This window comes from Rattus norvegicus, chromosome 6 (assembly GCF_036323735.1).
Source record: "Rattus norvegicus strain BN/NHsdMcwi chromosome 6, GRCr8, whole genome shotgun sequence".
Taxonomy (NCBI): Eukaryota; Metazoa; Chordata; class Mammalia; order Rodentia; family Muridae; genus Rattus; species Rattus norvegicus.
In genome coordinates, this window is record NC_086024.1 from 72,635,535 (window position 1) to 72,707,623 (window position 72,089).

Consider the following 72,089-nt stretch of genomic DNA (forward strand, 5'->3'; position numbering starts at 1 on the left):
CTCAATGGTTCATCATTGAAGTTTATCATCAACTTCTTTTTAAAAATAATTCTGTGTGTGTGTGTGTGTATGTGTGTGTGTGTATGTGTGTGTGTGTGTGTGCACGTGTGTGACATGTGTGGGGGTACTTGTGGGGTCAGAGGTACAAGCATTAATGAGGTTCCTAACTTGAGTACTGAGAACCATACTCTAGTCATTTCAAAGAGCATCCAGTATTCTTAACCAATAAGCTATCTCTCCACTCTCCAAGTACCAGTTTCTTAAAGAGTAGATAAAAATTACTTACCTAAGATGCTTTTTGAGTATCAAAATAACACAGATAGATGAAATATTTTTTAATTGCAGTACTTATCATTTTAAGAAATGAACTACATTCTGTTACTGTAGTTCTAGAATTAATATTAACTACATATATCAATATATACAATATTGAATATTGAAGATAGGCTTACTATAAAATTGTCTAGAATGTAATAGAAACAGTAAACACAAAATGATTAAAAATTATAAAATTATTAAATGGGAAATATTGAAAAGTGAACGTTGACTTTTTTCTACAGTAGTTAAGGAAAGAATATTAGTTGGCAATAATTTTGTTACAGCTGCTTATTCTTTCTAGATCATTGGTTTTATTTCTTTTATACCCAGACTAGCACTTTGCTTGACTCAAGTCTCCTGATTATCAAGTTTGCCCCATGTGCAATGGCTTTTACCCAATGTACAGCTGTATTAGACTAATAAGAATGCCATGGGAGCTGGACAGCTCATTAATGAACTCGTGTGGGGTTCTGTGTCTAATTACCCATCTTAAGGGAGTGAGGTGTTTCCTGCCTGGGAGTCAATTTGGCTTCCAAGTTTAAGAAAAGCAGCATTTCCTCTCAGCAGTTACTCACCTTGGAGGTGAAAATAAACATGAGGGGATGCTCTTCAGGCTTAGTGTATTTTACCAATGGGAATTTACTTATGGCTAATAAAGCAGCTGCTGGTCTTGGTATTCGCTTACTAATTTTACAAGGATGTGTTTTGACGATTAAAGCTAGAAATGTTAGAAGACTTCATTAAATTGAAGAACAGGACAGGGGAAATGTGAACTATTCATGTCATTTGTTTAAAGGAAACAAAATTTCAGTAGAGTTAAATTGCCACAGATCTGTGTTCTACAGCTCTGATTATTTAAAAACTCAGCTTTACCAAAGCACAGTGGATTGGAATGACAGAAACTAGAAAATACACATATTTTAAATAAATTAGCTTATTTCATAAAAGCATATAATAGCAAAATTTTAAATTTTATACCAGAAATATATGTCATGGAAAACAGAAAATCATTCTATACCCACTTAAATGCATTGACCAGAAAGGGAAAATAAACACTCCTTTGATCTGTAGGTTGTACAAACTATTCTAGGTAGAAGGATGCAGTTGTTAAATACTCTATAACAGAGACTGGCAAATTCCATATGTGAAAGACCACTTGGCAAATACATTAGGTTCACCAAAGAAAGCAAAAATATCTATGACCACAATGTTTCTATTAAGAAATTTATATAATTTTTATAATTAAGACATTTACGGAATTCCAGGGAACCATTGTTAATAAAATCCTGTTAGCTATGTGAAATAGCACATCATCACATTGTAAATTAGTGACTTATAGTTGGAGGTTGGGTGAAGATTTCTCAATAACATAGTTACTCAGCTTCTATATTAAAGGAATTTCATTTTTTGCTTATATGAAGTCTGAAAAACACTGTTGGAAATGTAATTAGAATTTATAAAATACAACTGCTGACATTCTCTACAACTGCATCTCTCTTGCATGAACCATTCATGTCAGGAAGTGTGCCAAGTTATTTTATTTGTTTTCCACATTGTTAATTATGATAGAATTACCTGTGCTGTGAAAATGTTTCTGTTACAATAACTACTGTTTTCTTTCTAGGTTTTGGCTGAATTCATGAAAGCTACCAATTCTATAGGAACAGATAACTCTGTCATCCAATACACGTTAATATGGATTTAAAGTTTCAGTCTACGTTCTAAGCCTAAAATACACACACACACACACACACACACACACACACACACACACACACAGACACACACACACACATTCATATATATATATATATATATATATATATATATATATATATATATATCAAGTAGGGTTCTAGGTGGAATACATGAATCTTCCTAGGAAGGTAAATAGATTAGACATTGTGGGTGGACTGGGGCAGGTGGGGATGGGAACTGGGATCATATTGCAGGTGGAAGGACAAACAGAGAGAAAGAGCAAGGGGAGAGACAACTGGAATTGGAGGGAATTTAGAGAGCAATGTAGAAACTTAGTGAAGTGTAAACTTCCTGGAATCCTTGAGGGCTCCTAGCAAAAGAGAATGTGGAATGTGGAGCCTGAACTGGTCACTTTTGTAACCAGGCAAGGCTTCTAGAGGTTGGACTGAGACACCAACTGAGCCACAAAACCTTTGACTACCTGTCCTGCCTACAAGATGTGCTGGGACAAAGGTGGCTTAGAACTTACGAAAGTGAACAACTAGTGACTGGTCTAATTTGAGGGCTACTCCTCAAGACGGAATCCATACCCATCACTGCCTGGGTAACCAGGAACCAAAAGCTGAATAGCTCAGGCACCTAGAGCAGAACCAATTATGACTGCTCAAAAAGAAAAAGTTAATGAAACAATCCCTAATGATCTTCTGATATATTCATAGATAGGTCCTCATCTCAATCATCATCACAGAGGATTCCTCAGATAGTGGGTGGGAGTAGATTCAAAGTCCCACAGCCAAGAATTCGGTTGAGCTTGGGGAACCCAGTGTAAGAAATAGAGGAAGGATTGTAGACGCCAGAGGGTTTGAGGAAAGCAGAACACCAGACTATAGAATCAACTAAGCAAAGCTCACAGGTGCTCACAGAGACTGAATAATAATTGAGGAGCTTGCTCGGGTTTGCACTAGGTCCTCTGTAAGTCTCTGACTCTTTTGCCTGCTCTTAAGACCCCTTTTCTCCTACTGGTTTAGCCTGTCCAGCCTTATTATCAGGGTTTATTCCTAGTCCGATTATAACATTTTATGCCTTGTTTACTTGCCATCACTGGGAAGCCTGATCGTATTTGCAGGGAAATGGCAGAACAGTGTATCTGGGGAATAGAGGAGTGGGTGTTCTGGGAGGAATGGTGGGAGAAAGAAATTGTAGTTTTGATATATTGTGTAAGATTAAAATAATGTAAAAAATGTACTGAATAAAAAGACAGCCTTTCAACAAATATTTTTAGTAAAATAGGAGTTTTACCAGGAGAAGATGAAATTGTACCCATCTCTCATTCTGTACAAAAGTAGATTTAAGCTATGTGCTGGCTAGGTTTTTATTTCAGCTTGGCACAGGCTAGAGTTGTCTGAGAGAAGTAATCTCAATTAAGAAAATGCCTCTATAGCATTTTCAATGGAAGCTTTTTTTGGAAAAAGTGTATTCTGTGTGACACACTGTGACCCTCTGTACAAACAGCTGCTTCCACGGTGAGATTTTTTAAAATTTCTTTTGGAGTGGAGTTTGCAAGGGTGGAGGGCTGGTATGCCAGGATTGGGAGATGAGTGGGGTTACTGTATATGAGGTGAAATTCACAAAGAATCAATAGAAAGTTTTAAAAAAAGATTTCGGTGGGGTATTTTCTTTTCTTAATTAGCACGTAATGTGAGTGTGTCCAGCTCACTCTAGGAGGTGCCTTGGGTTCTACAGGAAAGCAAGCTTCCTAAGTCAGGTAGGAAGGGTCTTATCAGCTCTTTGCCCACCATGTAAATATATTATTCAGTTTTGTTTTATTGAATTTTTAGTTCATCATAAATTGTGGATATTAATGTTAACACAATGTGCACATATTATGGGTTATTGTAAAATACATAGATGGGGAATTAGTGTAGTGAAACCAGAAGGAATTTACTCAGTGGCTAGAGAAGTATAAGCTTGTTCTTAAGAACATGTGTATGTGTTTTAGTCTGTATAGAAGAATTTCCCATTTGCTACCCTGGAACTTGCCTGTTCCTGCCGTTCTTGCTTGGAAATATATAGTCAGAGAATTGATAGTGTGGGATGTTGTAGCACATTTATAGGCAATATCATTGAAACCTGTCTTCCAGACCTCCACTGAGTTTGCATAACGTTTTTTCTTGTATTAAATCCTCTCTGATTAAATAGTTGGAGTGCTTTCAGAGGTGTTCAGCATAGATCTGATTCAAATAGATGGTATGTTGTGAAAGAAATACAATTAAACACGTTAAATCACCTTTGTGATAAAAATTCATCCTTCCTGGTCCTAATGAGACTTGGAAACAGCAATGTGCTGGGAATAGAGATTAGCTCAGAAGAAAGGATAATTAATAGTTAATCAACAAATACATCACATATAATTATTACTAGGCTATATGAAAGTAAAATAAAATAATAAATAAAGTTTTGGTAATTATTATATTCAGTACAGTGAGGTTTGGTAATTTCACCACAAATAGTGTATTGTTAGCTTAAATTCTGAATCACTAGCTATATTTTCTTTATTTATACTGATATATGTTTGCATTACATACAGTTTAATAATCATGGTTGATTATTTGCCTCTTTTCTGCCTCTTAAGAACTATATTAATCTTCTTATGGATATATATAATATATATCAATATGAACTTTTTTGAAGTACAGAGTTTTTAAAAATTGAAGTCACATAGAAAAAAACCCACCAGTTTAGGAGAATGCCCTTTAGCTGTAAAGCTTATAATAGGTTTTTTTTTGAATAAAGCATACAAGTATACACAATATATATATATATATACTTTTAAATGACTTAATTTTTTTGGAATTACCAATTTTGTCAAGGGTAAGAGTAACATTTCAGGGAACAAACAGTTATTGATTTGGAATGTTACTAAAACGGTAGCCTAATACAAAGAGCCAATTTGGCAAGTAGGGTAAACCATGGACTTTTCAGCCCCAGAAATCCAGGCAACTGAAGAGTAAAGTATAGACTTTACTGAAATTTCTTGTTTCCAGTTTTTTATTGTCAAAGATGTTAAAATGCTGAAATTTGTGCAATCTTCACACACTGTGAAGGCTCAAAGTCGCTGTGTTTGAATGATTTAGGGGGACAAGGGAGTATATATTAACTGGGTAGTTTTGAAAATCTGCCCCGGAGAAGAATTGCTTTTCATGTCTCAGTGGGATTACAGGTAAACATCTCCCTGAAGTTGCAATCCAGAATCTATTTTTCAAAGATTCTGACCCCCTCCATCACTGGTAATTTTAACATAGAAACAACTCTAGTGGCCATAAATTGTGCATTCATAGGTAGTTCATGATTAGGACTGAAGTGTATTTTTTTTAACCTTTAAGATATAGCAGATAACATGCTATGTCTACATGCTACCCTGAGATATCTGGAGCTGTAAGTAATGGCTGATGTGATCATTATAGGTTTCCCATTGCTGATTTCATTTTCCAGTCCTTGTAGATGATCACCATGTGCATACATATGTTAGCCAGTAGAGCCTTTAATGTTTGATTACTAAATGAGGTGTATAGTGCCTTATTCCAGGAGAACATTTTTTGTATAATTGGTACTGTGAGATATTACTTATCAAGCTCACTTCTGCCTTTCTTAATGACTGCTAGAAGCAAAACCAAAAAAGAATCAATTATTAGCATATTTCTTGAAATTAAAGAGTAAAATAATTCTGTATAAATTGAAGTCAAATTTCTACCCAAAAAATGTCAGCTCAAAATGTGAGATAATTAGATGTTGAGGAAATGAACATTCTAATGCTGAAGGAAAATTTATACATGATGGACTCAATGACTGTTCCTTTGCCCAAAGCTATCTAATCTTTCAGTGTTTTTTGACAGCTTACAGGATAGAAGTAAATTTCATGAAAAAAAATTACTTCTAAATTCTTTAGAGCAACCAATACTTCCTGTTTTCTCTTCCCTCTAAGTCCACAGATAGCAGGAAATCCTCTGGTTGACTAACACGAGGTTTGATAATATCCCTTCTGCCCTTCTTGTATTTCTTGGAGTGTTCATCATCTGAAGCATGGAATGTGTTGGGAATCCCCTACAGTCTACTTCAATTGCTGGTATCCAGCCATTCGGTATTCTCTCTGCATGGCATTTTTTAATATTCAACTTTCCAGCTGGGGGGATTGAGAAACAAACTATTTTCTGAGTGCTCCATGAAATTCACATATAAAACTGGAAAGAAAAATGTGTGCTTCCTGGGCCAACCTACCTTTGACCCCTTCATATGATCATGTTGGATAGAAAATTTTTACTACTCAGTACTTTTCCTTCAATTACATCAAAAAGGAAAATGTGTCTCAAAAAAATGGTTGAAACTACATGAAAAATTGTCTTATTTTCTAGGAAAAGCAATACTACTTAATATACTGTTATAAACAAGATATTTAGAATGGATAAATAAAGGTTGTGGAGGCTATGATGTTTGAATGATTAGGTATAATTATTTTGTAAATATTAATAATGACTTCATTTGTCATTAAATAGTCAAAAGATTAATGATACTGAGAAAGATATATCTAGGTTTTTGTTAACAGAGAACAATAATAATTTAGAACTGTATCCTAAAGTCAAAATATTGCTAAAATTGTCTTCTGTGGGTAACTGGATGTATGTGTGCTTTATAAGAAAGAAAATGAGATTGGTCCCTGTATCATTATCAAACCAAATCACACATAAACACAGAACGGTACATGGAAGCAACACATGAACATTCACAGATTCATACATGCACTATTTGCTTTTCTTGTTGTGACAACATGCATGGCAATGTCATTTACTGAAAAAAGAGTTGTTTTACCTAATAAATTGGGGGTACACTTTGCCAGCATAAGTAAAGAATGGAACCCTGTTAGGCAACTTGTACATTGTGAGAAAGCACAGAACAATGGGTGATGATGCTCAACTTATTGATTCCTTTCTTTCCTTACATTTGGTTAGGACCATAATTTATTAGACCACACTTTCTCTTTTTCTTTTTTTCCCCCATCTTTATTAACTTGAGTATTTCTTATTTACATTACAGTTGTTATTCCCCTTCCCGGTTTCCTGGCCAACATCCTCCTAACCCCTTCCCCTCCCCTTCTATATGGGTGTTCCCCTCCCCATCCTACCCCCATTACCACCCTCCACCCAACAATCACGTTCACTGGGGGTTCAGTCTTGGCAGGACCAAGGGCTTCCCCTTCCACTAGTGCTCTTACTAGGATATTCATTGCTACCTATGAGGTTGGAGCCCAGGGTCAGTCCATGTATAGTCTTTGGGTAGTGGCTTAGTCCCTGGAAGCTCTGGTTGGTTGGCATTGTTGTTCATATGGGGTCTTAAGCCCCTTCAATCTCTTCCGGTTCTTTCTCTGATTCCTTCAATGGGGGTCCTCTTCTCAGTTAAGTGGTTTGCTGCTGGCATTCACCTCTGTATTTGCTGTATTCTGGCTGTGTCTCTCAGGAGAGATCTACATCTGGTTCCTGTCAGCCTGCACTTCTTTGCTTCATTCATCTTATCTAGTTTCGTGGCTGTATATGTATGGGCCACATGTGGGGCAGGCTCTGAATGGGTGTTCCTTCAGTCTCTGTTCTAAATTTTGCCTCCCTATCCCTTCCTAAGGGTATTCTTGTTCCCCTTTTAAAGAAGGAGTGAAGCATCTGCAATTTGGCCATCCTTCTTGATTTTCATGTGTTCTCTGCATCTAGGGTAATTCAAGCATTTGGGCTAATAGCCACTTATCAATGAGTGCATACCATGTGTGTTTTTCTGTGATAGGGTTACCTCACTCAGGATAATATTTTCCAGTTCCATCCATTTGCCTATGAATTTCATAAAGTCATTGTTTTTGATAGCTGAGTAATATTCCATTGTGTAGATATACCACACTTTCTATACGCATTCTTCTGTTGAAGGGCATCTAGGATCTTTCCAGCTTCTGGCTATTATAAATAAGGTTGCTATGAACATAGTGGAGCACATGTCTTTGTTATATGTTAGAGCATCTTTTGGGTATATGCCCAAGAGAGGTATAACTGGATCCTCAGGCAATTCAATGTTCAATTTTCTGAGGAACCTCCAGACTGATTTCCAGAATGGTTGTACCAGTTTGCAATCCCACCAACAATGGCGGAGTGTTCCTATTTTCTCCATATCCTCACCAACATCTGCTGTTGCCTGAATTTTTTACCTTTGCCATTCTGAATGGTGTGAGGTAGAGTCTAGGGTTGTTTTGGATTGTATTTTACTTATGACTAAAGATGTTGAACATTTCTTTAGGTGCTTCTCAGTCATTAAATATTCCTCAGCTATTAATTCTTTATTTCGCTCTGAACCCCATTTTTAAATAGGGTTATTTTTCTCCGCAGTCTAAATTTGTGAGTTTATTGTATATTTTGGAAAAAAAGCACTCTATCAGTTGTAGGATTGGTAAAAGTCTTTTCGCAATCTAGTGGTTGTCATTTTGTCCTAATGAGAGTGTCCTTTGCCTTACAGAAGCTTTGTAGCTTTATGAGAACCCATTTGTTATTCTTGATCATAGAACTTGAGCCATTGATGTTTTGTTCAGGAAATTTTATCTAGTACCCATGTGTTTGAAATTCTTCTGTTAGTTTGAGTGTATCTGGTTTGATGTGGAGGTCCTTGATCCTCATGGTCTTTAGCTTTGCACAGGGTGATAAGAATGGATCCATCTGCAATCTTCTGCATGCTGACCTCTAGTTGATCCAACACCATTTGCTGAAAATGCTATCTTTTTTCCATTGGATGGTTTTGGCTCCTTTGTGGAAAGTCAAGTGACCATAGGTGTGTGGGTTCATCTGGGTCTTCAATTCTATTCCCACTGGTCAATCTGCCTCTCTCTGTAACAATACCATACAGTTTTTATCACTATTGCTCTGCAATACTGCTTGAGTTCAGGGATAGTGATGCCCCTGGAAGTCCTTTTATTATTGAGGCTAGTTTTAGCTATCCTGGGTTTTTTGTTATTCCAGATTAATTTGCAGATTGTTCTTTCTAACTCTAAGAATAATTGGATTGGAATTTTGATGGGGATTCCACTGAATCTGTACATCACTTTTGGTAAAATGGCCATTTTTATTATGTTAATCCTGCGAATCCATGAGAATGAAAGATCTTTCCATCTTCTGAGATTTTCTTAAATTTCTTTCTTCAGAGGCTTGAAGTTTTTATCATGCAGATCTTTCACTTGCTTGGTTAAATTCACACCGAGGTATTTTATATTATTTGGGACTCATATAGAGTGTCATTTCCCTATTTTCTTTCTTGGCTTGTTTCTCTTTTTTGCAGAGGAAGGCTACTGATTTATTTGAGTTAATTTTGTACCCATATTATTGCTGAAGGTGTTTATCAGGTGCTGGAACTTTTGGGGTCACTTAAATATACAATCTTATCTTCTGCAATAGAGATATTTTGACTTCTTACTTTCCAATCTGTATCCCTTTGATCTCCTTTTGCTGTCTGATTGCTCTGGCTAGGACATCGAGAAATATATTGACTAAATCGGAGAGTGGGCAGTCTGGTGTAGTCCTTGACTTCAGTGGGATTGCTTCAATTTTCTTTGAGTTTGTTTCTATAGTGGATTACATTGATGGTTTTCCATATATTAAACTATCCATGTATACCCTGGATGAAGCTTACTTGATTATGATGGATGATCATTTTGTTGTGTTCTTGGATTAAGTTTGCAAGATTTTATTGAGTATTTTTGCATCAATATTCATAAGGGAAATTGGTCTGAAGTTCTCTTTCTTTGTTGGGTCTCTGTGTGGTTTAGGTATAAGAGTAATTGTGGCTTCATAGAAGGAATTTGGTAGCGCTCCATCTGCTTCAATTTTGTGGAATATTTTGGATAGTATTGGTATGAGATCTTCTATGAAAGTCTGATAGAGTTCTGCACTGAACCCATCTGGACCTGGACTCTCTTTGGTTGGGAGAATTTTAAAGACTGCTTCTATTTCCTTAGGCGTTATGGGGTTCTTTAAATAGTTCATCTGTTCCTCATTTAACTTTGGTACCTGGTATCTGTCTTGGAAATTGACATTTCCTCCAGACTTTCAAGTTTTGTTGAATATAGGCTTTTGTAGTAGGATCTGATAATTTTTTGAATTCCGCTGATTCTGATCAGTGCCGTATTCATTTCTGATTTTGTTAATTTGGAAACAGTCTCTTTGTCCTCTTGTTATTCTGGCTAAGGTTTTATCTATCTTGTTCATTTCATTTTATTTTATTAACTTGAGTATTTATTTTTTTATTTTTTTTATTTTTTTTTATTTTTTTATTAACTTGAGTATTTCTTTTTTTTTGTCCTTTTTATTTTATTTTTTTTTTTATTAACTTGAGTATTTCTTATATACATTTCGAGTGTTATTCCCTTTCCCGGTTTCCGGGCAAACATCCCCCTCCCCCCTCCCCTTCCTTATGGGTGTTCCCCTCCCAACCCTCCCCCCATTGCCGCCCTCCCCCCATAGACTAGTTCACTGGGGGTTCAGTCTTAGCAGGACCCAGGGCTTCCCCTTCCACTGGTGCTCTTACTAGGATGTTCATTGCTACCTATGGGGTCAGAGTCCAGGGTCAGTCCATGTATAGTCTTTAGGTAGTGGCTTAGTCCCTGGAAGCTCTGGTTGCTTGGCATTGTTGTACTTTTGGGGTCTCGAGCCCCTTCAAGCTCTTCCAGTTCTTTCTCTGATTCCTTCAATAGGGGACCTATTCTCAGTTCAGTGGTTTGCTGCTGGCATTCGCCTCTATTTTGCTGTATTCTGGCTGTGTCTCTCGGGAGCGATCTACATCCGGCTCCTGTCGGTCTGCACTTCTTTGCTTCATCCATCTTGTCTAATTGGGTGGCTGTATATGTATGGGCCACATGTGGGGCAGGCTCTGAATGGGTGTTCCTTCAGTCTCTGTTTTAATCTTTGCCTCAATATTCCCTGCCAAGGGTATTCTTGTTCCCCTTTTAAAGAAGGAGTGAAGCATTCACATTTTGTTCTAGGCATCTAGGGTAATTCAAGCATTTGGGGTAATAGCCACTTATCAATGAGTGCATACCATGTGTGTTTTTCTGTGATTGGGTTACCTCACTCAGGATGATACTTTCCAGTTCCAACCATTTGCCTACGAATTTCATAAAGGCATTGTTTTTGATAGCTGAGTAATATTCCATTGTGTAGATGTACCACATTTTCTGTATCCATTCCTCTGTTGAAGGGCATCTGGGTTCTTTCCAGCTTCTGCCTATTATACATAAGGCTGCTATAAACATAGTGGAGCACGTGTCTTTTTTATATGTTGCAGCATCTTTTGGGTATATACCCAAGAGAGGTATGGCTGGATCTTCAGGCAGTTCAATGTCCAATTTTCTGAGGAACCTCCAGACTGATTTCCAGAATGGTTGTACCAGTCTGCAATCCCACCAACAATGGAGGAGTGTTCCTCTTCTCCACATCCTCGCCAGCATCTGCTGTCACCTGAGTTTTTGATCTTAGCCATTCTCACTGTTGTGAGGTGAAATCTCAGGGTTGTTTTGATTTGCATTTCCTTATGACTAAAGATGTTGAACATTTCTTTAGGTGTTTCTCAGCCATTCGGCATTCCTCAGCTGTGAATTCTTTGTTTAGCTCTGAACCCCATTTTTTAATAGGGTTATTTGTCTCCCTGCGGTCTAACTTCTTGAGTTCTTTGTATATTTTGGATATAAGGCCACTATCTGTTGTAGGATTGGTAAAGATCTTTTCCCAATTTGTCGGTTGCCGTTTTGTCCTAACCACAGTGTCCTTTGCCTTACAGAAGCTTGGCAGTTTTATGAGATCCCATTTGTCGATTCTTGATCTGAGAGCATAAGCCATTGGTGTTTTGTTCAGGAAATTTTTTCCAGTGCCCATGTGTTCCAGATGCTTCCCTAGTTTTTCTTCTATTAGTTTGAGTGTATCTGGTTTGATGTGGAGGTCCTTGATCCACTTGGACTTGAGCTTTGTACACGGTTATAAGCATGGATCGATCTGCATTCTTCTACATGCTGACCTCCAGTTGTACCAGCACCATTTGCTGAAAATGCTATCTTTTTTCCATTGGACGGTTTGGCTCCTTTGTCAAAAATCAAGTGACCATAGGTGTGTGTGTTCATTTCTGGGTCTTCAATTCTATTCCATTGCTCTATCTTTCTACCTCTGTACCAATAACATGCAGTTTTTATCACTATTGCTCTGTAATACTGCTTGAGGTCAGGGATAGTGATTCCCCCGAAGTCCTTTTATTGTTGAGTATAGTTATTTTGATCTTCCTGTATGTATTGAGGCCTGTTTTACGACCAATTATATGGTCAATTTTGGAGAAAGTACCATGAAGAGCTGAGAAGAAGGTATATCCTTTTGCTTTAAGATAGAATGTTCTATAAATATCTGTTAAGTCCATTTGGCTCATGACTTCTCTTAGTCTGTCTACGTCTCTGTTTAATTTCTGTTTCCATGATCTGTCCATTGATGAGAGTGGGGTGTTGAAATCTCCTACTATTATTGTGTGAGGTGCAATGTGTGTTTTGAGCTTTAGTAAGGTTTCTTTTACGTATGTAGGTACCCTTGTATTTGGGGCATAGATATTTAGGATTGAGAGTTCATCTTGGTGGATTTTTCCTTTGATAAATATGAAGTGTCCTTCCTTATCTTTTTCGATGACTTTTAGTTGAAAATTGATTTTATTTGATATTAGAATGGGTACTCCAGCTTGCTTCTTCTGACCAATTGCTTGGAAAGTTGTTTTCCATCCTTTCACTCTGAGGTAGTGTCTGTCTTTGTCTCTGAGGTGTGTTTCCTGTACGCAGCAGAATTCAGGGTCCTCATTGCGTATCCAGTTTGTTAATCTATGTCTTTTTATTGGGGAGTTGAGGCCATTGATGTTGAGAGATATTAAGGAATAGTGATTATTGCTTCCTGTTATATTCATATTTGGATATGAGGTTATGTTTGTGTGCTTTTCTTCTCTTTGTTTTGTTGCCAAGACGATTAGTTTCTTGCTTCTTCTAGGGTATAGCTTGCCTCCTTATGTTGGGCTTTACCATTTATTATCCTTTATAGTGCTGGATTTGTAGAAAGATATTGTGTAAATTTGTTTTTGTCATGGAATATCTTGGTTTCTCCATCTATGTTAATTGAGAGTTTTGCAGGATACAGTAACCTGGGCTGGCATTTGTGTTCTCTTAGATTCTGTATGACATCAGTCCAGGATCTTCTGGCCTTCATAGTTTCTGGCGAGAAGTCTGGTGTGATTCTGATAGGTCTGCCTTTATATGTTACTTGACCTTTTTCCCTTACTGCTTTTAATATTCTTTCTTTATTTTGTGCGTTTGGTGTTTTGACTATTATGTGACGGGAGGAGTTTCTTTTCTGGTCCAATCTATTTGCAGTTCTGTAGGCTTCTTGTATGCCTATGGGTATCTCTTTCATTAGGTTAGGGAAGTTTTCTTCTATGATTTTTTTGAAGATATTTACTGGTCCTTTGAGCTGGGAGTCTTCACTCTCTTCTATACCTATTATCCTTAGGTTTGATCTTCTCATTGAGTCCTGGATTTCCTGTATGTTTTGGACCAGTAGCTTTTTCTGCTTTACATTATCTTTGACAGTTGTGTTGATGATTTCTATGGAATCTTCTGCTCCTGAGATTCTCTCTTCCATCTCTTGTATTCTGTTGGTGAAGCTTGTATCTACAGCTTCTTGTCCCTTCTTTTGGTTTTCTATATCCAGGGTTGTTTCCATGTGTTCTTTCTTGATTGCTTCTATTTCCATTTTTAATTCCTTCAACTGTTTGATTGTGTTTTCCTGGAATTCTTTCAGGGATTTTTGCGATTCCTCTATGTAGGCTTCTACTTGTTTATTAATGTTTTCCTGTGTTTCTCTAAGGGAGTTCTTCACGTCTTTCTTGAAGTCCTCCAGCATCATGATCAAATATGATTTTGAACCTAAATCTTGCTTTTCTGGTGTGTTTGGATATTCCATGTTTGTTTTGGTGGGAGAATTGGGCTCAACTGATGCCGTGTAGTTTTGGTTTCTGTTGCTTGGTTTCCTGCGCTTGCCTTTCGCCATCAGATTATCTCTAGTGTTACTTTGTTCTGCTATTTCTGACAGTGGCTAGACTGTCCTATAAGCCTGTGTGTCAGGAGTGCTGTAGACCTGTTTTCCTGTTTTCTTTCAGCCAGTTATGGGGACAGAGTGTTCTGCTTTCGTGCATGTAGTTTTTCCTCTCTACAGGTCTTCAGCTGTTCCTGTGGGCCTGTGTCTTGAGTTCACCAGGCAGGTCCCTTGCAGCTGAAAAGTTGGTCTTACCTGTGGTCCCGAGGCTCAAGTTTGCTCATGGGGTGTTGCTTATGAGCTCTTCGCAGAGGTAGCAACCAGGAAGATCTGTGCCGCCCTTTCCGGGAGTTTCCGTGCACGAGGGTTCCAGATGGCATTTGGGGTTTTCCTCTGGCGTCAGAGATGTGTGCAGAGTGCAGTCTCTTCTGGTTTCCCAGGCGTGTCTGCCTCTCTGAAGGTTTAGGTCTCCCTCCCACGGGATTTCGGTGCAGAGAACTGTTTATCAGGTAGATCCCTTCAGGTTCTGCCGGTGTCTCAGATGCAGCGGACCTGCTGCTCCTGGGCCCTCCTCTATGGGAACCCAGAGGCCTTATACAGTTTCCTCTTGGGCCAGGGATGTTGGCAGGGGTGAGCAGTGTTGGTGGTCTCTTCCGCTCTGCAGCCTCAGGAGTGCCCACCTTACCAGGCGGTGAGGTCTCTCTCCCACAGGGTTTGGGAGCAGAGAGCTGCTGCGGACCGTGATCCGCGGGTTTGGGACTCCTGTTAAACACAGGAAGTGCCCGGTCCTAGAGGAACTTTGCTTCTGTGTGTCCTGAGTTCACCAGGCAGGTCTCTTGCAGCAGAAAAGTTGGTCTTACCTGTGGTCCCGAGGCTCAAGTTCGCTTGTGGGGTGCTGCCTACGAGCTCTCCGTGGAGGCAGCAACTAGGAAGATCTGCGCTGCCCTTTCCCTTGTTCATTTTCTTAAAGAACCAACTTTTGGTTCTGTTGATTCTTTTTTTACTCTTTTTCGTTTCTACTTGTTTGATTTCAGCTCCGAGTTTGATTATTTCCTGCCTTCTATTCCTCCTGGGTTTGTTTGTGTCTTTTTGTTCTAGAGCTTTTAGGTGTGCTATCAAGCTGCTGACATATGCTCTCTCCTATTTCTTTCTGCAGGCACTCAGAGCTATGAGTTTTCCTCTTAGCACAGCTTTCATTGTGTCCCATAAGTTTGGGTATGTTGTACCTCCATTTTCATTAAATTCTAAGAAGTCTTTAATTTCTTTCTTTATTTCTTCCTTGACCAGGTTATCATTTAGTAGAGCGTTGTTCAGCTTCCATGTATATGTGGATATTCTCTCCTTATTGTTATTGAAGATCAGCTTTTGCCCGTGGTGGTCTGATAGGATGCATGGGATTATTTCTATCTTTCTGTACCTGTTGAGGTCCGTTTTTTGACCAATTATATGGTCAATTTTGGAGAAAGTACTGTGAGAAGCTGAGAAGAATGTATATCCTTTTGCTTTAGGATAGAATGTTCTATAAATATCTGTTAAGTCCACTTGGTTCATGACTTCTCTTAGTCTGTCTACGTCTCTGTTTAATTTCTGTTTCCATGATCTGTCCATTGATGAGAGTGGGGTGTTGAAATCTCTTACTATTATTGTGTGAGGTGCAATGTGTGCTTTGAGCTTTAGTAAGGTTTCTTTTATGTATGTAGGTGCCCTTGTATTTGGCGCATATTTAGGATTGAGAGTTCATCTTGGTGGATTTTTCCTTTGATTAATATGAAGTGTCCTTCCTTATCTTTTTTGATGACTTTTGTTGAAAATCAATTTTATTCGATATTAGAATGGCTACTCCAGCTTGCTTCTTCAGACCATTTGATTGGAATGTTTTTTTTTTTTCCAGCTCTTTACTCTTGAGGGTGTGCCTATCTTTGTCTCTGAGGTGTGTTTCCTTTAGGCATCAAAACGCTGGGTCCTCATTATGTTTCCAGTTTGTTATTCTGTGTCTTTTTATTGGGGGATTGAGTCCATTGATGTTGAGAGATATTATGGAATAGTGATTGTTGCTTCCTGTTACCTTTGTATTTGGATGTGAGATTATGTTTGTGTGCTTGTCTTCTCTTTGTTTTGTTGCAACGCGATTAGTTTTTTGTTTTTACTAGGGAGAGTTTGCCTCCTTGTTTTGGGCTTCACCATTTATTATCCTTTGTAGGGCTGGATTTGTAGAAAGATATTGTGTAAATTTGGCTTTGTCATGGAACATCTTGGTTTCTCCATCTATGTTAATTGAGACCTTTGCTGGATAAAGTAACCTGGGCTGACATTTGTGTTCTCTTAGGGTCTGTATGACATCTGTCAAAGATCTTCTGGCTTTCATAGTCTCTGGTGAGAAGTCTTGTGTGATTCTGATAGGTCTGCATTTATATGTTACTTGACCTTTTTCCCTTACTGCTTTTAATATTCTTTTTTTTTTCTTTTTTGCTTTGTGCATTTGGTGTTTTGACAGTTATATTACAGGCGATGTTTCTTTTCTGGTCCAATCTATTTGCAGTTCAGTAGGCTTCTTGTATGTTTATGGGCATCTTTTTCTTCAGGTTAGGGAAGTTTTCTTCTATGATTTTGTTGAAGATATGTATTGGTCCTTTGAGTTGGGAGTCTTCACTCTTCTATACCTATTATCCTTAGGTTTGATATTTTCATTGTGTCCTGGATTTCCTGTTTGGTCTAGTAGCTCTTTCTGTTTTACATTATCTTTCACAGTTGTGTCAATGATTTCTATGGAATCTTCTGCTCCAGAGATTCTCTCTTCTATCTTTTGTTTTCTGTTGGTGTTGCTCGCATCTGTGACTCCTGATCTCTTCCCTAGGTTTTCTGTCTCCAGGGTTGTCTCCCTTTGTGCTTTCTTTATTGTTTCTATTTCCATTTTTTACTCCTGGATGGTTTTGATCATTTCCCTCTCCTGCTTTTTTTCGCAGTAATTCTTTAAGGGATTTTTGTGTTTCCTCTTTAAGTACTTCTAGTTCTTTATTTGTGTTGTCCTGTATTTCCTTAATGGAGTTATTTATGACCTTCTTAATGTCCTCCATCATCACAATAATATGTGATTGTAAATCTAGATATTGCTTTTCTGGTGTGTTTGATTTGGTGGGACAATTGGGCTCTGATGATGCTATGTAGTCTTGGTTTCTGTTGCTTGGTTTCCTATGATTGCCTCTTGCCATCAGGTTGTTCCTGGTGTTTCCTTGTTTTGCTATTTCTGGCAGTGACTTGACCATCCTATAGGCCTGTGTGCTGTAGACCTGTTTTCCTGTTTTCTTTCAGCCAGATATGGGAACCGAGTTTTCTGTTCCCAGGCATATAGACTTTCCTGCCCACTTGCTTTTAGCTGTCCTTGTGGGCAGGAACCAGAAGGGCCTTCTCCTACTTCTCCTAGGTCCTGTGCACAGGGAACCCGATGGTGCTAGGCATTTTCCTCTAGAGTCAGAAATGTGGATATAGTGTAGTCTCCTCTGGTTTCCCAGGAGTGTCTGCCCCTCTGAAGGTCTAGCTCTCCCTCCCATGGGATTTGGGTACAAGGAGCTATTTGACCACTTAAGTTCAGATCTGGCACAGTCTGGACCTCAGGGCTCCTGCAGCTTGACTCCTCCTATCTTCCTGTGTCCGAAGGCACTATTCAGTTTCCTCTTGGGACAGGGATGTGGGCAAAGGTGGGCAGAAGTGGTGGTCTCTCCTGCCCTGCAGTCTCAGGATTGCCCAATCTTCTGGGCAATCAGCTCTCTTTCCTAAGTGGTGTGGGAGCCAGGAGCTGTGGCCCAGGATCAGAAGGGTTCAGGCACTAGCTAGAAACCGGAAGTATCTGGTCCCAGAGGAATTTTGCCTTTGTGTGTCCTGAGTCTACCAGGCAGGTCATTTGGAGCAGAATAGTTGGTCCTACCTCTGGTCTTGGGCTTGAAGTTGCTCTTCGGTGCTGGGTTTCAGCTCTCCCTGTGGGCAGCAACCAGAAGGGCACTGACACTACTGCTCCTGGATCCCTGTGTGCAGGTAGCCCAGATGGTGCTCGGCATTTTTCTCTAGAGTCAGAAATGTGGACAGAGAGTAGTCTCCTCTGGTTTCCCAGGTGTGTCTGTCCCTCTGAAGGTTTAGGTCTCCCTCCCACCTCTACCCCATTTTTAACTGGATTATCTGATTTTTCGATGTCAAGTTTTTTGAGTTTCCATTGAATGTGAAGTTGGTGAAAATCTTTTTTTCTTTTCTGTTGGTTGCCATTTTGTCCTGTTAACAGTGTCCTTTGCCTCACAGAATCCTTTCAGTTTTATGATTTTTTTTTAATCTTAGTGCCTGCATTATTGGTGTTCTGTTCAGGAAGTTATCTTATGTGTCAATGCGTTCCAGGCTATTTCCCACTTTCCCATTTCCTCTTATACTAGGTTCACTGTCTCTGGTTTTATGTTGAGGTGTTTGACCCACTTGATCATAAGTTCTGTTCAGGGTGATAGATATGAATATATTTACATTTTTCTACATGCTGACATCCAGTAAGACAGCACATTTACTAAAATGATTTCTTTTTTCTATTGTATCTTTCTGTCTTCTTTATAAAGAAAATCTGGTGTCCATAGCTAGGTGGATTATGTTTAGGTTTACCTTTATTATGTTGAACTATATTTTTAGGACTTACATCATGGAAACACATTGAACTTTGTCAAATTCATTTCCTGCATTTATTGAAATAATATTCCTTATTTTTAATTCTAGCTATATATTACATTGATTGAGATGTTTATTTTGTGCCAACCCTGTATCCCTTGGATAAAACCAAGTTAGCCATGACAAATGACGTTAATGCCACCTAGAATCCAGTTTGTAAACATTGTGTTGAACATTTTGCATCTATGTTCATAAACAATTCCTCTGCAGTTTTCTTTTTCTATGAAGTGTTTCTGTCTGGTTTTACTATCAGGGTTAATGTTGGTTTCTCTTTGCAGTCTCTCTCCCTTCTTTTTAATGAGGTACAGCTAGATCAATTTTAGTATTTGTCTTCTTTCAAAGTTTAATAGAAATCAGCAATAACTCATCTGACGTCAGAATTTTCTTTGCAGGAGATATTTAATCATTATTTTTGACTTCTTTTTGCTGAATGTCTCTGTAGACTGCTGGCTGGGCTTGAGAACCTGAGTTTGATCTCCTAGGCCCACAGAGTGGAATGAAAGAAATTTCTGAAGTTTTCCTGTGACCTCCATAAGTATGGTGTTCATGTGCATACATGCATACCCACACCAATAAATAAATTGTTTTAAAATTAGAATAAATAAGCATTAAAGAACTTTAATAATAAACTAAAATATACCCTGTGTTCTTAGGCAATACTGCTTCTTCACAGGGATTCCCCCTATCTCCCACCGTGTCTACTCCAATTCTATTAGGGCACTGCACTGAGTCTTGTTAGAAGCTTTTCGTTCACTGTGTAGCTCCTTCCTGACAGCACAGAATGAGACACTGAGGATGTCTAGATTCAGGATTCCTTACCCTTCTGCTATTTTACAATCTGCATGTCTTGAAATCTCTACAAGCAGTAGATTGCTTGTCCTTCTCTGTTGTGTTGCCTGTAGTTTTCCAGGATTTAGTATTCCACAGGCTACTACCAGGAATGGTTTGTTATGCAGTTCTGTTTTTCTTAAGTATGGCCCCTTCTTCCATCTCTAGATGTCTAGATTCCATTCTTCAGGTCGAGGTCTGCCTCTAAAGTCTTTTTATTCTTTGTGCATTCTGAACCATTCAAGGAAAACTTTGCTTGAAGGTTTTCTGTTCTGGACTGTGGAGAAGAAGGAGGGCTGAGGTATTAGGGTCTTCCCAATTTTATATTCCTGTACTCCATATCTGGGACTGTTGGGCCTCCAGTTTGGGTCTCTAGTAACTCACAACACCATGTTGGGGTGCTGAATTCCAAGGGGCTTTCCTTTGCTGCATACATGTTCTCGGCCCATGGAGCTTACAGCCACTGGCTGCTGTCCCAATTGGACTATGCGACTGGTTGCTTTTCTATGGTCATACTGCTGGTGAAATCTGCATTTTTTTCTTTATCAGTTCTTTTGTGGATTTCCCAAGATCATATTCAGGTTCTCTTTGAGATAAAGTCTTTTATTCTTATTTTACCTCTATTTTTGACTCCCTTCTTCACCTCCTTACCCTGGGGGAACTTATATTCTGCCACCCTACACAGATTTCTCTCTTTTAATCAACTTCAAATGAAGTTTTCAATGCCCACTCTCTGGTACTCTAGCCACTGAGTGCACAGAATCTTTCATATAAAAAGGCACAGTTGCATGTAAGTCATGGACTAAGGATGTTCCAATGATATAAGCTTAATTCATACATTATGTACTTAAATATTACACTGAAGAATGAACTCTGCCGGGGTTATTTTTTGGTTGTTTATTATCAACGAGTTCAATTTTGTAAGTATGACTATTACTAAACAGGTAGCTTTTATTATTTTAAATTTAGCTGCTAGCAACATCAACCTTCTTTTAATTGTCCAGTTTATTGTTTAGTTTATTTGAATGAAGGGATTATTCCACAAAAGCCTACTACAAAAGAAATGCTAAAGTTTAAAAGCTTTTTAATGAGAGTATTTGTATAGTAATCAATTCTTTTATCTCTCAATATAGTTGGATTCAAGAAGCAAAAATTTCTTTCAGAAAAGGATACTAAACACATCATAGCATTACCTCTTTCCAGCACTATTTTTAATAGCTCATACAGTTTAGTCTATATACATAACCACTTGCCTGCACAAAATAAGTTAAAATATTTTATAATGTAGTAATTTGTTAATTTATGTCACTATTTTATTTTGTGTATGTTATATAGTTTATGTGTGTATTAGAGAGAGAGAGAGAGAGAGAGAGAGAGAGAGAGAGAGAGAGAGAAAGAGAGAGAGGGAGAGAAAGTGTAGGCCAGAAGTTGACATTAATGTTAGGTTTCTCCACCATTTACCTATATTTTTCTTGTGAGACTGATACTCTTACTAGTCCAGATATCACTAGCTGCCACGTAGCAAATTCTGAGCATCTATCTGAGTGGGCCCTCTGCACAAGATTATAATTCCTGGTGACCACACTGGCTCTTTTACACAAGTGCTGAGATATCATCTCAACCTCCAAATTCGGTTTCAAAAAGGAGAAATTCCCTAGACATCAAATGGATCATTTGATGGATTATCATTAAACTGGATTCCCTGTTTTATCATTCGCATTTACTTTAATGGTTAATCTCAACTGTCCATTAAATATGATGAAGGGCATCTAGGAGATAAGCCTCTGGGGATGTCTGTACGAGACTGTCTTCTTTAGGTATGTTAACTGAAGTCGGAAGCCTGAATACTTGGGTGGCACAATTGACACTAGGACTGCATAAAGGGAGAAAGGGGGCTGACAACAAGTGTTATTTATCTCTTTCTGCTTTTGACTGTGGCCAGCTCCTCAACCTCTGATGTAACTTCATTACCAGGATGTTCTATAACTTAGAACTGTATACCAAAACCAACTCTTAATCCCTTAAATCGCCTTAGTCAGGTTACTTTTATCATAGTAGTAAAAAAGAAGCTGAAACATTTTGTTTTAATTTCTGTAAGAATTTAACCTACAGTTAAGTATTATTTATGTTTTGAGAAGTGACTCAAACTAATCCGTTTTCTGATGATTTTCTGTCTCACCAATGGACCATGGCAACAGAACTTTCTAATTACTGGTTAAAATCTCTGAAACCATGAGCCAAGATAAACCTTTCCTTCTTTTAGCTGTTTTCTCTGGCATTTTATCACAGAAATGAAAAGTCTGACCAACACATATGTGGAGTCACATTTTTAAGAGTTTCAGTCCACTAGTTGAAGTTTTTTGGATCAAAGATCTTGTTTTAATTGACACTCATAACACTAGCTTCTAGCGCAGATGTAATGGAGGTTCAAGGATTATGAACCAAATGAAGCTTCACTGAGGTTTTCTGTGGCACAGATATGATATTTTTACCTCATTATTAAAATTATCATTGACTTTGCCCCTTTCCGGTCAAGAAAATGTCATATTGGCTAACTATTCTTATAGCAACAACAAGTTGAGAAAGTAATAATAATGATTGTATGAAGGCAGAAGTAGGTTTCAAGACCACGTTTGAAATGTAATTGTGACATGGGAAAGGACCAAACCAAGATTTACCTTTAAAAAACTCTAAAATGTCATTGTAAAGTGTTAGTTAGATGAAGATTATAATTAGCTAAATATATTCTAATAATATAAAAGAGTATTCTTTTACAAAGCAAATTATCTTCCATAACTCTACTTAAAGAATCAAAATTAAATTATGGATGACATTCTGATTTTGGTCATGTGACAGAATGAAAAATGTCTTCCAGTGTTTTCCAGGTGTGAAGAGACCTTAATATATTTTTATAATTAAATAAATAATAAACCTCAATGAGTATTTTAGCACAGGAAAGATATTTTTAGTATAAGACTTCTGTTTCGAAAGTAAATTGTTAAACATGTATATTACTTGAAAAGATTTATATCTTGGTTATAAAATAATGATGGCTTTATTTCAGTGCTGTGATAATTAAGGCTAAATTACAATAATAAAAGTCCAAATATCAATGAACAGGAAATGAGCTCATACAATCAACAGTAAATGAGTCAGTTTTACCAGAATTTATCAGCTTGATAAATTTACAGGTTTTATTGATTATTTTGAAATATGTTTTTGAATTAAAAACTTTCCTATATAGAATTCAAAATATAATGTATTATTATGTTTTGTTTCTCCTGAAGGTTAGATATCTGTTTGTATTTAATAGGTTGTGTTTTTATTTGTCTATACATGTATTTTACCTCTGTTTTTTATCACCTTGACATGGACTAGAGTCATTTTGGAAAAGGGAAACTGAATTGATACATTGTTTCGACCAGATTGAGTCTATCATATGGTTCATTGCCTTATTTGATGACCCTGTGGAAGGGCCCAGTCCATTGCAGACAATGCCACCCTTGGATAGTATACATAAACAGGCTGAACAATCCCTGGGGAGCCAATAAGTAACATTCCTTTCTAGCATTGGGTTCAGTTCCTGACTCCAGGTTTCTTGCTCAAATTATTGCCTTTGATTCTCTTAGTGACAGAGTCTGACCTGAGAGTTATAAGCTGAAACAATCCCTTTCTCCTTTCCTTGCATTTGGTCATGGTGTTTTATTAGAGTAATAGAAACCACTAAGACAGTATTTATTTATTTTGTTCTTGGAGAATTTTACACAATGAATTTTATCCATACTCATCTCTCCTCCAACTGCTCCAGATCCATCCCCTGTTCTGTCCCCATCCAATTTTGTGTCCTTTGTTTTGGTTTTTCATTCATCAAGTCCAATTTCTGCTGCTCATTTACTCATGGACATGTGACTATGTCCACATGGTTGACTTACCAGGGACAGCACTCTTAAAGAAAACTGACTTTTTCCCTTCTTTTCCTCCTCCTCCTCCTCCTCCTCCTCCTCATCCTCCTCCTCCTCCTCCTCATCCTCCTCCCTCTTTCTCTGTCACACACACATACACACACACACACACACACACACAGACAGAGACAGAGACAGAGAGAAAGAGAGAAAGAAAGAGAGAGAGAGAGAGAGAGAGAGAGAGAGCAGCTATTAATTGCCAATAATTTCTTAGGTGGGGTGGGACTTCACATCCACATACTCTTACGCTGGAATTTTGTCTGGCTTGTGCATGCTATCATAGATTCTGCAAATTCACTTGTGCAATTGCTCATTGTGTTTAGAGAGCACTCTCTCATTGTATTCATTCATTGTCTCTGACATAATTTGGCATCAAATCTCATGATACTTATAGAATAGTTTACATTGTTAGAATAACTAAAATCCTTCCTGCTGTTTAAAATGTTGTTTAGTGACTCATATATTGTTTCCCTTTGATGGATTCATCCCTAAATTTTGATTTCAGAGTATCAAAAAAATAGAAATTACAGTTGGTATGGTCATTATCAAAATTAGCATTTCACTACATTTTTATAGTTAGTTCTCTATTTTGTTTCTTTGATTTATAATTATTCCAATTTTTTGTTTATTTTTACTTACACAATACTACGATCATTTCTTTTTATTTATTCATCCATATCAGCTTTACAATTTAATAATATTTTAAATTAAAAGTCATTTTCTTCAGAAAGTCATTTATTCATTGAATTTTTAAAAATTTTTCAATTATTTTCAATCAGGTATTGATACAAAATTAGTGATTTACTGAGTATATATTAATCCTAAGAATTAGAGAGAATATGCTGATATCATAGCTCCTTAAGTCTTGAGCTGATCATAGTACATGCTTATAATCTCAGCACTCAGAAGGCAAAGGAAGGAAGATGATAAATTAGATTCAAGGTCAATCTTGGCCTCAGAGTTGATTTCTTGTCCCAAACAAGCAAACAATAAACAAATTGAACAAATTAAACAAAATTAAATTTTGTTGAGCCTTCAGTTTACTAACACACAACAGAAGATATTGATCCTTTGCCATAGATTGAAATATAGCATGTGGATGTGAATGTGATCATGCTATGGAATCTGTGTTCTTGATGATTGTCATGGTTGATTCTGATGATCTGGCTAGGTAGGTCAGCTTTCTCTTCTCCCTTACTGTCCTTCTTTTTATCCCACCTGAAGCTGCCTGCTCCACTGAAGAGGACAATCTTCCCCTGGTACATGAGGATCAGTATTTGATCAAAGGTATATTTCTTCCCTCCTATAACCCCCAAACAAGCTGCCAACAATTGGGCATATACTCTAAAAGAATAAATAGTTAGTTTGAATGGGAACAGAAGTCTGTTGTTTCTAGTTTTAATGTAAAATGTTTGATCATTTAACTTATATGATGCTGTCACAAGTTTCTACTCATTACCTGGATTGTAAGAAATGTGCTTGAATTGCCGAAACTCCTCAAGCTCTAATCAGGTACTTGTACTTGCCCCAGGCAGTATTGTTTTTCTAAGCACAACCCAGCCTATAGTGTGAGCCATCATCTCTGAGTTATAACCACTTGGTTCCCCGGCTCCTCTTCTATCAACAGAGATGAATCCGGGATGATTAAGACGGTTATTGTTTTGCCCATTGCTTATGATAAAACTCATGAAATCATCATCTTTAGAATAGAAATTATGTATCTCAGCATATTAAAATATGAAAGAGCAAGGAGGCATATATGAGAGGGATTGGAGGGAAGAAAGGGAAGAAAAATGTAATTATATTAGAATTTCAAAAATAAAAACGACTTAAAAAGATCTAGGGTAACTAAATGCAATGGCATTGGCAAAACAATAGAATTGGGAGGGACTTGCTAAGATCTAAAGTGTATACCTAAAGGATTTGGACAGAGGGGGAAAAACAGGAAAGTAATGTATGTGAAATGACAGAATGGATATAGAAGAAACAAAATTTTAATTCTGGGACTACAGGTCCAATACCTTCCCCTTCTTGTCGTCTTGCCAGAACAAGCAGGGCCTGCTACACTAATATCTAAGGGCCCTAAGGATCTCTTTTTACCATCATTCATTATTTAACTTCAAAACTCTAATGTTCTCTAATAGTAGCTGTTGATTAGTATTTCTTTATTCTCTTCCTGTGTAGTATCTGTTTCATGATCACAAGGCATTGGAATAAGCTTTTAGCCAGAAAATTCCAGCCAATAAAGGTAGGTATTGCTTCACAATGCCGCAGCATAGTAATGCCTGTGGTCTTTCCATATTATAGGGTAATTTTACAGTGTCATGAGTGGGATGTACAAGATTGCAGAAAGGCTCCAATTCATAAGACATTTCTACTTTCATTACCAGCATTTTCATTAAAAGGAAACATTAAATGCCTGCTCTTTTTTGAATAATTTGTATTCATCTTGTATCATTAAACTTGTGCTCCTTGTATTGATCTCCACTCACAAAGGCAAATTATATAACGGCTTGGATGGTGATATATAGTAATTTCCAAGCCACTTTTCATAAGACTTTTAAAAGAGTTAACCAACTTCCCTTTCAAAATATCCTTCTCTAAGTGTAGACTATATCGATGTTAAATGAACATGATGGGGCAGTTTTTGTGCAACATAGTACAACTAGACAAAGCAATGTTTTATATAATCAGTGATATACATTAATAACTGCTCCTCGTGGTGTATCTTTTCATCATTAGTGTCACCGTGAGAGCCGCTTAGACAAGACTGAAAATCTACAAGATGACATCAGTTAATACAGGAAGACAGCTGAAAATGTGGCGCATTCATAGAGAAGGCGAGGTATTGTAATGGAGATTTCCGTTTCGTCTCTCAGCAGAGAGCAGCCACTGTCTTCTGTGTTTAGATAGACATATGGATATATGAAAAATTATAGAAAGGATAGAAGACATGGAAATCTAATGAGTGTTCTGACCGAATGTTCTAACCTCTAAAATTATCAGCCTGTAACTACATGTTCAGAACTTCTGAGCTGCATTATCTTGAATTATATCAGTAAGTGCATTAAAGGAAGTAGCTGGAAGAATAAAATTAAGAAAAGCAAAAGTGATCTTTACTTAAAAAGCTTCTTTTCAGGAATAGTAGGAGTTCCTACCCCAGCCACCTTAATTTTAAAGTGGCTGGCAGATCCTAGAGAGTGGTACTGAGAGTGAGTAAAAGTCTCCTAAGAGGCACTCATTTTCCAAAGCCATTGCTGAGATTCATGTTAAATTAAATGTGTTTTAAAGAAAAAAGTAGGTGGAAATTTATTTTGGTAATCTTGACTATTTCCTTTCATTTGAATATTCCAGATTTTTTAAAACTTACATTAAAGAGATATTCAATATTTAATCAGAAGTCATTAAGCAAAAGCATGTTTTGTTGAATGTAATTTTCACTTTTATCAAGAAGACAATAGGTCTAGGTATATATTAAAACACAAAATATTTCTTCCCAGCTTTTTCATGACATGATAAAAGTATATTATACCACTTCAGGGGTACTTAGTGGATGGTTACACTATTGGTTGCTGGGGTTTATAATAAAAGAAAACAAGTTATTCAGGAGTATTTGCATTCTTTGGCAGATTGATGATCATGTAATTGGCTGCAGTCTAGTCACAGATGTGTTATTAGAGAATGCTCTGTTCAACTAGCCAGACTGTCAAAAATGTTATCAAAAATAAACAAAAGGGAAATTAACACTCTACACGCATGGCTGACAGGAGAAGAGGGACACTTTTGTGTATTTTAGCATGATGTCTAGAAGCTTACATAACTCAGTTTTCTTGATAAGATTAATCAACATCCTAGATACTTCCTGTATCTCTCTTTTGTGGCTGACTGTCAAGCAGGAACATTACTTACTGTGCCTCATTCAATCAGCAATGTTTGTTTATTTATTTACTTATTTATTTAATTTCTTTATTTAGCTTTGTGGCCCAGGCATAGGATGAGTTGCTAAAGACCCTACTCAGGTTCTTTTGCCCATGCCATGGTATTTCTAATCAGATAGATTAAGGCAAGAAAACAAAAACAAGCAAATAATTACGATACTTCATATAACCATGCTGTGCTAGAGAAAACAGGATGTGTCTACAAGTAGAACATGTTTGGTTGAGGAAAAGTAGGAGGTTTCTTGACTGAAGGGGAGGGACAGATTTCTTACAGAGCATCTATGCTGAGAACTGATTGATAGGAAAAGCTGTCTATCAAGAAATGTAGGGCAGAGATGCTTGCAATGTGCAAATGGTAGGTACAAAAGCAGAAAGCAGAAAAAGATTATGGCCATATTAGAGAAGAAAAAGAACAATGAAGGTAGAATATAGAGTACAAGGTGGAGGTAGTAGGAAAAGGGGGAGGGGCAAAGTGATGCAATTCTTTTTAATTTTAAATTGGATTTTAAAAGGAAAAGCGTTTTTGCTACACCTACTGTGTACATAATATATATATATATATATATATATATATATATATAATTTCCATAGTTACTGACATAGTTATCTTTAACTGTCAACTTGAAATAAACCTAGGGTCACCTAGGAAAAGGGAACCTTACCCAAAAAATTGCCCTGATAAGATGACCAAATCAACTGAGGTGTTTTTAAAATTACTAATTGGCAGTGTAGAAGGCTCCAATCTACTATGAGCAGTGCCATCCCTAGCAGGAGGCCTGGGCTATATGAGAGAGATAACAGAACAAGTCAGAAGGACAAGTCAGAAAGCAATCTTCCTTCCTGGATTTTACTTTAAGTCTTTGCCTTGTGTTTCTTTCTTGGAATTTATTTTTTTTGGGGGGAGCACAGATTGTAACCTGTAAGCTGAAATAAACTCTTTCCTCCCCACCTGCACAAAAAGAGGGGAAGATGCAGGCTTCTAGCAGCCTTTGACCATGCAAAGGCTCATAAATATTTGGATAGTAGAGGAAGACCATAAAAGTCTATTGTATTCATATGCTTAGGGTTTAATCTGATTTATAATCATTTATGTTGTCTTTAAGTTGGAGAATTTTATGCTTGAGAAGAAGATAAAGAATCTCTATGGATGTTTGAATTTTGGAAAGAGACTACATGCATGAAGAATAACGTATAGTAGAAATGAATAAAACAAGATCAAACTACTGTCATCCATGTAGACTGTAAGTCAGATGGCTTTGTCTTCGTAGTTTTATTTTTCAAACATTCACTTGTATTATTTTCATAGAACTATTTTAACAGAATTTCTCATTCTCCCAACTTTTACAAGTCCACTAAGGACACAGGTGACACGTGCTACTTTATCACATGCTCTGATTTCCCTGAAATCCTTCAAAATAACAGACATTGAATAACTATTTTTAAGAATGATTTATAATCCAAACCAATCTAGACTTCATGTAACATGTTGCAGTTACAAAATGATTAAGATCAGTGCCAAAATATAAATTTCTCATAGTGCCACCTGCAAATTTGTCTAAAGAAATCAATAAATATGTATGCATGGTCATGTCAGAATGCTGTTTTCTTTTTTAAAACCATTTATCATTACCGTTTTAAATGCATCCATAGAAAATTGATTTCAGGTAGATACGTTTCTCTTTGCCAAATCCCAGGATAATAACACGTGTTTTATGTTTAAACCAGAAATTTGAAAACTCCACCTGTGTTGCTCAAATAGACACTCACTTTCTTCTTTTTAGCTGTTTACTCTCATCAACTGTTGGACAGAAGCTACATTACTTCTTAAACTTAAACAGCATGTGCAACACCTGCAGATTCATTAATTCCTGCTTTATCTTCTGCACCTTTTCCCCTCCACAAAGAAGAAGGGAAAGGAGGGGCAGGTTTGCTTTGTAGTAGAGAAAAATTATGACATCCATCGTTGTCAGCTACTATTGGCATGACAGTGTTCTTTCAAAAAGTACAGCAAACCATTTTCCTGGACAGTATTTTAGAAACTTGGTGTAATAGTTGAGCATCATTGAAGGACAGATGTAAAACTAACTTCTGGTTTTCCCAATGGGCAAAGAGGCTTCTGTTAAGCCACTGCTTGCAAAAGGCTGGAGGTCCTTGGAATATGTATTAAACAACCTAAGAGTCTATAGACCTCTAATGGAAAAGTTTACATTGAGAACAAAAGGTAAGTCTCAACCTTTCTACTGCTGCCACCTTTCAGTATGGTTCCTCATGCTGTGATGACTCTGAATCATAACATTATTTTGCTATCTTACAGTTGACCTTTCTCTTAAAATATGTTCTAGTCTCTAGGTCTACTTGTCACTTTAACTTAAGCACATTATATTTAGCTATATCATTGTCAGAGAATAAAAAGAAGTCCTCTGCAAGTAACATTGTTATGGTTATGTATTTTTGGCTAATATTCATGTCTTTTCTACTTCAAATTGTCTAGACGATAAATTCAATCATCATGGGGACTTATATTCTATCATTGCCTTTTTCTTCACTTACTGATTATGTTACAATTTTGGGGCTAACCATAACTTTAGTTTTCTAATATTCTGTTGCTTTATCAAGAGAACAAAACCATTCGGTTCTGAAAGCACATCTCTGCTTGTGTGGCATGTTTTATGATGGCAGTTTTTCAACTTGTCTATACATTGTGAATCTTGAGCACATTTTTGGTGTGACTGAAATTTTCTTTCCTTCAGGGTCTCCTCATAATGATGTACCTCCTGTCATATCATAGATGTAAGAAAGAGAAAGGGGAAAAATCACGCTAATGAAGGGTGGTTATTTGTGGATTCGTGATCAAGTGCAGACTCTGGAAAAGGGCAGATGTGGACCTAACTCCTGACTCTGCCATTGCCTGTCTTGTATCCTGTTACTGTATCCTGAGGTCAGTTTTCTCTTTTAGAAACGTGGTGCCCACCAAGTGTAGTCTAACACTGAGATCTTTTTCAAAGGTAACACCATTCCTTGTGCATCTGATAACTATTCACCATGCCAGGTTCATAAGCTTTTTGCCCTTTCTAAGCCTGAGGTTTAGCTTTTGGGAGATCCTGTAATCTCCAGGATGTTTTTCCATGCTTTCAGGAGTTAGCTCACATTTCTTTTCCTGGTTCTCTCTCTCTCTCTCTCTCTCTCTCTCTCTCTCTCTCTCTCTGTGTGTGTCTGTCTTCCTCTCTCTCTCTTTCTCTGTCTCTCTGTCTCTCTCTTTCTCTCTGTCTCTGTCTCTCTCTCTTCCTCTCTGTCTCTCTCTCTGTCTTCCTCTCTGTCTCTCTCTCTATCTCTATCTCTGTCTCTCTCTCTGTCTCTTCTCTGTCTCTGTCTCTCTCTCTTTCTCTCTCTGTCTCTTCTCTGTCTCTGTCTCTTTCTCTATCTCTCTCTCCTCTGTCTCCCTCCCTCTCCCTCTCCGTCCTTTTATTTACTCTTTAAGACTCATAGTAGAGACCATATTATTTAAGACTTTCCTTCTATGATGTTTCCCTGTATGAGACAGTTGTTCTTCTGTCCCTTTTAGTTAGTTCCCTTTGCAACTAATGCCTCTCTATAGATCACACTGGAAGCTCATGGTTGATGATCTGTCAGTTTTCCATCATGGAAAGTATATTCTGGATTTCATGAACAGAATTATACTTATCTCCTTTTACCCAAGGCCTAATTATTACATTGATCTCTAAAAGATTCAAAGTTTTTAAAAGTTAGTTGTTTAGCATCCCTGTTGAGTAATAGAGTAGCATTGTCATTCAGAGATACCTTAACAATGTTTATATGTTTATTTAATATGTAGTACATTATTTTAATGTGAATACAAAGTAAAATAATCACAGCAATGTTTTTCACTTCCAGAGTAAAAAATATCTCTATAACACCTAAAGCAGAATGGAAAATCAGAATCCCCAGAATTACACATTCCACAAGATTAGCAAAGGACAAAGAGAGTGGATCTTTCTTCCAGGAATGTGTAGCCAACTTCTTATTCTCTCATCTCAGTTACCCCACCCCACCCCAACCCCACCCCCACCTCTTTCTCTTTTCAGGTAAAGCTCAAAATGGCTTCTCTTCTCCCTTTGCTTATAAAATAATTTGTCCATGTAGCTACTATAGCTTTTCTCACATAGCATATAGTGCCCTCCCTATGTCTATGGTCTCTTCTGTAGTGTTTGTTTTCTTGGAACAGGAAGGGGCTTGCCTTCCTCATTGACACTTTGCAGATGTTACTCTGCCTGGTGTGTCATAGACCCTTAGCTAACACTGAATAGATAGATGATCTGCATCAATGTAGCTCTGTGGGTGAGATGATTCCATATTACCTGCTTGTCACGAGGGGAATCTATCAACACACATTTAAAGCAGAAAAGACAGACAAAGGCTTGCATGTTGAGGTTTCAGTGTCTTTAATATGTGAAAGAGTGAGTCAGACTCACAGTGTTCCTGTTCTTGAAATTTAAATGAAAAATAATCATGCTTTAGTTATGTTAGGTCTGCCAGAGTTTTACTGTTTGTCTATGTTCTTTACAGTAAACAAGCTATACTACACTCTACACTGGCGAAGTCACAGAGCCAGCTTCTGAGTGCCTCAACCCCCCCACCCCTGCCCGCCCCAAGCTGTCCAGAGTGACTCTCAGGACCAAGCTGCTTGCTTTTAGGCTCTTCCTGGTCTCACTTGCAGCTTTTTTTTTTAAAGTAGAATTCACCTGAAGCCAGTTTTCACACTGCAGAGCTAATTTCCATGCAAAAGTGAATGATGCCTCACATTAAATATTCCTCAGAGCATAGAACTGACGTTGACTGTATAATTTTAAGCAGCTCAAACAGTATTCACTAAAGGGTTGACACACGAACGAGGATCACAGGAAAGCTTATGTGAGAAGGGAGATGTCGAGCATGCTAAGGCTTTTCCCAACACCTCAGTAGGCAGATCTCCATTTATCTTGCTCCTTACATAGAGTTTAACTTTTATTTTTAACAACTGGGTCACATCCCTTAGGAAAAGCTAAATTTTTTCTCAAAGATTGGGGATATTTGGAGATTCATCAACTCTTCCCAGACATTAGAAAGGCAACATTGTCAAAAGGGCAATGACACAGTTCGCTAAATGTGTCTTAATTGTCTGAACAACCAGAATATAATTTCTTAATTACAACGGCTTAATACTAAAGGCAACTGCCATGTGCTCTGAGGAAATCACATGTGTAATTCTTACCTGGGTATATGAGCGAAGAGATATGTCACAGTGGAGTCTCAGACTTGTAGGATTTATGACAATACAATTGAAAGTTGTAGAACTGGGAGAAATGCCACTCTAAATCCCATGAAGAGACTACCACATATTCTGGACGATTTTCATCTCAGTTTAGGCAACATTATTAATATTTATCATTTAAAAAGGATTTGTGGCTGTTGACCCTTTTATAAGCATATTATCAAGGTGGCACATTTGGTTAATTTCACATGCAGTGAGTTATGTAAATTCACAGTAGAATGCAAAGAAACACATGAATACTTTAACTCATACATTGCACAATTTATACATATAGATTGTCCTTTCTACTTGAAGGTGATGCTGATGTTATTGTCTCTGCTATTTTCTGTGTGTTCAGATCTCGCTGTTTGATTGGCAATTCCTACTGTGTACAGTCTGCATATGTGTCGACTAACAACTGCAGCCATTGCCTGGAGGGCTTGATTGCTGGGTCGTTCAATATTTATTAGCACCCGAGAAGTGCTAGGTGCTGCGCTGAGCAGGGCACGCGTACAATTGCTGTTGTTGTCCTCTAAAAATTCTGTCCCAAGGTGACAAGGGGAATGCATATATTTTTCACATTTAACATGAATTGATTGAAATTATAAAAGTAGGACACTGGTTAATGTCCTTTCAATAATATATCTAATAGGTGTCTGATGTCTTTTTCTTTCACATAAGTATTGTACCCTTCTAGGAAATGTTTAGACTATAAAGTCATTTTTTAATAAACCCATTAAGATGACCCCACCACTGAAGTCCAAGACAGGATGCTGTAGAAACATATATCATTAGAATGTGCTGTAGTAGCGTTGTGAAATGCTATCCTGCTACAGGCCCTTGTGTCTGAAAGCTTGGTCTTCAGCTGATGGCCCTGTTATGGGAGATTATAGAACTCTGGAGCATGTGGAATAGGGAGGATTAGCCCTTGAGAGTTATAATCTGGTTTTGCTTTCACTTTTGACCTTCTCTATAAATTGAGTTTTAAGAGAAGTAACAAACCCAGGTGTAAATACCCACTGTATGCTGAGCTACAACTACCTTTCCTTGCCTGCCACAGTTGATTCTATATCCTTAAACTGTAAGCCAAAATAAATTCTGCCCTTCTTGATCTGCCTCTGTTGGATATTTTGGTCACAGAAACGTCAAGCAACTGACACATGGTAGAATGAGATGAAAAACCAACTCAGGGATCAGGGACATTTTGGATTAAAGTGAATGGAGAGAAGAAACTCTAGTAGTAACAGCTTCAAGGTTTGGACATAGCTAAGATTCTCTGTCAAGCTGAACAACTCCTATTTTGTCTATTGTTTATGAATAGCATATATTCTGTTCACCATGTAGAAAAATTTAGAAAACTACAATTAGAACTTTGATACAAGATCTGGATTGCTTGCAGTGTTGAAAGTGCAAAGAGAATACTGTCAAAAGGAAGGGGATGACTATGAAGGGGTTGAGCCGAAGGAAGGACACAAGGAAGTACAGAGAGACTATTAAAAAGAGAACTCTTGAGTTCTCTACACCCAAATCCTGTGGGAGGGAGAGCTAAACCTTCAGAGAGGCAGACACGCCTGGGAAACCAGAAGAGAATGCACTCTGCACACATTACTGATTCCAGAGGAAAACACCAAGTGCCATCTGGAACCCTGGTGCACGGAAGCTCCCAGAAAGGGCGGCACAGATCTTCCTGGTGGCTGCCGCCACGGAGAGCTCATAAGCAACACCCCACGAGCAAACTTGAGCCTCGGGACCACAGGTAAGACCAACTTTTCTGCTGCAAGCAAACTGCCTGGTGAACTCAAGACACAGGCCCACAGGAACAGCTGAAGACCTATAGAGAGGAAAAACTACACGCCCAAAAGCAGAACACTCTGTCCCCATAACTGGCTGAAAGAAAACAGGAAAACAGGTCTACAACACCGCTGACACACAGGCTTATAGGACAGTAAAGCCACTGTCAGAAATAGAAGATCAAAGCAACACTAGAGATAATCTGATGGCGAGAGGCAAACGCAGGAATCCAAGCAACAGAAACCAAGACTACAAGGCATCATTGGAGCCCAATTCTCCCACCAAAGCAAACACGGAATATCCAAACACACCAGAAAAGCAAGATCTAGTCTCAAAATCATATTTGATCATGATGCTGGAGGACTTCAAGAAAGACGTGAAGAAGTCCCTTAGAGAACAAGTAGAAGCCTTCAGAGAGGAATCGCAAAAATCCCTAAAAGAATTCCAGGAAAACATAAATAAACAAGTAGAAGCCAATAGAAAGGAGTCACAAAAATCCCTGAAAGAATTCCAGGAAAACACAATCAAACAGTGGAAGGAATTAAAAATGGAAATAGAAGCAATCAAGAAAGAACACATGGAAACAACCCTGAATATAAAAAACCAAAAGAAGAGACAAGGAGCTGTAGATACGAGCTTCATTAACAGAATACAAGAGATGGAAGAAAGAATCTCAGGAGCAGAAGATTCCATAGAAATCATTGATTCAACTGTCAAAGATAATGTAAAGCAGAAAAAGCTACTGGTCCCAAACATACAGGAAATCCAGGATTCAATGAGAAGATCAAACCTAAGGATAATAGGTATAGAAGAGAGTGAAGACTCCCAGCTCAAAGGACCAGTAAATATCTTCAACAAAATCATAGAAGAAAACTTCCCTAACCTAAAGAAAGAGATACCCATAAACATACAAGAAGCCTACAGAACTCCAAATAGATTGGACCAGAAAAGAAACTCCTCCCATCACATAATAGTCAAAACAGCAAACACACAAAATAAAGAAAGAATATTAAAAGCAGTAAGAAAAAAAGGTCAAGTAATATATAAAGGCAGACCTATCAGAATCACACCAGACTTTTCGCCAGAAACTATGAAAGCCACAAGATTCTGGACAGGTGTCATACAGACCCTAAGAGAACACAAATGCCAGCCCAGGTTACTGTATCCTGCAAAACTCTCAATTAACATAGATGGAGAAACCAAGATATTCCATGACAAAACCAAATTTACACAATATCTTTCTACAAATCCAGCACTACAAAGGATAATAAATGGTAAAGCCCAACATAAGGAGGCAAGCTATACCCTAGAAGAAGCAAGAAACTAATCATCTTGGCAACAAAACAAAGAAAAGCACACAAACATAACCTCATATCCAAATATGAATATAACAGGAAGCAATAACCACTATTCCTTAATATCTCTCAACATCAATGGCCTCAACTCCCCAATAAAAAGACATAGTATAATAAACTGGATACGCAACGAGGACCCTGCATTCTGCTGCCTACAGGAAACACACCTCAGAGACAGAGACAGACACTACCTCAGAGTGAAAGGATGGAAAAAAATTTCCAAGCAAATGGTTGGAAGGAGCAAGCTGGAGTAGCCATTCTAATATCAAATAAAATCAATTTTCAACTAAAAGTCATCAAAAAAGATAAGGAAGGACACGTCATATTCATCAAAGGAAAAATCCACAAAGATGAATTCTCAATCCTAAATATCTATGCCCCAAATAAAAGGGCACCTACATACATAAAAGAAACCTTACTAAAGTTCAAAACACACATTGCACCTCACACAATAATAGTAGGAGATTTCAACACCCCACTCTCATCAATGGACAGATCATGGAAACAGAAATTAAACAGAGACATAGACAGACTAAGAGAAGTCATGACCCAAATGGACTTAGCAGATATTTATAGAACATTCTAACCTAAAGCAAAAGGATATACCTTCTTCTCAGCTCCTCATGGTACTTTCTCCAAAACTGACCATAGAATTGGTCAAAAAATGGGCCTTAACGGGTACAAAAAGATAGAAATAATCCCATGCGTGCTATCAGACCACCACGGCCTAAAGCTGGTCTTCAATAACAATAAGGGAAGAATGCCCACATATTCGTGGAAATTGAACAATGCTCTAGTCAATGATAACCTGGAAAAGGAAGAAATAAAGAAAGAAATTAAAGACTATTTAGAATTTAATGAAAATGAAGGTACAACATACCCAAATTTATGGGACACAATGAAAGCTGTGCTAAGAGAAAAACTCATAGCGCTGAGTGCCTGCAGAAAGAAACAGGAAAGAGCATATGTTAGCAGCTTGACAGCACACCAAAAGCTCTAGAACAAAAAGAAGCAAATACACCAAGGAGAAGTAGAAGTAGAAGGCAGGAAATAATCAAACTCAGAGGTGAAATCAACCAAGTAGGAACAAAAAGACCATAGAAAGAGTCAACAGACCCAAAAGTTGCTTCTTTGAGAAAATCAACAAGATAGATAAACCCTTAGCCAGACTAACGAGAGGACACAGACAGTGTGTCCAAATTAACAAAATCAGAAATGAAAAGGGAGACATAACTACAGACTCAGAGGAAATTCAAAAAATCATCAGATCTTACTATAAAAGCCTATGTTCAACAAAACTCGAAAATCTGCAGGAAATGGACAATTTCCTAGACAGATACAAGGTACCGAAGCTAAATCAGGAACAGATAAGCCAGTAAAATAACCCCATAACTCCTAAGGAAATAGAAGCAGTCATTAAAGTCTCCCACCTAAAAAGAGCCCAGGTCCAGACGGGTTTAGTGCAGAATCTATCAGACCTTCATAGAAGACCTCATATCAATATTATCCAAACTATTCCACAAAATTGAAACAGATGGAGCACTACCGAATTCCTTCTATGAAGCCACAAATACTCTTATGCCTAAACCACACAAAGACCCAACAAAGAAAGAGAACTTCAGACCAAATTCCCTTATGAATATCGACGCAAAAATACTCAATAAAATTCTGGCAAACCGAATCCAAGAGCACATCAAAACAATCATCCACCATGATCAAGTAGGCTTCTTCCCAGGCATGCAGGGATGGTTTAATATACGGAAAACCATCAGCGTGATCCATTATATAAACAAACTGAAAGAACAAAACCACATGATCATTTCATTAGATGCTGAGAAACCATTTGACAAAATTCAACACCCCTTCATGATAAAAGTCCTGGAAAGAATAGGAATTCAAGGCCCATACCTAAACATAGTAAAAGCCATATACAGCAAACCAGTTGCTAACATTAAACTAAATGGAGAGAAACTTGAAGCAATCCCACTAAAATCAGGGACTAGACAAGGCTGCCCACTCTCTCCCTACTTATTCAATATAGTTCTTGAAGTTCTAGCCAGAGCAATCAGACAACAAAAGGAGGTCAAGGGGATACAGATCGGAAAAGAAGAAGTCAAAATATCACTATTTGCAGATGATATGATAGTTTATTTAAGTGATCCCAAAAGTTCCACCAGAGAACTACTAAAGCTGATAGACAACTTCAGCAAAGTGGCTGGGTATAAAATTAACTCAAATAAATCAGCAGCCTTCCTCTACACAAAAGAGAAACAAGCCGAGAAAGAAATTAGGGAAACGACACCCTTCATAATAGACCCAAATAATATAAAGTACCTCGGTGTGACTTTAACCAAGCAAGTAAAAGATCTGTACAATAAAAACTTCAAGACACTGAAGAAAGAAATTGAAGAAGACCTCAGAAGATGGAAAGATCTCCCATGCTCATGGATTGGCAGGATTAATATATTAAAAATGGCCATTTTACCAAAAGCGATCTACAGATTCAATGCAATCCTCATCAAAATACCAATCCAATTCTTCAAAGAGTTAGACAGAACAATTTGCAAATTCATCTGGAATAACAAAATACTCAGGATAGCTAAAACTATCCTCAACAATAAAAAGACTTCAGGGGGAATGACTATCCCTGAACTCAAGCAGTATTACAGAGCAGTAGTGATTAAAAACTGCATGGTATTGGTACAGAGAAAGACAGATAGACCAATGGAACAGAATTGAAGACCCAGAAATGAACCCACACACCTATGGGCACTTGATTTTTGACAAAGCAGCCAAAACCATCAAATGGAAAAAAGACAGCATTTTCAGCAAATGGTGCTGGTTCAACTGGAGGTCAACATGTAGAAGAATGCAGATCGATCCATGCTTATCACCCTGTACACAGCTTAAGTTCAAGTTGATCAAGGACCTCAACATCAAACCAGATACTCTCAAACTAATAGAAGAAAATCTAGGGCAGCATCTGGAACACATGGGCACTGGAAAAAATTTCCTGAACAAAACACCAATGGCTTATGCTCTAAGATCAAGAATCGACAAATGGGATCTCATAAAACTGCAAAGCTCTGTAAGGGAAAGGACACTGTGGTTAGGACAAAATGGCAACCAACAGATTGGGAAAAGATCTTTACCAATCCTACAACAGATAGAGGCCTTATACCGAAAATATACAAAGAACTCAAGAAGTTAGACCGCAGGGAGACAAATAACCCTATTAAAAATGGGGTTCAGAGCTTAACAAATAATTCTCAGCCGAAGAATGCTGAATAGCTGAGAAACACCTAAAGAAATGTTCAACTCTTTAGTCATAAGGGAAATGCAAATCAAAACAACCCTGAGATTTCACCTCACACCAGTGAGAATGGCTAAGATCAAAAACTCAGGTGACACCAAATGCTGGCGAGGATGTGGAGAAAGAGGAACACTCCTCCATTGTTGGTGGGATTGCAGACTGGTACAACCATTCTGTAAATCAGTCTGGAGGTTCCTCAGAAAATTGGACATTGAACTGCCTGAGGATCCAGCTATACCTCTCTTGGGCATATACCCAAAATATGCCCCAACATATAGAAAAGACACATGCTCCACTATGTTCATAGCAGCCTTATTTATAATAGCCAGAAGCTGGAGAGAACCCAGGTACCCTTCAACAGAGGAATGGATATAGAAAATGTGGTACATCTACATAATGGAATATTACTCAGCTATCAAAAACAATGACTTTATGAAATTCATAGGCAAATGTTTGGAACTGGAAAATATCATCCTGAGTGAGCTAACCCAATCACAGAAAAACACACATGGTATGCACTCATTGATAAGTGGCTATTAGCCCAAATGCTTGAATTACTCTAGATGTCTAGAACAAGTGAAACTGAAGACGGATGATCAAAATGTGAATGCTTCACTCCTTCTTTAAATGAGGAACAAGAATACCCTTGGCCTGGAATAGAGAGGAAAAGATTAAAACAGACACAGAAGGAACACCCATTCAGAGCCTGCCCCACATGTGGCCCATACATATACTGCCATCCAATTAGACAAGATGGATGAAGCAAAGAAGGGCAGGCTGACAGGAACCAGATGTAGATCTCTCCTGAGAGACACAGCCAGAATACAGCAAACACAGAGGCGAATGCCAGCAGCAAACTACTGAACTGAGAATAGGACCCCATTGAAGGAATCAGAGAAAGACCTGGAAGAGCTCGAAGGGGCTCAAGACCCCTTATGAACAACAATGCCAAGCAACCAGAGCTTCCAGGGACTAAGCCACTACCTAAAGACTATACATGGACTGACCCTGGACTCTGACCTCATAGGAAGCAATGAATATCCTAGTAAGAGCACCAGTGGAAGGGGAAGCCCTGGGTCCTGCTAAGACTGAACCCCCAGTGAACTAGATTGTTTGAGGGAGGGCGGCAATGGGGGGAGGATGGGGAAGGAAAACCCATAAAGAAGGGGAGGGGGAGAGATTAGGGGATGTTTGCCTGGAAACCGGGAAAGGGAATAACATTCGAAATGTAAATAAGAAATACTCAAGTTAATAAAAAATAAAGAGAGAGAGAACTCTTCAATTCTTTATGTATTCGTGATATAAATCAGTATCAGGAATTCATATAAATAATACTTGTTTTTGAGGTTTAAGTTTTTTGTTATAGCTTCTTATGTCTACAACATAAACCATAACTTCTTCTTAAAAACAACTATACCTTAGAAACTAATAAAAAGAAATATTTTTTTAAAAATTGGCCAGAATTTGATGCATTACATTTTATTGTCATTTAACCTATATATTCTATTCATTGCTGAAAAATATAAGCTATACAATTCTGTTGTAAACATTCAACATGTAAAGAAACTCACTGTGGTGTTAAATGCATTCCCTAAATGCTAACCTAATACGTTTTTTACTGCAACTATATAGCAAACATTTTATAGAAACTATGATATGAGATTTTTGTGTGAACTAAAAGTTAATAAAATAATGTGTTACATTTTCATTTCAATTGAAGAACAATGCATTAATTTTAGGAATTTTTATTTTTATGCATATTAAGTGATAAAGTTATCATATACAGTATCAAACAACGTATTTCAAGGAATTAAGTTTAAAATGATTTTTTAAAAAGATTAAGTTATTGGCAATGTTATGTGGCTCTTGTAGTCATAATTACAGTGAAGTGAATATTATATAAGAAGAATTGGTCAGTTCATGAGTAATAAAGCTCTATTGACAGCCAAAGTGCCTTTTCCATTGTGAATTTTAGCTTTGGGGATTTACACAGAGATGCATATGGTATTTATCTGAATACTTTTCTAAAGAGATATGTATTCTTTTTATCATTGCTAAGTTATTTTATTAATTTACACTCCAAGAGTTGGCCTTCACTCGATCCACTCCAACTTCTGAGACTGTGCTCCCCCACCCACTCACTTTCCCCCACCTCACCCCCACCAGCAGCTCTCTTCCCTGGGGCATCAAGTTTCAGAATTAAGCACCACCTTTCCCACCGAGGCCACACAAGGTAGTTGTCTGCTATACATGTGCCTAGGGTCACAAACCAGCCTATGTATGCTCCTTGGTTTTGGCTTAGTCTCTGGGAGCTCTGAGGGATCCAGGTGAGTTGACACTGTTGTTCTTCCTATGGGGTTGCAATCCCTTCAGCTCCTTCAGTCCTTCTCTAACTCTTCCAGATTGGTCCCCTACCTCAGTCCAATGGTTAGTTGTAAGTATCTGCATTTGTCTTAGTCAGTTGCTGGTAGAATCTCTCAGAGGACAGCCATACCAGGCTCCTGTCTGCATGAACAATATGGCCTCAGTAATAGTGTCAGGATTTGGTTTGCACGCATGGAATGAATCTGAAGTTGGTCACTGGGTGGCCTTTCTTTCAGTCTCTGTTCCATTTTTGCTCTTGCATTTCCTTTAGACAGGAAAAATTCTAGATTAAAAATTTTGAAGATGGTGGGTTGTCCCTTGTCTCAGCTGGGGGCATGTTTATCTATCTACTGGAGGTGGTCTTTTCCAGTTCCATATTCCCACTGTTGGGCATTTCAGCTAATGTCATCCCCACTGAGTCCTGGTAGTCTGTTACATCCAAGGTTTCTGGTACTTTCTAGAGGTTCCCCCTGCCTCCTAATCCCCACTGCTGCATTCTCCTTGCCCTCTGGTCATCCCTTTTGTCTCTCCCCATACCAGATCCAGTCCATCCTTCCCCTCCCCTCCCTTCTCCCACCCAGTTTCCTCCCTCCCTCTGCCTCTCCTGATTATTTTGTTCTCATTCTAAGTGGGTTTCAGATATCCAGACTTGGGCCTTCCTTCCTGTGAGTTGTATCATGGCTATTCTGAACATTTTAGCTAATATCCACTTGTCACTGAGTACATGCCAAGCATGTCCTTTTGGGTCCCAGTTACCTCACTCAGGATGATATTTTCTAGTTCCATCCATTTACCTGCAAAATTCATGATGACCTTGTTTTTGATAGCTGAATTAGTATTTCACTGTGTAAATGAACCATATTTTCTGTATCCTTTCTTTGGTTGAGGGACATCTCTGTTGCTTTCAGTTTCTGTCCATTACAAATAAGGCTGTTATGAACATGGTGGAACATGTGTCCTTGTGGTATGGTGGTGTTATGTGGTCTTTTGGCTATATTTTGGGTATAAGAATGTCATGCTAAACCTTTGAATCTAGTTTTAAAAAATGATATCAAACTACAATCTTTGCATGTAGATGTTCATGTTCATAATATCTTAGGTACAGTTTTCTTTTGACTCTGTTGAGAGTCAATGAACTTTTTCTTTGGAAAAAATCGCAATTAAAAGAATTATTGTTAGGGAAGTTGACTAGTGAGTTCAAACTCCTTTTATCCAGTTGTTGGTCTTGTAAGTAGTTTACAGACAGACAAGAAGGCCCAATAAACAAAAATTTTATTGAGAAGAGGAGACTTCAAGAAAGAAAAAGCACATATTCTGGGAGTAGTATAGACAATGGGAAGTAAGGACTGTATTATCTACCATAAGGTGTTAGTGTTCAACTTTCTATCAGTTTAGATATTTTAGATGAGCAAAAGTGTTTAGTAGGAATCATTTGGGTAGCTCAAGTTTTATGATTACTAGACTGCATAATAATTTATATGAACATACCTTGACCACACATTTTCCTTTAAAATTCCCTTAAATTTGTCCTGACTTAAAGAGCACCATCAATGGAGGTTTAGGGAACTACATACCCTCAGGGGTTTTATCAAATGGCAATAACTGTAAGCATCATTCTGGAGACCGGAGCTTCTTCCTTCCTGGTTGGACTAGAGTAGGCAGATGATCTGGATGCACGTAAAGAGGAGGAAGAGTATAAGGAAGGGCGCAGTTCCTGGTTTCCTGTCAAGCAACTCCTCAGCAGAATTAGTTTTCTGTCACAGAAGCATAGAAAACCACAATCCTAGAATATGTTGCAAGAGCTGTGCTTTTCTTTCTATCTATCTTCTTTTGTTTCCTTCTTTCTTTGTTTCTTCATTTCTTTCTTTCTTAGTTTCTTCCTTTGTTTGTTTGTTTCTTTTTTATTTTTTCCTTGTTTCTTTGTTTCTTTAATAAGACAAAAACCTGTGCCTTTCTGAAACTAACAAAAGAGGCAACAAACCCTGACTTCTGTGGCCACTATAAGCATCATATCTAGTTTATCTCTTGGATTATTGCTCTTGGAGGGAAGTCCTATTTTACATAGAAACACATTATGAGACTTTCTTGAAACTATCTGGAATAATAATGAAGGAATCAAGATGAGAACTTTAGAACCCAGGTGTTTTTTTTTAACTGGGAAAAGCTCTTTGTGGTCATAAGACCTTCCTTCCTTGAGTAAAGTTTCTAAAATATAGGAATTCCTTTTGAATGGGGTTATTTTACTTAGTCAACAAATTAAATATAACTTCAAGAATTGGTGTTCATAATTTTGGATGTTTAGAAAAATGATTCAATCTCTAAAGTGCCTATCAGGTAAGCTTGAGTTTAGATTTCCACCATCCAGGTTAAAAAAAAAATCAAAGCTGGACAGCATGTGTCTGCAATCCCCATGCTGGAAGTGCCAAAATACAGAAAGTTGTATAAAGCTCTCCATTGCTAACTAGACATGTTTGGTGAGAGGCCCTGTCTCAAAAAATAAGATAAATAATGATCAATAAATATACTCATTCTAACCTTTGGGATCCGTAATCTGTGTGCACATATGCATACACATTTGTATGCATGTGACCATGCATACATGAGATGAACATGTTTACACACATCTCCACATGTATACACGCACACACAAATAGAAAAAAGTAAACTAGTAATTCACATTCATGATTTTGAGGCTATAAAGGAAAGCATAATATTAAAACTTAAATTTCTGTAATACTTTTTTTTCCACATGGAGAGGTTTTATGAGAGAAGAAGAGTAGAGGAGAGGAAAGGCCGGCCATGAGCACATGGAGGAAGGGGTGGGGGTAGAGAGAAAGGACAGGGAAGAGAGGAAGAGCAGGGAAGAGAACAAAAAGAGCTGTAATACTTTTAATGTGCTTTAAAATATAATTCTGTTGAAACCATATACAAGAAAACAAGAAAAAATATTTATTTGAGTCATTGCCAACTATTCATCTGCTAAGACCTTGATAATGAAATGTTTTAAAATTGTCATGTACAGGGCAGTGAAAGTTTGAGCAGTCCTTCTGTCTATCAGACTGGACCTGTGATAGAGGAGATGAAATATCAGTAGAAGTAAACAAATTAGCAAAGACAAAGTTATTTGATTTTTTTCAATTTCATGCACGTATGAAGTTGAGTTTGTACAGCACACAGCGTCTTAGAGTCATGTACAGTTAATATTTATTATGTAGGTCTTACAGGTTAGGAAACAGCAGAGCCAAGGAAGTGAGTCATGACACTTGGAAACCCAGCTAAAAGAGCCAGGTGTTTGCAGCTCAGTGCTTTATCTACCAGACACACTGCACCGCTGCTTTCTCAGTTGTTTACATTTGGTTTAACAACAGTTTTCATAATGCATCCTAAATGATTGAAATATAATTTTAAAACCCTGGATTGTTCCAGCTGCATTGTTACCTTTGTCTTTATTAGTCAAACAATCTTTTTTCCTTGTTTACTCTGTTAAGTGCTAATGTAAATAACAGCTTTTATTTAGCAAATATGCTGACTGTTTTTACACTTTATGCTACCTCTAGCCTAACCATATTTGTCTCATTCTTTTGCAATTCTTCTAACTCTAAAAGAACTGACTCTAAGTTGTTTTCTAAAAAGGAAGTTTGTATTTTTCAATTCTACTGAAAGCCTTCATGTTCTTCAGTGTCGGCTGCACATGTGTTTTGTAGCTTTTAGGGGAGAATTTTAATATAATTAAATTTATCTGATATTTCAATTATTGGTGAGAAATTCTGTTCTCTTCATATTCATCAAATTAGATTCTACATAATATTTAAAAATACCTGCATCTTTTAAATCTCATGACTGGTAAATAGTTTATTTTTGATCTTGTGGTGATCATTAATATTTTTTTTTCTATAGCCCTTCTTGACTGTTTAAAATTATAATTCTGGTGTAAATAAGACAGATTATTCCAAGAAAAGCCATTTAATCTTTTCAAGGCTTTTGTTTTTCTAAAGTCGATCCTAGGAAGGAAATATTCTCCCTAAAGATGGTTTCAGAGGAGCAGTAGGAGAGTCTCTGTAACAACCTTGGTCTCTGGTAGAGTAGGAATGTCTTCTCCCCTATGATAGGACATCTTGATTGTCAACTTGATAGGAGGTTCACCATGGATACAACACTCATGGCATAACTACACGGACATTCTAGATTACATTAACTGAGGTGGAAAGACCCGGCCTAAGTGTGTGCAAGAGCACGTTTTTGTCCAGGATCCTTACTGAACAGAAAGGAAAATGTGAGCTGGGCAGTAGCATTAATTGCATACATTTTCCTGGCTATGGATGCAATGTGGGCAGCCACTTCCAGCTCCTGCCACCATCTCTTCTTTCTGTCATGGGCTTTGTGACCTTGACCAGGGTGCCAAATAAATTTTTTCCTTTCTTAAGTTTCTTTTCCCAGAAATTTTGTGACAGAGACAAAAAAAAATAGTGACTAGTTCACCACTCTTCTACTACGTATTGTAGTGAGAAGACTTATTTGATGCATGAAAGCTACCGTGTTAGCACATGCAAGATATCTCTCACAGGAAGGTGCTTTGGCTTGCACATATGTTCTCTCGTGCCAGCTTTGATGGAAATTGGGCTTTCTTCTATTGCACAAGTGACGTAAAGAACAGTCCAGCCACTGAGCATGGTGCATCATGCCTGAGCTACTTGAGGTACTGAGGGTGGAAGATTTGGAGCTTGAGGAGAGCCAAGGCAACATCTTGAAAGCAGTCTTAAAGGCGTTAAAGGCAGTACTAATAAAGAAAGAGGACAGAATGCTTTTGGAGGTTGGAGCTTACTTGCATTCCTCCTCTTCCTATGCACCAGTCACTATTCATTAACTTATAACAACAGTGAAATCAGGAGAAACAGATGTTGTTGAGCTCATCAAACTGCACTTTTCTTCAGTTGAATCTCACCTAGCTTCAAATGGGAACCCGATGTTCTTTCTGCCATGGATGTTCTTCTACTGCTAGTTCATACTACCTGAGGTTTTCTAAATTTAGCAGTACTAAAAAGGCATGGAGTAGCCACTGAAATATGCTTCTATAAAGCAAGACTTCCCTTGATAAATTGGAATAATCCTTACCAATGCATATAGATTACTTAACAGTGATCCAAATGTCTCCTCCAAAGAAAATAACAAAATCACAAAATTTGATAGCTGGAAAGAATCAGTAATTTTCCATGAATTTAATTAATGAAAACAGAGAATGGAAACCTTACTTGTGGAGCTATGAACTTTCCTTATACCTTAACCTTATTTATCAGTAAAACTACATTTCTGAGTCTAATGACCTCTGATTTTCTTTGCTTTACTCTCTTATAATTTTTCATGTATTCATTTTGGTTTTGCTCTTGTAACAGGTATGATAAACAAAAGAGACTCACTGTCTCCAAAACATGAGTATTTAAAGGAAACAACGTATCATTCTATCTTATTACCTAATTTAGTAGTTTCATAGGAATGCAGTTAAAATATAAGTGATCTAAAAAATATGAGGGGAGTTAAGAAATAGCATGTCTGGAAATTTACAGAAGTGACCAGTATTTACTAAACACAGCTTGTAGACTCTGGGTTTTATTCATATACCCAGCACCTGTGTATAGATATCACATTATACCTGGGTCACTCTTATAGCATAACAATGCATAAACCAAAACCAATAATAGCTAAAAGTACTACATCATATCATTGGTAAGTTCTAAGGTGGTCACGAGGGCTCCGCATTTCCTGGCAATTCACCTCTATATGTGATCTACTTATTCCTGAGTGTAATCTCTTCCCTTTGAGTATGGGCAGGAACAGTTACTAAAGAAAGAAAATATAGTACTCCTGTCACCTCAGGGAATCTACTATGGCTTCCACTGTGAATGTCCCCTTCACTGGCTTGATTTTTTTCTGCATGTTGTGAGTTGTTTCATGAAAAGACATGTGTGGTACAAGTAACAGTATATGGACCAAACAAGTTTATTTTATATTCAGGAGTGTGTGTGTGTGTGTGTGTGTGTGTGTGTGTGTGTGTGTGTGTTATTTAATGGAACACGAGAATATGTAAAGAAAAACTCACCACAAAGACTGTTCCTTTGTTCATTTAACACTGGAATTGACAACTTTGGGTGGCTTAATAAACATTATACCAAAGTAATCAAAGGCTAAGCTGGGTAATAAACTATATACTAAATAGCATTCAATTTATTCCTTAGTGCAACATTGAAATATTAATCTCACTAAATGTCCTTTAAAGGCAAGAATACAACTTAGAATAATGTAGTGACTCATGGAACATCACATATTCAAGAGAGAAACTGAATTTGGACTCCTACTTTTCTATCTCAAAATGAGACAACTTAATTTTAGATAACTGATCATTTCCTTCTTCCCATTCCAATATACTGAAAAATATCCATATTGTAAATTGTAAGGCAAATGAAAGGTTAAGGTGACATATAAGGAACCCTGTCTTCACAGTCTAGATTTAAGTGTAAAAGGAGAGGGGGCTAAAATGGAGAGAGCAGAAGAGGGCTAACAGGCAAAGAGAGTGACAATGCATTTGAAATGAAAGCAGATTGGGACTACTTAATCAAGGAAGTAAAAGATGGAGAGGAGAGATTGGGGAAATCAATGGCAGTACAAAGAGGAATTACTATCTTGCACAGCACCAGGAATCAGGAAGACCTCTGACAACATTTATGATGAGAAGTACTGCATAAGAAAAGTGGGCTGTATGTTAGTGACGTGCCTAAGTTCACACTTAGGAAGTCAACAGCATAGCCAGAAATAGAACTCAGTTCTCTGCACTTTCATTGTCCTCTTGAACAACTGGGGAACATTCTTCCCTGTTAGTTCACCTTTATAACATGTTCCACTAATGAAAAGTGCTATTATTACCTTTGAGTTAAAAAAAAGTTAAAACATTTTAAAACAATTATAATTGATTGTGTCATCCCTGTACTTTAAGCAGTAGAAGTTCACTAAATTATAGTTCAACTAATAAACGAAGATAGTGCTTCGTTAAAGACTTTAGACATTTTCTGAAATGAATTAAAATGAACAAAAGGATTTAAAGGGTAAAATGCAGATAGTCTACAAAACATTTTTCTACAAGGTGTTCAAAACCGTGGGGATTAACTCAGGGGTCAATTAGTATGAATCTAAAACAACAGAAGCAAACTTCAAAATCAAATAAATGAGTACTTTCCACATCATTTACATTCAGAAATTATTGACTTGTTCCATTGAAGATCATAGTTGATAAGCTAATGCCTATTAGTAACACAGAAAAGATTTATCCATTAATCCTACTTTAAAAACATCTTATTTGTGTGAAAATTCTTACTAGTGAGTTGCATAATACTAGTTTTTTTAATGTAGATAAAAATCTCCGGCAAAGTAGTAATTATAACAAGCAATAAATGTAGCTCGTAAGATGCTTTTCCTCTAATTCTTGAGAATACTACCAAATATCATTATACACTTTTAGATAAATAAGGAAAAGACACAATAGAAAAATGATATAGCCAATATTTGGGGAGGCCAGGATTTCAATTTATTTGATCTCTCTCTCTCTCTCTCTCTATCTATCTATCTATCTATCTATCTATCTATCTATCTATCTATAGGTGTGTGTGTGTGTGTGTGTGTGAGAGAGAGAGAGAGAGAGAGAGAGAGAGAGAGAAAGGCAGAGAGACAAAGAGAGACAGAGACAGATTAAAATATTTGACTCAAAATAATTTTGTTTTTATGTTTCTTCTTTATGTTAAGAACAAAGACTGTCAATCTGGATTATGATACTCAGTCTTCCATGGAATCTTGCCACTTTAGAAGCATGTTCAAATGCCCAATCATGAAAGCCATGCCCCTATGAACACAAAGTTTCCAGGCATCAGCAAGCTTCACTCATTGCGACTAAGTTCACCCACAGTGTCAGTGTTGCTTAATAATCCTGTATAATATAAATCACTTAAGTTGTTATTACTGTGACAATAATTTAGCTTCCTTGTTGCCACTGTCATTGTCATGTTGCCACTGTGGTTGTCATTACCACCCTAAACATGATGTTGTTGGTTTTAGAAGAGCTTAACCCCAATACATCTTCCTTTCCATAAGTTGGTTCTTCATAGGTAACTTAGAATCTCACATAACATTCCCCTAGTCTTGGGCACTCTTCATCACTGCATTGTGTCCCTCTGGGAAGGCATCATCATATAATACCTAACCCTCTGAGTTTTGTTCACTGGTTATAAATGTTTAAGAAATTTGATTTTACACAGAGAGTCCAAAGTGGTGAGTAGTATATAATAAAGACCTTTAAATTGTAGAATAAACAAAACAATAGTAATTGAGGTCAAATTAAAGTATTTATTAAAATGTTGTCAGCCTTTTTCTTTTTTCTCTTTAAAAAATTTCCTCCAAAATTATGGAACCCATTTCATGATTGTGTATGAGAAATGCTGCATCAACTTGTCCTTTACATGAAAGAATCAAATAACTTTTATATTCATTAATTATTTATTCACTTTCTATCCCGATCACAGACTCTCCATCCTTGAAGTCCATCTACAGCCCCTCATCCCAACTTTTCCATGAAGGGAGTGGCCCTCCCTGAGTAGCAACTGATCCTGGCACATCAAGTCACTGCAATACTGGGCACATTCTCTTCCACTAAGGTTAAACAAGGTGACAATGTTAGGAGAATATGATCTGTAATCAGGCAACAGAGTCAAGGACAACCCCTGTTCTAGTTGGGGAGCCTGTATCAAGAACAAGCTGCACATCTACTACATATGTGTGGGAGTGGGTTGGGGCTAGGTCCAGCCCATGGTAGCTCTTTTATTGGTGATTCATTCTCTGGGAATCCCCAAGGGTTCAGGTTAGTTCACTTTGTTGTCCTGTGGAGTTCCTATCACCTCTGGGTCCTTCAATCCTTACCCCAACTCTTTCACAAGACTCCCTGAATTCTGTCCAGTGTTTAGCTGTGTGTGGGTCTCTGCATCTATTTCAGTCATCTGCTTAGCAGAGCCTCTCAGAGGACGATTATGCTAGGCTACTGTCTGCAAGCATAATGTAGTATCATTAATAGTGTCAAGGTGTGGGTCTTGCCTATGAGATGGGTCTCAAGTTGGGGCAGTCATTTTTTGGCCTTTCCCTCAGTCTTTGCTCCATCTTTGTCTGTACTTCTTGTAGGTAGGACACATTTTGGATCAAAAGTTTTTTAGGTGAGATGGTGCTCTTATCTCTTCCCTGGGGGTCCTGCCTGGCTACAAGAGGTGACCACTTCAAGCTCTATATCCCCTACTGCTACAAGTTTCAGCTAGTGCCAACCCATAGACTCCCAGGAACTTCTTTCAACCAGCTCTCTGGAAAGCCTTATATATCTGCAGATTTCATTCACTCTCTTCACTCTTTTTCCCAGACTCTCCCTACACCTGTTCCCCCACCCCATTAGCTCCCTACCCCCTTTCCCACCCCATTTCCTCCCTCCATTTGACTCAAACAAGTTTTAAAAGACTTTCATTTTTTTCTGAAATTTGATCTCTAAAGATTATTTTGACTTTCTTTTATAATGCACTTTATTAGCATAACTAGAAATGAGTCTCCACTCTCATTTATTATTTTGTCCACGATTGCAATTTATCAAAATAGTTCTTAAAATTATTTCAGCTTATAAGTACTGATACTTTGAGGTAATTCTTAGGACAAATTCAAATTTACCAAGGTTGATTTCTATGCAAAAGAGAAAAAATATTGTATTTTATAGCATGAATAGAAACATCAGTTTGCTAGGTGTGGTAGGACACACCGAGAGACCCTGTCACATGAAGAAACAAACCCTTAGCAGAAATGGAAACCAAGCAAGCAACTAAACTGTACACACTCATCCTTCCTTTATTTCCTCTTTAAGTTTTCCATTTCTTGTCCTCTGTAATTGGACATTGTATTTCCTGAGGACCCAGCTATACCAATCCTGAACATATACCCGAAAGATGCTCCAACATATAACAAAGACACATGCTCCACTATATTCACTGCAGCCTTATTTATAATAGCCAGAAGCTGGAAAGAACCCAGATGTCCTTCAACAGAGGAATGGATATGGAAAATGTGGTACATCTACACAACGGAGTCCTACTCAGCTATCAAAAACAATGACTTCATGAAATTCATAGGCAAATGGATATAACTAGAAAATAGCATCCTCAGTGAGGTAACCCAATCACAGAAAAACACACATGGTTTGTACTTACAGATATTAGCCCAAAAGCTTGAACTACCCAAGATACAATCCATAGACCACATGAAGCTCAAGAAGAAGGATGACCGAAGTGTGGATGCTTTGCTCATTCTTAAAAAGGGAACAAAAATATTCATATGAGTGGATATGGAGGCAAAGTTTGGAGCAGAGACTGAAGGAACAGCCATTCAGAGCCTGCCCCACATGGGTACATGGCCCATATATATACAGTCACCAAAACTATATAAGATTGATGAAGCTAAGAAGTACATGCTGACAAGAAGTGGATATAGATGTCTCCTGAGAGACATAGTCAGAGCATGTCAAATACAAAGGTGAATGCTAGCAGCAAACCATTGAACTGAGAATGAGATCCTTATTGGAAGAATTCAAGAAACTTGAAAGAACTGAAGGGACTTGCAACCCCATAAGAACAACAATGCTAACCAACCAGAGCTCCCAGATTCTAAACCACTATCTAAAGACTATATACATGAACTGATCCATGGCTCCAGATGCCTATGTAGCAGTGAATAGCCTGTTGGGCACCAATGAAAGGAGAAGCCCTTGGTTTTGACAAGGCTGGATCCCCCATTGTAAGGGAATGACAGCAGTGGGGGGGCAGTAAGAGGGGGTGGTTGGGGAAGGAAAAATCCTTATAGAAGAAGGGAAAAGGGATGGGATAAGGGGTTTATGTCTGGGAAACTGGGAAATGAATAACATTTGAAATATAAATAAAAATATTCAATAAAAAAAAAGAAAAAATCCCTAATTGTCTGAGTGGTTGGTTGAGAAGTCACTATTGAATACAACATTATTTGACAGGAATGACTAAATAAGTGTCCCTAAGGGTTGAAAAAGAGGCATAAATGATGAAAGATGAAGGAGAGGAAGGAATTAAATGAGGACAAAAGAAATTTTTTAATATTAGGAATTAAAACATATTCTGTGAGTATTTATCCTTTGCAAGAATTTAAATCTTTCGAGAGCATCTATTTCAAAGGTTTATTTATTCTCACTGGTACTAATTAACAGATTAAGAATCATCATAACTGTAATAAAACATTAATATATACTCATTTTATAGTCTATTTATTCTTAAAAACAATTCTAATTCAAATTTTTATTTCTATCAAATTAAGATATGTTTCAGAGATCTCCTTAATATGTGTTAGTAGCATAGAGTATAGCCCATAAGGTACAAAATGATAAAGATTATTTCAGGTTATCCAATAAATGTGATTATTCTAGAGAGTTCGTCTCTGCATTAATTCTCCACAGTTTTAATATTTCTTATATTAGATTTCTATGGTTCAACAATCTACTAATTTTTCAGAAATTGGCACATTTTATTTTAAAGTAAGCAGTGTCTCCAAAGGACTGGGGTTCATTTTTGTGAGGATACGCTGTGATAGCTTAAAATGTTTAAGGAGTGTCAAAAATCACTGGAAGGCACCATAGACAGAATCAAGGCCCTAGGGAGGCTATTAACAAGGTAGGCTTCACAAGAATGTGGGAATATTAACTCCACATTTAAAGACAATTATGTAGATGTGTTTAATAACATAAAATACCTCAGATGCCAGTGGGCATCTCTGTTCTTTGGTTTTGACCCTATTGTCTAACCTCATTAACACAAGCACAGATATTTTTGCAAGGGCCTTCTGCTAGACTTAAATAACTTGCTGATTTAAGTGATTGCTTCAGTGAAGAAAATAGAATATAGAAGGAGTGGTACTTTAGCCACCTATAGAACAATCCCTTTTCAAATCACTTAATGTTTTTGAAGGGAAATAGTGATTTAAGCTTTGGTCTTATTATGTTTTACTATGACTGAAGTATACTTTAATTATCACTAAATTTTCTTCTGGGTCTAAAAAGATTTATCATGTTATATTTGTTTCATGTATGGTTCCCAATACAATCCATGCTTTTTTATTTTATTAATTGTTCCATTAATTTACATCTCAAATAATATCTCACTTCCTGGTTACCCCTCCACAAACCTCACATCCCACATCTGCCCTCTCCTCCTCCACTTTGCCTCTATGATGCTGCTCACCCACCCACCCACATTCTCTCTCCCTACTGTGCCATCAACCACCCTTGCTAAAGCATTAAACCTCCACAGGACCAAGGGACTCCCCCTCACAAGATATCAGACAAGGCCATCCACTGCTACATATGTATCTGGAGCCATGGATACCTCATATACATTCCTTGGTCAGCAGTCTAATTACTGGGAGCACTAGGTGGTCTGGCCAGTCCACAGGTGTTTTACCTATTATGTCAGATCATAGTGTTGATGATCTAGTGATGAAGAAATAATGGATGTTCTGAAGTTTGAATGACTGTGGTTAAGCTAATTTAAAAATTTTAATTGGATATTTTCTTAATTTACATTTGAAATGTTATCCCCTCTCCTGGTTTCCCCTCCAGAAACCCCTTATCCCATCCCACCTCCCCCTGCTTCTATGAGGGTGCTTGCCCAACCACCTAGCCACTCCCTCACAACTACCCACACTAGCATTCACCCACACTGGGGCATCAAGCTTTCACAAGAACAAGGGCCTCTCCTCCCACTGATGCCTGACAAGGCCATCTTTTGCTACATGTAGCTGGAGCCATGGGTCACTCCATGTGTACTCTTTGATTGGTGGTTTAGTCCCTGGGGGGTCTGGGGGTCTGGTTGATTGATAATTGTTGTTCTTCCTATGGGGTTGGAAACCCCTTCAGCTACTTCAGTCTTTTCTCTAACGCCTCCATTTAGGGACTTAGTTCTCAGTCAAATGGTTGGCAGTGAGCATCGACCTCTGTATTTGTCAGGCTCTGGCAGAACCTCCCAGGAGACAGCTATATCAGGCTCCTGTCAACATGAACCTCTTGGCATCCCCAAGAGTGATTGGGTTTGGTGACTGCATATGAGATGGATTCCCATGTGTGGCAATCTCTGGATGATCTTCCTTTAGTCTCTGCTCCACACTTTGTTTCCATATTTCCTCCTATGAGTATTTTCTCTCCTGGAAAATGTACTAAGGCACCCACACTTTGATCTTCCCTCCTCTTAAGCTTCTTGTAGTCTGCGAATTGTATCTTGGGTATTACAAGCTTTTGTGCTAATATCCACTTATCAGTGAGTTGACACCATGTGTGTTCTTTTGTGATTGGGCTACCTCACTCAGGATGATACTTTCTAGTTCCATCCATTTGCCTAAAAATTTCATGAAGTCATTGATTTTAATAGCTGAGTAGTATGTCCTTGTGTAAATGTACCACCTTTTCTGTATTCATTCCTTTGTTGAAGGATATCTGGATACTTTCCAGATTCTGGCTATTATAAATAAGGCTGCTATGAATATAGTAGAGTATGTGCCCTTGTTATATGTTGGAGTATCTTTTGGTATATGCCCAGGAATGGTATAGCTGGGTCCTCAGGTAGCACTATGTCCAATTTCTGTTCAGTCTGGGACCTCCAGACTGATTTCCAGAGTGGTTGTACCAGTTTGCAATCCCAACAACAGCAAAGGAGTGTTTCTCATTCTCCATATCTTTGCCAGCATCTGCTTTCACCTGAGTTTTTAATCTTAGCCATTCTGACTGGTATGTGGTAGGATCTCAAGTTTGTTTTGATTAGCATTTCCCTGATGACTAAGGATGTTGAACATTTCTTTAGATGCTTCTTGGCCATTAACTATTCCTCAGTTGAGAATTCTTTGTTTAGCTCTGTACCCCATTCTTTAGTAGGATTATTTGATTCTCTGGAGTCTAAGGAAAAAGGCACCTTTCATAATAGTCACAAGTAATATAAAATACCTTTGCATGACTCTAAGCAAGCAAGTGAAAGATCTGTGGGACAAGAATTTCAAGTCTCTAAAGAGAGAAATCAACGATGATCTCAGAAGATGGATCAATCTCCCATGGTCTTAGACTGGTAGGATTAATATAGTGAAAATGGCAATCTTGTTGAAAGCAACCTACAGATTCAATGCAATCCCCATCAAAATTCCAACTCAATTCTTCATGTAGTTAGAAAAAGCAATTTGCAAATTCATTTGGAACAAGAAAAACCCAGGATAGTCAAAACTATTCTCAACAATAAAAGAATTTCTGGAGGAATCACCATCCCTGACCTCAAGCTATATTACAGAGCAAGAGTGATTAAACACTATGGTACTGGTACAGAGACAGGCAGGTAGATCAGTGCAATAAAACTGAAGACCCAGAAATGAACCCACACACCTATGGTCACTTGATCTTTGACAAAGGAGCTAAAACCATCCAATGGAAAAACAATAGGATTTTCAACAAATGGTGCTGGTTCCTGGTGGTCAGGGTCCAGAAAAAATGCAAATTGCTCTATTTTTATCACTTTATATAAAACTCAAGTCTAAGTGGATCAAAGACCTCCACATAAAACCAGATACACTGAAGATAATAGAAGGGAAATTGGGGAAGAGTCTCAAACACATGGATACTGGGGAAAATTTCCTGAACTGAACATCAATGGCTTATGCTTTAAGATCAACAATAGACAAAATTGGACCTCATAATATTGAAAAGCTTCTGTAAGGCAAACGACACTGTCAATGGGGCAATAAAGCAACCAACAGATTGGGAAAAGATCTTTATGTGGGATGTGTGGGAGGTGCCTATAGAGATATTGAATTTTCTGTAGTAGAGTTGCCAGGGGTTATGAGACAAACAGTGCTGGTGGTAGGAACTGCACTTACACCTTCTAGAAGAGTGCTATTAACTGATGAGCTATTACTCTAGCTCCAGAAACACAAACATAATAATATCAAACTATACCACTAACTCCTTTTCACTATTGTCTGATATGATCCTTTCAGAAACATTAACCACATCCTTCTATTTCCCCAACTCTTACACAAAAAGACAAAATTAAAGCTTTCAGAAATTCATACTTTGAGACTTATAGCACCTGTTTCTCTGACCAGCAAATGCCATTGGAAAAATTTGTTCCTAGAGTATATTGTCTGAAGGTCCTCATAATTGTGGGGCTGTGAGAACACTCTTTCCATAACAAGAATCTCTTCTAGAATGCTTCTTCTGACTTTGTGATCTTGAAATGTTATTTGGACACATGGCTCCCAAGAGGTCAGGTCTGAGAGCCACAGTTTACTCCTGATTTCTCAACTATCAGAGCTTCAGAGTGAGTGGCTGCAGCAGATTCTGACTTGGATGTCCATCATACAGAACAGGTCCAAATATCTCTTCCTGATATATAGCTGACAGAAGATTAATAGCCAAGGAACACTGCAGAAGGTGGAGGCTGTAGGATAGAGAGTTTGAAGAGGGGAGACTGGAAAAGGGGATAATATTGGAAATGTAAATAAATAAAGTATCCAAAAAACCCAAAAAAGTGAATAAAAGAAAAAAAGAAAGAAACAAAGAAACAAACTAGGAAAAGGTAGAAAGACTGTAACCAGGGAACCAGGGAGTCTGCTGCAAGATTGTGCCTTGCACACACCTTTGAAATCTAAACAATACAATTGCCTAAACAAGACCTTAACAGTGAATACCATTTGACATGTCAACAGAGGTAGGGATATTCTTGCTTCTTTTCAGTCAAAGACTACAGGCAATATATGCACATAACAATAGTAATTAAAAATATGTACTGTGAATCTGAAAGCAAGTGGGCAAGCTTGGGAGGAGATTGGTGAGAGGTAAAGGAGGTGTCTGGGTGGTGTCATTATTTTTTAATGAGAAAAAAAAAAGAAAGAAAGAAAACTAGAATTAAAAGGCAAAAGGACAAAATAAAGATCTTTCAAGTCCTGTGAATTGCTTTTCAAGTTTTCTTCTTTTCCTTCGCAAATCCAAAAATTTGTGAAGAACCTCTGCTTTCAAGTACTAAGCATTAATGCCTTGACTACCTTGGAAATATGATAGGGTTAATATCTTAATATCCTTTGGATTAACTTTCTGCTTCCTATTTTCTTTTCTAGATATTAAATTAATGTTAAGTTACAGATTTCAACATTGCAAGGAAAGACAGAGGATTAATATTCAGAATTAAAGAAAAACACAGATTGTTAAATTTCTCTGTGTTTTTTTGTTTTTTTCTCCTCCCCATCCTCCCCCCATTACCGCCCTCTCCACAACAATCCTGTTCACTGGGGGTCCAGCCTTGGCAGGGCCAAGGGCTTCCCCTTCCACTGGTGCCCCTACTAGGCTATTCATTGCTACCTATGAATTTGGAGCCCAGAGTGAGTCCACGTATAGTCCTTGGGTAGTGGCTTAGTCCCTGGAAACTCTGGTTAATTGGCATTCTTGTTGATATGGGGTCTCAAGCCCCTACAGCTCTTTCAGTCCTTTCTCTGATTCCTTCAAGGAGGGTCCTGTTCTCAGTTCAGTGGTTTGTTGCTGGCATTCGCCAATGTATTTGCCATATTTTGGCTGTTTCTCTCAGGAGAGATAAACATCTGGTTCCTGTCAGCCTGCACTTCTTTGCTTCATCCATCTTGTCTAATTGGATGGCTGTATATGTATGGGCCACATGTGGGGCAGGCTCTGAATGGGAGTTCCTTCAGTCTCTGTTCTAAACTTTGCCTCCCTATCCCCTCCCAAGGGTTTTCTTGTTCCCCTTTTAAAGAAGGGGTGAAGTATCTGCATTTTCGTCATCCTTCTTGAGTTTCATGTGTTCTGTGCATCTTGGGTAATTCGAGCATTTGGGATAATATCCACTTATCAATGAGTGAATACCACATGTGTTTTCCTGTGATTGGGTTACCTCACTCAGGATGATATTTTCCAGTTCCATCCATTTGTCTATGAATTCCATGAAGTCATTGTTTTTGATAGCTGAGTAGTATTTCAGCTGTAGATGTACCACATTTTCTGTATCCATTCCTCTGTTGAAGGGCATCAGGGTTCTTTCCAGCTTCTGGCTATTATAAATAAGGCTGCGATGAACATAGTGGAGCACGTGTCTTTGTTGTATGTTAGAGCATCTTTTGGGTATATGCTCAAGAGAGGTATAGCTGGATCCTCAGGCAGTTCAATGTCCAATTTTTTGTGGAACCTCCAGATTGATTTCCAGAATGGTTGTAACTGTCTGTAATCCCACCAACAAATGGAGCAGCTTTTCTCTTTCTCCACATCCTCGCCAGCATCACCTGTCACTGGAATTTTTGATCTTAGCCATTCTGACTGGTGTGATGTGGAATCTCAGGGTTGTTTTGATTTGCATTTCCCTTATGACTAAATATTTGAACATTTCTTTAGGTGCTTCTCAGCCACTCAGCATTCCTCAGCTCTGAATTCTTTGTTTAGCTCTTAACACCATTTTTCCCCACAGGGGACTTTTTTTTTTTATTAACTTGAGTATTTCTTATATACATTTCGAGTGTTATTCCCTTTCCCGGTTTCCAGGCAAACATCCCCCTCCCCCTCCCCCTCCCCTTCATTATGGGTATTCCCCTCCCAACCCTCCCCCCATTGCCGCCCTCCCCCCAACAGTCTAGTTCACTGGGGGTTCAGTCTTAGCAGGACCCAGGGCTTCCCTTTCCACTGGTGCTCTTACTAGGATATTCATTGCGACCTATGCAGTTGGAGCCCAGGGTCAGTCCATGTATAATCTGTGGGTAGTGGCTTAGTCCCTGGAAGCTCTGGTTGGTTGGCATGGTTGTTCATATGGGGTCTCGAGCCCCTTCAAGCTCTTCCAGTTCTTTCTCTGATTCCTTCAATGGGGTCCTATTCTCAGTTCAGTGGTTTGCTGCTGGCATTCGCCTCGGTATTTGCTGTATTCTGGCTGTGTCTCTCAGGAGAGATCTACATCCGGCTCCTGCCGGCCTGCACTTCTTTGCTTCATCCATCTTGTCTAATTGGGTGGCTGTATATGTATGGGCCACATGTGGGGCAGGCTCTGAATGGGTGTTCCTTCAGTCTCTGTTTTAATCTTTGCCTCTCTCTTCCCTGCCAAGGGTATTCTTGTTCCCCTTTTAAAGAAGGAGTGAAGCATTCACATTTTGATCATCCGTCTTGAGTTTCATTTGTTCTAGGCATCTAGGGTAATTCAAGCATTTGGGCTAATAGCCACTTATCAATGAGTGCATACCATGTATATCTTTCTGAGATTGGGTTAGCTCACTCAGGATGATATTTTCCAGTTCAAACCATTTGCCTACGAATTTCATAAAGTCGTTGTTTTTGATAGCTGAGTAATATGCCATTGTGTAGATGTACCACATTTTCTGTATCCATTCCTCTGTTGAAGGGCATCTGTGAACCTCATTTTTTAATAGGGTTATTTGTATCCCTGAGGTCTAACTTCCATTTTTAAAAGGGTTATTTATATTCCTGCACTCTAACTTTGTGAGTTCTTTGTATGTTTTGGATATAAGCCCTCTATCAGTTGTAGGATTGGTAAAGATCTTTTCCCAATCTGTTGGTTGCCGTTTTGTCCTAACGACAGTGTCCTTTGTCTTACAGAAGCTTTGCAGTTTTATGAGATCCCATTTGTCGATTCTTGATCTTAGAGCATAAGCCATTGGTGTTTTGTTCCGGAAATTTTCTCCAGTGCCCATGTGTTCGAGATTCTTCCCCACTTTTTCTTCTATTATTTTGAGTGTATCTGGTTTGATGTGGAGGTTAAATTTCTCATTTTTATAGTGCCTTTTTCTGCCTAACAAATCAAGGACTGCATAGTGATATACAGACACATGCAATTGCTACTTAGCTTTGTAATTAATTTTTAACATAAAATTGAGAATTTTAATTTTAAAAGAACTTTAAAATCAAAATAATTTCCTTTCATCGTATGGTTTCAGTCTGGGAACAGGTTTAGAAGATAGAAACCCATGTCTGATTGGAACTTATATATTCCTGTAAACAGTCAGGAACTGTTTGTTTTCTTAGACTGTTTTCTTTCTCTCCTCTTCATGATTTGAGTACTCATTAGGATCATGCAAATTGCAAACTATATTAAATATTTACCTCTGTTTCAGATCATAAATATCAAAAAATATCTCTACTCACAAAGACTTGCCATCTTGATATGCTTATTTTAACTTATACATAAGATAATAACCATGTTTTTCTATTAAGATATTATTTTTGAGGAGAATGTAAAGTCAAAGGGGGATGTGGTGGGAGATCTTGAACGTCATACTTGAATACAATCAACATATACTGTGTGCATGTATGTAATTCTCAAAAGATAATAGAATATATTAAAGATAGTATTACTGATAAACATGGATTTGCCATGGATACACTCTTTATTGTTTTTTTTAATCAAGTTGAATTAGAATCCAGTATTACCCTTAGACGTTATCTAATTTTTCTTTCTTCATAGAAACAAACTATCTTATATTTTATTAGTGGAGCCATACAAAAATAATTATGCAAATAGTTCATTATTTTTTTATTAAGAAGAAAAATGAATCTGTATAAACAGTAGATACTAAGTTATTACAGAATCTTAAGGTCAGGATTGATCAGTGAGTTGATGTAACTGCTGAGTCTCTCAGAAGGTGCTGCTGCTGAGTTTCTCAGAAGGTGCTGCTGCTGAGTCTCTCAGAAGGTGCTGCTGCTGAGTCTCTCAGAAGGTGCTGCTGCTGAACTGGGCTCTCCTCAAATCCCCTGGGTGATTCTGTTCCCCCCTTTATTCCACATGCACGGTGCACACACATAAATACAACTGGAAGCTCTTACCTTGTCTGCTGTCACAAGATAGAGACTACTCATTTTGTCATAATGGAAAGATTAAAATATTAACTACTCTTTCCATGATCTTGACCCCGTAAAGTTCTTATTTTTCTCCTCCATTCCTGACTGCTGGCACCTAACTCTCTCTAGGAACTACAGTGCTGTCCCTTTTGCTTTGCTTTTGGCAGCTTTCCCAATAGGAGAAGATAGAATTAGCATATACTCCCTGAGGAGGCTGAGAGTTGGGAGGGGACACAGCAGGGTGCTTCCTCAGTCCCTGCAACCACTGGCAGGGAGTATTCACAAAGACACCCCTGGAACCAGCTAACATTGTATTTTGTGATGAGTCCTACCACTGCCTCTGCATTCATGTAAAGCCAGCTCAAGAGAAATAATACACAAATATTAATTATTTGGAGATAATAATATGTGTACAGAGTTTGATCTGTGTATACAGCTCCCATTGATACTCCATTAAGAAAACAAAAACACATTCACAGTCAATGTTTGCCCAACTTATTTTTAAAGAAGTGTGAGTGTCTTCCAAAGGGAAAAGGTATTAAGGAAACACACACACACAAACACACACACAAACACACACAAACACACGCACGCACGCACACACGCACACATGCACAAACACACTGATGCTTAATAATGAATAAGCATGCCTGTGTATTATTTCAATAGTGGGAGTCACACCATAGGTCTGAAATCTATTATACCCCAGAAATGGGAAAGAACACTGAGTCCCAGATTTTCTTTTAACCAAAATCTTCAAATTAAATAAATGAATTTCATCAGTTTTTTTTTTTCACACAGAGCTGGATTCACAGATTAATAGGTAAGGAAACCAATTATTAGACAATTTTTCAAATTATTGGAGGCTAAGACAAATGGCAGTGTCTGAGTCCACTAAGGAGCTATGCTTTCAAATGTACCTAATTTTTCATCTACTTTGTTTGATGGGGTTAGTCAGCAGATTCTAAAGGTATCATTATGATCTGATTTACTTTTGAAGGCACTGGTGGATTCTTCTCAGGCCTACTACCCATCAGACAAAAATTAGTGTGCCTTTCATATCTTTGTTTCAGTACCATTCTATTCTGACACATCTTCTCTCTGGAGGGAAGAGTGTTGCTTGAGACAGCAGCACACATTCTAAGATCCAGAAATCACCAAGTTTTAATCTTAACACTGAGTTCCTCAGTGACTTCCTCATCCCTGAGCTTCCGGATCTGTAAAGGAGAGACAACAATGCACTGAGAGTGTGAGTAGCAATTAATGTTGGTAATATGTCACAATAATTCTAAATATTGTTATCATTTACTTCAACAAAGTTCATTCAAGCCATCCCCCATAAATTCAAACATTCTCGATAATTAAACTATGAATATATACATTATTGCAGGAGTTATGCTGCCCTCTTAGTGCCCCTGGTCAGGCACAAGTGCACACCTGCGCAGGAGCTATTTCAGATCCATAAATAGAAAACACACATGTGTGTCAATTATTATTAAAATGCCTTGGCTAACTCAATGCCTGGGCATTCTTAAACTTTCCCCTGCTACTGCAAGCCCAGTCAGAGAAGTGTCCAGTGGCCACTTACTGGAAAACTCACACCGCTGGTTATTTCTATCTCCTCCACTATTGTGTCCTCCTCTTCTCTCTCCTACTCTGATTCTCACTGCATTTTGCCCACGCAATTCTCAGTGTTCTGCCTCATGTTAAGCTATTGGCTACTGTTAAGCTATTGGCTACTGGCAACTTTATTGATAGATCAAAAAACAATTGAGGGCAAGGACCTTCAGTGTCAGTAAACACAAACTCCCAATTAAATCAAAGCATCAGAACCACCCACTATAATACAATGCATATTTTCTGCAGTTAGGTATGTCCCAATAGTCTTATGAACTATCCATGGAGAATATTTCCAACATGTCTTATGCATGTACCTACTTTTGATTTGAAATATATTTTCATATGAATCCTCTAATTGTGTGTCATTAATCATCTGGATAAGGCTAAAGTAGAAATTTCTTGTTTCTTTGGAGATTCAGTTTTGTAATTTTTTTTCCTGGAAACTGTCTTATGAGAGAATGTTTTGCTGAGAACAGACATGTGGTGTTTTGTTGTTGTTGTTGTTGTTGTTGTTGTTGTTTGTTGTTGTTGTTGTTTTTTGGAAACTACCTGTAAAAGGGGTGTGCAATGTTTTGCTAGAGCAGACACCAAAGAGAACAGGTAATATTTGGAAGGGATATAAATATTACCTTACAGAAAGTGGATGACTCTGGGTGCATCCGTTTGCCTTGTGACTCTTTGGTGGTTTTACTGACACTGGGCTTCACTGAGGATGCTGTGGCATGGGTTCATCTTGCCTTGTTTGTTGATGATTGTTTATAGTGACTTTGGAGAGATAAACGTACCAAAGAACTTCTGGTACTGTCATGGAGGCTTCTTGCTGCTTTTGTTGACTCTAGCTGATTGGCAGAGCCTTGTGGTTTCTTCTGGATAAACCTGGCATTGTTGATGCCTGAAGGGTGTTTGCAAGTGAACTGAGCTACTACTGCAGATTTGTGTGAACTGAACTGTTGATAACCTGACAATGCAGATTGGATTTGCCCCAAGGAACTATTTCTATACCAGTCCATATTTCCTTTGCCTATTAACATTTCCTTCACATACCTCTGGTGAGTGGGGAGGTTAAAACATTTACTACACTTATTAAAGTAGGTTTTGAAAAATATAAGTCAACACAAGGCAGAAAGTGGTGGCTACTATTGGTGTTAAATTTGACTACATGTGAAATTGAATAAAATCCAAGCAGCGGGTCACACTTGTAAGGAACTTTTCTTGACTGGATCATTTGAGGTCAAAAGACCCATCCTATTCCAAAATTCCCCTCCTCTACTTCATGTTTCTATGTTTTGTTATCCCCTTTCCTAAAAGCACTCCTTGTTGTCCCCTTTCTATTTTCCCACTTTCTGTAAGTACACTAAGTTAAATACAAAACTAGTGTCAAGAGCTGGGATTCACATATTAGCTGATTCAATTTCCTACCTATTGTTAATAGAGCAGTACTGAACTTGAAGAAGCAAGTATCTTTTATGTAAGATAATAATTCTTTTGGGTATATGCCCAGGAGCTGTATGTCTGGGTCATATGCTAGGTTCTCTTTCTGTTGTTTTGAGTAATATCCAGACTGATTATCAAATGAATGTATATGTTTATACTCTTACCAGAGTGTATAGGGTTCTAATTTCTGTCTCCACTTCAGCCTTTGTTATTATTTATATTCTTTCCTGCTTTTCACTTTATTTACCTTCTACACTTATGCTCTAAATATACATAAAATGTTTAAGCAACACACATATTTTTATCACTAATTAATTGGCCACAAATGCTATGAATAAAGACCTTTACCTATCTAACACAATAGAAGCATATTTTATTCCAAAAATTTATTATTGTACTTCATAGCATAGCCTAAAACAATACAGGAAACAAAACATTATTTTAAAAACAACACTTGAATGTTGATAAAAATTACTGCTAAATACACTAATGAGTATAAAGTCAAGAATTAAGACTTCAAATAAAACTTTATTGTGGCTTTCAACTTGCAAGCCATTTTTCAGTGCCATTGTAATTTGAAAACCTCACCTTCTATCACACTAATGTACTTTCACAGGTCAGAAAATTGATAGATCGTTAGAAAAGTACTTAGAACTAAGGCTAAAGAAAAAGTTGTTGGTTATCCTCATAAGAACTGTGTCACTATTTCTCAGGTGGGTATAACTTCTTTGGAAGTTTTGTATCACAGTTCTTAGGGGTCCTAAATACTTAGGACTGTTGATATCTTTTTTCCTTTAGCAACTAGCATTAGTATTTTCCATAAATATTAAAACTAACCAATAAAAGTCACTACTAACTTGGTTCTTCATGTCTTGTAACCAAGATATGTAGTATTGCCAGAAATAGGGTTTTGTCAGCAAGTTCTGGTAGAACTAAAGCAGGGCGCTCTAAACTCTAGTTTTCTTCTCCATGGTGACAACGTATTTGAATGAACACATTGGTGAAATGGCAAGGGTTTTTCTTTTCAAAAAATAGTTTTAAAATTTTTATTGAAAACATTGCACATGTGTACTGTATATTTTGATCATATCTACCCCCATGTCCCTTTGGAAAACCTCCTCAGCACATCCCCCTCACCCATTCATGTCCTATTAAATAGCCAAGTAAGTCTAATTAGTGCTTCATATGTGCACATGAGAAAGAGACTGTCCCTTGGAGCATGGGCCACCTACAAAAGGCCATAGCAATAAAGAGAGAAAAAAACTACTTTCCTTCAGCAACTATTAACTACCAATGGATCTTCAGCTAGGGGGAAAGCATAGTAACTCTCTCCCCAGACCATCTTTGTTAGAATTTTGATGGGCTTGATCTTGTGAAGGTGACCACAGATGCTATGAGTTCCCATGCTATGGGAGTAATGACCATATCATGCCTAGAAGGCAACATTTCATAGCACCCATTGTTATCTTCTGGTCTTTAACATTCCCTGCCCTTATTTGGCCAGTTTGGGTATTCTGTATTAACCACTAACCAATGCAAAAAGAAATTTCTCAGATTAGGTTTGACAGCGACATAAAAATAATATAAGTAATTATATTAATGTTATATTAAGTCAATTTAACAACATGACCATTTAGCAAAACAATATTTAGTAGGCCCCTTCCTAAAGGCTATGACTTCCTCAGCCAAGGGATTTTTGAGGCACAGGCCTCAGATTCAGTCAAATATTTATGGCTAGTTCAATAAGAGTTATTCATTAATTGCACTCATGGACACATCTTGCTGGGGAAGTCAGTATTTTGGCATGCACAGTCTAACTCTCATGATACCTTTCTTCTTCTAAGGGCATGTATAGTGCTTTCCAGAACTATGAAAGCTCATCAGAAGATATGTGGTGTTTTCAGTCCATTTATTATTGGATTTTATACACCCTGTAACTAAACTACGTGGATTGCTCAGCAATGGAATTTTATTTTCTAGTTAAGCTGTACAACAAACAGGTAAGGAATTAGCCTATGTTGTTTGGGGGTACCCAGGTCATTCCTGACATATAATTTGTTGGTGAATATGTAGGCTAATTCTATGCTCTAGCTACTGTTAATGTGGTAGAGCGAGTATCTCTGTAGCAGGTCACAGAGTCCTTTGGATATATTTCTAAGAGTAACATGGTGGGGTTGCATGGTAGCTTTATATCTGGTTTGTAAAGCAAGATCCAGACTAATTTTTGTAGTGCCACTGTCAATTTATCTTCCAAGAACACTCTTTTAGTGTTTGTAGTTACTGTATTCTTGATGATGGCCATTCTAACCAGGGTAAGATGTAATCGTAAAATAGGATTTAAAAAATTTTCCAGTTGCTAAAGATATTAATCACTTTTCTAAGTGTTTGCTACACATTTGTATTTCTGATAACTCCTTTTCTTTTTTACAAATTCCATAGCCCATTTTAACCAGATTCTTTGGTTTTGGGGTGTTCAGTTTTCTTTAAGATACTTATAAATTTTATATAGAAATAGTTAGTAGAGGCATTGGGAGCAAGGTTACAGGTACAGTCTTTGTACCTCTTTTTTTCACTCACTTAGTGTCTTCTTTCACTTTGCAAAAGTTTTTTTTAAAGGTGTGCTTGTAATCTTACTCCCTATACTACTGGAGTCTTATGCAGGATACTCTTACTCTATGTTGAAATGTACTTAATCTACTTGGAATTGAAATCTTGTGTTGGGTGAGATATAGTGATCTAGTTTTATTTAGCTATGTGGTGATATTCAGTTTTCCCAGCATTAACTTTTGAAGACGCTATCTTCAAATTATATTTTGCATCTTAAAAATAAACAAGTAACTGGAGTTCTGAGGATTTATACATTGTTTCTATTCAGTTCTGTTTTATTTTATTGATCTTTGTGATTGTTTTGGTGTCAGTACCATGATGCTTTTTTATTATACGTCTGCAATATATCTTGAAATCAGGTAAGGTTATATCTCTCAGAATATTCTATTGGTTCAGGTTTGTTTTGGCTATCATTGGTCTTTTGTGCTTCTATATAAGTCTTTGAATATTTTTCTGCCTGTGAAAAATGGCTCTGGGTTGTTTTAAAATTGAGATTTCACTAATCTATGGTTTGTGTTTAGTATGATGGCCATTTCACAAGATTAATTCTTCTGATTTATGAGCATGTGAAATCTTTCTCTCTTAAAACTTTCATTATGGTTTTCTGTTTCTTTGGTTAAATTTACTTACAAGTATTTCATTTTATGTTCATGTGGCAACTGTGAATGGATGGTTTTAAAGATTTCTTTCTCAGTATGCTTAAAACCACGAGTCCCAAATCTTATTTTATTTCTTAGTTAATTTTCGGAGGCACTTCATTTAGTGAGGCAAAGCTGATTAATAATCTACTGTGTAGTGAGATAGGGATAGCAATGACAACTATATAATGGAAACTGAATTAAGAAGCAATTAATTTGCTTATTATTTTCATTTTATAGATGAGAATGGGAAATCTAGAAGGATTTAAGTGATGTAATCTTTATGTTAGACTGTGTTTAGCTTCTCTGACTTAAGTTTTGTTTGATTTGAGACAGTCTCACAACTTAGGTCACAGTGAACTCATTCTCAGACCTTTTATCTCTGCTTCCTGAGTCCATATAGCTAGATGTCTAACATTAGCAACTTTTACCAAGCCATTGCATCTTTTTGTTTATATATCTCAATCATTGTGTCATGGGAGTCCAGATAAATCAATGCAGGAAGTATCTGACTTCCTCTGAGAAATTGGTTATAATCTGGGGTATGGAATGCTCTATGTTCCCTCCTGGCTGAATGTGCACATAGTTAGAGTATGGGAAAGATACAAGACCCTTGAGCCTTTTCCATTGTAAATTCTAGAGTTATGTCCCAAACTATGGTTACTCTATACTATTTATGAAAAAAAGCTTTTTTAATTAAGAGACAAAGACTGTGAGGTTGTCACTGAAGGAGAGTCAGAGTACATTTTTGGGCCATCCCAGACAGAGTGGTTGCTTGCTTCTATCTGTTTTCTGTGTGAGCATGGCTTTTATATTATCACATTGTACCTTAACATCTGGGTATTCCCAGTTGATGAATTTCCTTGATGGCATCTGAAATACAGTAGATTTTAATACAAAATACATATTTAGATAAGAATGTTGAACTAAACCCATGATAGTAAAAACTATCCTCAACAATGACAGAATGTCCAGGGGAATTACCATCCTTGAACTCAAGTAATATTACAGAGCAATAGTGACAAACATTGTATGGTATTGGTACAGAGACAGGCAGGTGGATGGGTGGAATAGAATTGAAGACCCAGAAATGAACCCTCATAACTATGGTCACTTGATCTTTGACAAAGGAGCTAAAACCATCCATGGAAAAGAGATAGCATTTTAAACAAATGGTGCTGGTTCAACTGGAGGTCAGCATGTAGAAGAATGCAAATCAATCCATTCTTATCACCCTGTACAAGCCTTAAGTTCAAATGGATCAAGGACCTCCACCTCAAACCAGAAACACTCAAACTAATAGAAGAAAAAGTGGGGAAGAGTCTTGATTACATGGGCACTGTGGAAAATTTCCTGAACAAAACACCAATGGTTTATGCTCTAAGATCAAGAATCGACAAATGGGACATCATAAAATGCACAGCTTCTGTAAGGCAAAGGACACTGTCATTAGGAAAAAAGGGCAACCACCAGACTGGGAAAAGATCTTTATCAATCCACATCTGATAGAGGGCTAATATCCAAAATATACAAAGAACTCAAGAAATTAGACTCCAGAGAGCCAAATAATTCTATTAAAAAAACAGGGTACAGAGCTAAACAAAGAATTCTCAGGTGAGGAATATTGAATGACTGAGAAGTACCTAAAGAAATGTTCAAGATCCTTAGTCATCAGGGAAATGCAAATCAAAATAACCATGAGATTCCACCTCACACCAGTCAAAATAGCTAAGATCAAAAACTCAGGTGACAACAAATGCTGGTGAGGATGTGGAGAAAGAGGAACACTACATTATTGTTGGTGAGATTGTAAACTGGTACAAACACTCTGAAAATCAGTGTGGAGGTTCCTCAGAAAATTAGACATTCCACTACCCGAGAACCCAGCTATACCTTTCCTGGGCATATACCCAAAAGATGTTCCAACATACAACAAAGACTCATGCTTCACTATGTTCATAGCAGCCTTATTTATAATAGCCAGAAGCTGGAAAGAACCTAGATGTCCTTCAAAAAGGAATGGATACAGAAAATATGGTACAGCTATATAATGGAATACTACTCAGCTATCAAAAACAATGACTTCATGAAATTCATAGGCAAATGGATTGAACTAGAAAATATCCTCCAGGACCCGCGGATCCCGGCCCGCAGCAGCTCTCTGCTCCCAGACCCGGTGAGAGACAGACCCAACCGCCTGGTCAGGTGGGCACTCCTGAGGCTGCAGAGCGGAAGAGACCACCAACACTGCTCACCCCTGCCCACATCCCTGGCCCAAGAGGAAACTGTATAAGGCCTCTGGGCTCCCGTGGGGGAGGGCCCAGGAGCGGCAGGACCCCTGCCTGAGACACCGCCGGAACCTGAAAGAAACAGACCGGATAAACAGTTCTCTGCACCCAAATCCCATGGGAGGGAGAGCTAAATCTTCAGAGAGGCAGACAAGCCTGGGAAACCAGAAGAGACTGCTCCCTGCACACACATCTCGGACGCCAGAGGAAAAAGCCAAAGACCATCTGGAACCCTGGTGCACTGAAGCTCCCGGAAGGGGCGGCACAGGTCTTCCTGGTTGCTGCCGCTGCAGAGAGCCCCTGGGCAGCACCCCACGAGCGAACTTGAGCCTCAGGACCACAGGTAAGACCAAATTTTCTGCTGCAAGAAAGCTGCCTGGTGAACACAAGACACAGGCCCACAGGAACAGCTGAAGACCTATAGAGAGGAAAAACTACACGCCCGAAAGCAGAACACTCTGTCCCCATAACTGACTGAAAGAGAGGAAAACAGGTCTACAGCACTCCTGACACACAGGCTTATAGGACAGTCTAGCCACTGTCAGAAATAGCAGAACAAAGTAACACTAGAGATAATCTGATGGCGAGAGGCAAGCGCAGGAAACCAAGCAACAGAAACCAAGACTACATGCCATCATCGGAGCCCAATTCTCCCACCAAAACAAACATGGAATATCCAAACACACCAGAAAAGCAAGATCTAGTTTCAAAATCATATTTGATCATGATGCTGGAGGACTTCAAGAAAGACATGAACACACTTAGGGAAACACAGGAAAACATTAATAAACAAGTAGAAGCCTACAGAGAGGAATCGCAAAAATCCCTGAAAGAATTCCAGGAAAACACAATCAAACAGTTGAAGGAATTAAAAATGGAAATAGAAGCAATCAAGAAAGAACACATGGAAACAATCCTGGATATAGAAAACCAAAAGAAGAGACAAGGAGCTGTAGATACAAGCTTCACCAACGGAATACAAGAGATGGAAGAGAGAATCTCAGGAGCAGAAGATTCCATAGAAATCATTGACTCAACTGTCAAAGATAATGTAAAGCAGAAAAAGCTACTGGTCCAAAACATACAGGAAATCCAGGACTCAATGAGAAGATCAAACCTAAGGATAATAGGTATAGAAGAGAGTGAAGACTCCCAGCTCAAAGGACCAGTAAATATCTTCAACAAAATCATAGAAGAAAACTTCCCTAACCTAAAAAAAGAGATACCCATAGACATACAAGAAGCCTACAGAACTCCAAATAGATTGGACCAGAAAAGAAACACCTCCTGTCACATAATTGTCAAAACACCAAACGCACAAAATAAAGAAAGAATATTAAAAGCAGTAAGGGAAAAAGGTCAAGTAACATATAAAGGGAGACCTATCAGAATCACACCAGACTTCTCGCCAGAAACTATGAAGGCCAGAAGATCCTGGACTGATGTCATACAGACCCTAAGAGAACACAAGTGCCAGCCCAGGTTACTGTATCCAGCAAAACTCTCTATTAACATAGATGGAGAAACCAAGATATTCCATGACAAAACCAAATTTACACAATATCTCTCTACAAAGCCAGCACTACAAAGGATAATAAATGGTAAAGCCCAACATAAGGAGGCAAGCTATACCCTAGAAGAAGCAAGAAACTAATCGTCTTGGCAACAAAACAAAGAGAATGAAAGCACAAAAACATAACCTCACATCCAAATATGAATATAAAGGGAAACAATAATCACTATTCCTTAATATCTCTCAATATCAATGGCCTCAACTCCCCAATAAAAAGACATAGATTAACAAACTGGATACACAACGAGGACCCTGCATTCTGCTGCCTACAGGAAACACACCTCAGAGACAAAGACAGACACTACCTCAG

General features: G+C 37.9%; 1 long non-coding RNA gene across 2 annotated transcripts; it reads left to right on the forward strand.

Annotated features, from left to right (window-relative positions):
• Positions 1-2,439: 2,439 nt before the first annotated feature.
• LOC102546496 (uncharacterized) lies at positions 2,440-28,787 on the forward strand. Of its 2 annotated transcripts, none has more exons than XR_010052664.1 (5): positions 2,440-2,529; positions 24,845-24,907; positions 25,805-25,868; positions 26,363-26,465; positions 28,662-28,787. It is a non-coding gene; the product is annotated as an uncharacterized LOC102546496 (long non-coding RNA). The 2 variants fall into 2 exon arrangements; XR_593009.4 differs by having other exon boundaries at positions 2,446-3,539.
• Positions 28,788-72,089: the final 43,302 nt, after the last annotated feature.